The sequence below is a fragment of the Gossypium hirsutum genome, chromosome D11 (assembly GCF_007990345.1).
Source record: "Gossypium hirsutum isolate 1008001.06 chromosome D11, Gossypium_hirsutum_v2.1, whole genome shotgun sequence".
Taxonomy (NCBI): Eukaryota; Viridiplantae; Streptophyta; class Magnoliopsida; order Malvales; family Malvaceae; genus Gossypium; species Gossypium hirsutum.
In genome coordinates this window covers 71,004,924-71,066,056 of record NC_053447.1, presented here as the reverse complement: position 1 = coordinate 71,066,056, position 61,133 = coordinate 71,004,924, and the positions used below count along the sequence as shown (strand labels likewise).

Sequence of the window (61,133 nt, the reverse complement as noted above, 5' to 3'; positions counted from 1 at the left end):
TAAGAATCGGTCATATATTAGTCTAAGCAAAAAAGTTGAATTGGTTAAATCGTAAATCATTCTGAATTAGGATAAAAATTGGTTGAGCCAAACGGTTGAACATCAATTGCATTGTAAACGGATGGCTTGATTGATTTGACCACTAATTTAGTTTTAAAAACCATGACATTAATTTAGAGACTATTATTTTTATTTTGGGTTTCTGTGCAATGGCGAAATTAGAAAACTTTTTTAGAAAGCCGAAATTAAATTATAATTTTTACGATAGTAAAAATATAATTTTACTATTTTAATAATCTATATCTTTAAATGAAATTTTTATATTTTTAAGAGAGCCAATGTTGAATTTCATTTTAAGGGGCGGGGCCCCTACCAACCCTCTAATTTTGCCCCTATTTTAGTGGCGAATAATAGTGTTGTTGAAATCAAACTAGATTGGTCGGATTAAAGACCAATCGATATACCGGTTTGTAAAAAAATTTAATCGATTTTTAAGCAAACTGTTTGAAACTAATAAAATAAATTAAGACAAAAATCGATGATTGTAGCGATCTATCAATTTTTAATTTTTTTAATTTTTATTAAAATTTACATATTTAACTGTTTTTAAATACATATTTAAATTAAAACTTACTGGTTTGAACCGTTAAATCACCAATATTTATTTTTTAAACATGGGTGGATGGATTGTTGATAAGTGAATGTAAAAGGATAAATTGTTTTGAAATTATATAATTGATTTTTTACGTAAATTGCATTAATATATATTTTTAATTTTGTTCATTAAACTTTTAATTTTAGTATTTATTTAATGTTTAATTAAACATGAATAAATATATTAGCATTTGCTTTTATGGATCTAACTACCTTTAAAATTACATATTAATGCATTTTATTTTAGTGAATATATAAAATTGATACATTGTTGATATACATATAATATGTATAAAACATACATACTATATATAAACATTGCCATGCATGTCATCACTGAATGATGATCATCTTTAAAATTTTAATTCTATGTTTTAGAAATTAAGAAAAATAAATATTAAAGCACTAAAATTTTAAAGCCAAATAAAAGTTATATAAATATATATGTATATTTATGTAACAATGAGTTTTTTTTAAGTGTAACAGTAAGTTAAACTTATAAAATGTTGTATTTAATTATGTTAATTTTAATAACTAAAAGTATTATAGAGGTTTTTGTATAGACTTGTTCGTGGGTTAGGTTGCCCGTTCAGGTTCGAAGGCTCGTTCAAATTTTGAGAAGATTTGGACAAAAATATTAGGCTTGAAAAATGAGTAGAGCAACAAAAAAAGTATTATTTAAAATATGGGTTGGACTCGGGCTTGAATATTCAGGGCCCCCAAGTCTGACCCGCCCTATTTTTAAGTTTATAATACTTCATATTATGTTATTTAGAACACATTAAACAATAAATCTATACTAAATATGTAAAACTGATCTAATATAAACATTAAAATAATATTAAAATGACTATATAAAAATTTTTAAAAAGTAAAAAATGTATAAATTTATTAAATATTAAAATAATATAATATAAATATTTTAAAAAATTTAAAAAATAATATGGGCGGATCTAAAATGGGTTTGGATTAGTTTGTTGCAAAAATGAGCGATTTTGACAAAACTTTAGACCCATGTTTTGGGTGGGGCCGAGCTTGGACAAACGTAAAGTATATTAATATCATGCTTAGACCCGACCCGAACCCAACCCAACTCGGCCCATGAGCACCTCTACCATTGTATTAGGAGTTAAATTACATTTTATCTCTTTTTTTTAAAAGGCAAATTAGCCCCTGTATGTTAGATCGAAGAGCAAACTGATTAAAAATAGATAAAATTTTTAATAGAAAGGACCGATCTACTCTTTGGTCTAATATCCAATGACTAAATTACCCATTTAAGTAAAAAAAGAGAGGCAAAATGCAATCTAACCCCTAATTATGCTAAACGTATTATGCTACCATATTTGCACCCATACCTATTATGCTAAACGTACGAGTTCGAATTTCGCCATTACGCATCTGTGCAAACAATCTTGGCTCCTTTTGTTGCGATTCTTCGAAAAGATAAACGACTAGTCATGAAATTTGTTCTATTTTTATGAGTAAGGATTGAACTCCCGACTACATAGTTAAGAAATGCGGCGAGCAACCACCACATCACACATATGATTAATATGTATATATATTTTAGTATGTTATTATTTGAATAGTACGATTCAATGAGTCAAGCCTGATTCGAGCTTAAATTTATATAAATAAAATATTTTATATTTAAATAATTTTTGACGCATTAATAATTTACATATATAACGTTCAAAATACTAATATATATTTGTTGTTATTATTTCATATCATACCATAATTATTTATCATAAAATTAAGTCGAACCGTTCCTTATGTTATCATAAAATTAAATCGAACCGTACCCAATAAAACTTTCTTTCACTCTCAACGAACTGTACAGTTGGGGCAGTACAATTTTAACAATTTAGTTCGAGACTGAGAGTCCCACTTTCGTCTTTCTCTTTCAATCCTCTCTAAAATTAGAAATAAAAACAAATTTATTTATTTGAAAAAAAAATCCCTGTTTATTATTAAACCAGACAAACCCAGCTACGTTGCTTTCTTTCTACTTCAAATGGCTGTGAAATTAATATCTCTCAATAACAATTAACAAGTTTTCTATTAGCTTGAGCTGACCGCCATTGAAGAACTAAATCAAAGCTTGTAAAAAAAATATTTGAAGTTGTTAAGAGTTGAAATTGGGGTGAATTAAAGGTGTGGGTGTTTTTTATTTTAAAAGAATTGAATTGGGTTTTTTTCAGAATTTGGATTTTGGGTTTGTTCTTCGTTTTTCTGCTATGGAGTCAAACGCGGGGACATTGGAGACCAGATCTAATAAAACGGCGTTGGAAAGGGAGGAAGTAGCGGCACTTGAATCGCTACAATTTACAGACGAAATCCACTGTTTGATGTCGGCTCCGGCGACCGACAATGCCAGTTCCTTCACGGCTTTGCTTGAACTCCCTGCTCCCCAAGCTGTTCAGCTTATTCACTCTCCGGATTCGGCTAACCTCATTGCCGCTCCAGCTCCGAACGTTGAAGATTTCAAAGGCGGGTTTCATTTTCCTTCTAATGGTGGGCTAATTGAACGAGCAGCCAGGTTCTCCGTGTTCGCCGGCGAAGGTAATAACAAGAGCGACTCGCCTGAAGCGACGTCGAACATTTCAAGTGCAAATCTCCAGAAGGCAGTCAAGAGTGAACCGGCTGAGACCGACTCGTCTCAGCCGTTAATTTCCGATCCAACGGTGGAGAACCGGGGTATCAAGAGAAAAGACCGAGAAAAGGTGAAATTTTTTATATTGGGTTTCTGGGTGTTTCAATTTCGATCCAATTAGCTGATAAATTTGTTTTTTTTTCGAGCTTTTTAGGTGAAAGGGCAGACGAAGAAAAGCAAAACAACGGTGAAAGAGAGCTCCGACGACACCGAGAAGCTGCCTTACGTTCACGTTAGAGCTCGCCGGGGACAAGCAACGGATAGCCATAGCTTAGCTGAGAGAGTAATTTCCTAATTTTCCATAATGATTCCTTAATTAATCTGCTTATTTGTTTTAATTAAGCTAATATAATCTTTGTTTTTAGGCAAGGAGAGAGAAGATTAATGCACGTATGAAGCTCCTACAGGAGTTGGTACCAGGATGCAATAAGGTCAGTTCAATTTGGATTATTTAGTTCATTAATGATTAATGATTTGATTATGATTATGATTGTGTGATTAAATTAAGAATATTTGTCTAAATGGGTACCACAAAAAAGTAGGATTAGTGGATTACATCTTTTGATTATATTTCTTTAGTAACGGTTTTTGTACTTCGTCACCTTTTTGCACAGAAAAGAGAGTTACTTTTTGCTATGGGCACGGCTCTTTGATAATTTTAATGTTCTAGACCTTTCTTCCTTTGTTGGGTGAGTTTGTTAGGAGTCCCTTTTGAGGTTAACATCGTCTTTTTCATTTAGAAACCGAGATAGTAGTTGCTGTTTTAGTGAAGGTAGTAAATGAAAAGAAGCTAATCTAATCTTTTGAATTGATGTTTTGGATGTTGAATACATCGGTGGAAAGGATGTTTGTTGCTAAAATGACGATTCTAGCCTTCGACGATAAAGGGAGAGAATTTTTTTATTCATGTGGAATGCTAGCTGGACATTTATCATCAAGTGCCCCTATGGACTTTGTCTAGTGGCTTGTTACATTAAATGTCTTTTTGGGGTCCCCACTTTTCATTGATGTAGAATAGTTGCTAACTTCTCTTACAAGTTCGGCATCCATACTCTTATGGGATAGCAAGAAAAAGGATCACAAAAGAAAATGCCTTTTCTGTATGCCAAATGCTTGCCTAACTACATGGGGACATGATGTGATGGTGCATGAGAAATTAGTTTAATTGTTCAAAACATAATCTTCGTTTATGTTTTCTTAATTGTTCACAAGATGTTTTCAACAAATGGGTGTAAGTCATTTTCTTGAAGATGTGACCACAAATTCAGTGTAAATTAGATGACCTATAATTTGAATGGATTTGAGATGCCTAACTGTTGAAAATGAACGAATGGTTGATATTAATGAATTTTTATTCGTTGATACACTTAGTCTTCCATTGTGAGATTGGAAATCTTTTGCTTCTGGTTAGCTTTATGTTTTTGTTTCGTGGAAACAATCTGGAACTTATTTTATGATGATACTACTTATACGCAGCCAAGTTAAACTTATATCACCATCATGAAAGTTTTTAACTTTTCGAACAACCAGATTCTAGGTGGATGCCCTTATAGTGACATGTTACCAATATATTTTATAACTTACCACTATCAAGAGCTTTGGTAACTATGCTTTTGTGTTCAATTAGGCTCTAGAAGTTTACTGCTCTGGAAAGCCTCGTAGTTTTCTTTGTAGGATCATATGAATTCAATTATATTGAAGCCTTTTTATGATCTTAAAAAAATACCATGTGCTGCAGATTTCGGGCACAGCGTTAGTTTTGGATGAAATCATCAACCATGTGCAGTCCCTACAACGTCAAGTGGAGGTGAGGATTGTGCATCTTGAGCATCACTTTAGTTTTTCTCATGTACCGTTCGGTTTGAACTTGTTAAAAGAAATCATGAATTCTTGATATGTTCTGAAGCATTGCAAGTGGGCTAATAAGTGTAGTGAAAGCCACTTGATGCCCCCCTATTGCTACCCAAAATCTTTGGTAATTTTTTTATCATATAGTTTTTAAAATTTGTAGCGTCTATTTGTTCCAAAATCACTTTCAAATGACTATAGATGTGAATTTGGCCTGAGATTAATTGTCTTAAATATTTGCCAAGACAAATTTCTAGTCCACCTTGCTATGATTTGTCTTTGGTTCTTCTTATGAACTTCCTTTACTGGATAAGTGGAAGCATTTGCATGGCCTCTGAACCGTAACTGGAAAAATTTGCTAAATTAAGAAAAGATCACAGTAGATTGGCATGTTTCTTTTTATGTTTTATGCTGCAGTTTAGATGCATTTCCATCCCCTTGGTCTTATTCTGGTTTTCATGTTTCTTTGGTTGCAGTTCTTATCAATGAGACTCGCTGCAGTGAACCCAAGAGTTGATTTCAACTTTGATAGTGTATTCACGGCAGAAGTAAGTATAAGGCACCTTTTTTCGTATCTGTTGAGCCTATAGTTCAGAATTGAAAGCTCTTTTCGTGATTCTCCCAGTTCACACGACAAAAATAGCTCTGCAAAGCTATGTTGCTCTAGCTCTTCATTTTACATGAAATACCTGTGTCTGACACATTCGGGTATAAGTATAGAGATATAATCCTTCAAAGACCCTCCAAATACATGGAAAACCTTATCTGTGTCAGGCGCATAACTGAGTCCAACACTCACACTCGAGTCTAACTTAGCTGCAAAGCATTTAGCCTTTGCAAAAGCACTTATATGGTGGAAATTTCTTGTAAAATTCTCTTTCATTCTGGATTTCTTGTTTATGAACTTGGTATATAGATGGTTAAAGCCTAAACGGGTTTACACTTTAGTCCATGGCTTCTTCCAGGGGGTTCCTCCTCAGTATCTTAAAGAACTACTCATTAAACTGTATGATAAAAGGAAGTCTGTCAGTTGACTGTATAACAGGTTATGTTGTGTATAAGCATCTATAGGATGTCGTATTTTCGGGTTGTCTGTTGAGTTTCTCTTCTTAAAGGCACTAACATGTTTGATCATCTTTCGTTATGTGTAGAGTGGATTTTTTATGGACAGTAACTTTTCTGGCATGGTTATGCCTATGATGTGGCCCGAGATTCAACTTTCAGCAACCTGTTTGGGGGAGAGAAGAAGTCTGCAATAATTACTTAACTCCGGAGAACTTGCTTTTAAGCTATGATTCCTCTGCAAACTCAGGTAATTTTCTCGATACCCTTAATGAGTCAACCTGACTTGTTGATAAGTTTATTTTGGTAAAAGTAGTAAAGTACCATGGAAGCTTTTGTTCTAGGAGCCGAATTGCATTTTGCTCCCTCAACTCAAAAAATGGGCAGATTAGCCCTTGTATGTTAAATCAAAGTGCAAACTGGTCCTTCTGTCATCCATTTTTACAGTTAAAAATTGATTCCAGTACGTCAGAATGACTTACACGTGGCTTGTCATGTATCACTCACTGTCTAATTATTCCGTCAGTCATGTCAGGTTTTAACAATACAAATGGATGGAATTTTTAACAGAAATGACTTATATTCTTTTTGAACTAGCATACAATTACTAATTTGTCCATTCTTGAGGGGGCAAAATGCAATCTGACTCCTAATACAAGGGCTTCTATGATACTTTTACCGTTTATTTCATGCCATGTACACTGAAAACAATGCTAACTCTATATCCCAATTTTGTACAGTGTCGTTGCACTCAAATCAATTGAAAATGGAGCTATGAAGTCCGAAAGAAGCTCAAAATGGTTAGATTTATCCAAAAAAAAAAAAAGTTCTAATGATAGCTAGTATTGTATATATATTATATATATATCAGAAATTAGCAGGGAAGTAGAGGAGAGGCCTCACCATATATATATATCTTTTGGTTTCCATGTGTTCTATTTAGCCGACTTCAGATGGAAACCTTCGATTTCTAAGGACTGGAGACATGAAATCTCAGTATGCTGTTATTATATATATATGTTATATACTAACTCGGAGTCATTCAATCAAAATACTCGGTTTGAGGTTGATTGATTCATATTGTAAAATCATAGAACAAACTATGATGATTCAAACTATTATATGAAGTCTTGGCTTCTTTTGTTTCTATTATTTGTTGTCATCTTTAATTAGTCTCTTGTTTTCTTTTTATCCTTTGGATGTTGCTGTGTTTTTGCAATGTTGTGAACTGATTTTAATTTAGTGTCCATTTGAATCAGTTCGGGTTCGGATTAGTCGGATTATTTTCTTTAAGAGCCTTAAAAGAGTAACATTTCAAGATTCAGGGTTCGAGTTTTGGATATTGCATCTCTCCTAATTTGCAAGCATGCAATGGTACAAAAAAAAAACTCGAAGTTTTAAAATCATTTGTATTCCCACGTCATAAAGAATAGAGAATTTTCGTATTTAACTAGTCTGATTTAAACACGATTTTATTTGTACGAAGATAATTTAAACCCAATATACTTAAATTTTTTAAGTCTAATCACTTTAAGTTTGAAATATTTTAAGCATCAAAGTTGAATTTTTCAAATTCAAAACAATTTAAACTTAAAATGACCTGATTATGAGATAATCAAATTTAAAATTGACGTGAATTAAAATAACCCAAAAATTTAAAATCCGAATTAACAATTAAATCTAAACATAGTCATTTAGATATCCAAGTTTCAGCAACAATATCACAACTCCTCATCGTAATTTTGTCTAGAAGGTTTAAATAAAAATATTAAATCCTTTTGTTTTATGTTGCTAAGTTATTTTATCAACAAATCACACGAGGAAGAAAATTACAATGCCTATCTCTATTAACAATCAAAAAGAAAAATACTTTTTAGCGTATTTCAATCCACATTTTCTTGATTGTTGTAATGATAATGATATCTATTGAACTAAGGGTCCCTTTAGATGGCCATTTACCTCTAGTACGGTGCGTTTAGCTTTCTTTTTATCTCACGCAATAATATCTAATCTCACCGTTGCCATTATTTTTACACTAACTGCAAATAAACGTACTATCCATCCAAATTGGCCCTAAGACTTACTCAACAAACTTGAAAATTATAAAGAATAGAGAATTATATAATTTTGTTAGCATCTATAGTCCCAAATCTCTTGTACTGGTTTTGAGCTAATAAGGAAAAAAATCAAAACAAAAAGAAAATATAATAAGGTTAATATATTATATGATACTTGAGTTTAGTTTTAATGTTTAATTTGGTGTATGAGTTTAACTTCAATATTTAAATTGATACTTATTAATATTATACCCTTATTCCTAGAGAACAACCCCTCCGATACACTCCTCATCATGACATCATAAAGGTCCTACTTACCATTTTAAAACATCATTTTGGGAACACTTTGACTTAATAATTGTGTGAACTCTCATATCTAATTCCAACTATCATGTACTATTTGAAATGATTGAAAGTACGTCCAATTGCCACCCTACCTATGCCTATAGTGGCGGACCATTTGGCCATTTGCCTCTAACCCACTAATAAGAACTTGAGACTGCAGCTAAGGGTATAAAAGCCCACAGTTTTGGCAGAAAATGAGACGATTCTCTCTCCTTCCATTCTCTTCTACTCTCTCCTAAGACATCCCCTTTTTCAACCTTATCTCTCGATCTTAACTTCATTGCCTTTGCCCACCAACTTCGTTGGCTCTCATATTGCTTTGAGCGAGGTAAATCACCTGTCCTCACCTTCTCCCCCGCCCTGTTTGATCCCTACATCAACCGTATTTGAGTTTTTTTTTGTCACAATTAAGCACTTGAGTTTGGTTTCAATATTTAAATTGAAAATTGAGTTTTTTTTTGTCCCAATTAAGTACATATGCTTTTCATTAAAGAACATGTGTCAAATATTCATTAGCTCACATGATGTTGTTTGGTTTGGATACTAAATTGAATTTTAAAATCAAACTCAGGCATCGAATTGAGAAAAAAAACTCACGTACCAAATTGAATATTAAAGTCAAACTCAAGAGTCAAATGATGTATTAATCCAACATAATCCATTAAAAATTTATATAAAAAAATAATAGGGTGTTAAGAAATGTATATATACATATATATGTTTATTATAAATGAATGCTTATTAGAATAAGAATTTCAATCTACGATTTTGGAGTATCTTATTATTACAACTTTGCTGTGCATTAAAATTAGAATTATATATATAATTTTTCCTTCTTATTTTTATAAATATAAAATATAAAAAATATTTTTATCAAATCTAAAATTATTTCAAACTGTTCATCCTATTTTCAATAAAGAATACATATTTATTTTTTATCGCTAAATTATTTAAAAGTTTTTATTTAAGTTATTATACTGTTGAAATCTTTCTTATATGTCATTCTCTGTTCGCACTGCATGCACCAATCGAAAATTCTCATTCCTCTTTTCTTCTAAAATTCAGTTTTTTTTTCATGACATATATATTTGAACATCAGAATCCGCGAATCAAAATTTAAATAATTTTTTTCTCCAATTTCCGATACTAACTATCAAACAACTTGGATATAAAATATGTTTTTCTACTCATCGATGGGTACTGATGCATCATATCTATCGTAGAATCGTTGTTTGAAGCTCGCTAGTCTTACTTTAAAGAAAACTTAACAACCCATTAACTTAAATTAAAACTTTTGAATAGTTTAATAACTATTTTATAACTTTTTAAAATTAATTGATCAAAATGAAAACTTGCTAATAGTTTAGTGACTTCGAGTGTAGTTAACTCTTATTTATTTTGTTTAATCCCAGCTTTGAACGATGTCGTATTAAGTGATTTCTCACTATCAGGAATCTAATAACTAACCAAATAAAACCCCCCAAAGAATCCCCAAATTCACCCTTGATCTTTCAAGGCTAAGCCACCACCACCACTACCACGATGGCCTTGACCACCATGCTCCGCCGCCGACTCTTCTCCCGGGCTTTCTCCTCCCACGACGGTCCAAGCCGGTGGACGACGCCCGGTCACCAGGAACGACCCAATGGTTACCTCTTCAACAGGACCCCACCACCTCCAGGCCAATCCCGTAAATGGGAAGATTGGGAGTTGCCTTGCTACGTCACGAGCTTCCTCACCATCGTCATCCTCGGTGTTGGTCTCAACGCCAAGCCCGATCTCACTATCGAGACTTGGGCACATCAAAAAGCCCTTGAAAAACTCGCCGCCGAGTCGTCGTCATCTTCTTCTGACTGAGATGTTTTGAAGCAAATTTCGACCGGGATCTGGGGTACGGATCTCTGCGAACGCTTTTGATTTCAATGTGTAGTTCGAATAAAAAGACGGGTTCTTTTTTTTTTTTAACGCTTGTAGTTGTTGAAATTTTATGGGTTTTTAATTTTACGTTTTCGATGATGATGATGAAGTCGTTGGCTTATTTGGGATCGTTGTCTAATATTTACTTATCGAGTTTCAATGGATGTTCAAAAGATTTTGAAAATAAATTAGGTTTATTGATCCTGTATTGATATGCCATTGCCCTAAAATTATCCTTATAAATATGGAATTTCATAGAAAAATGGTACAGTAGTTAGTTTAGAGCTTAACTTTCTGGTCCTTTTGGATAGTTTCTAAGAAAATTTTAGTTCTTTGCTGTTTATAAAATGTGCTGTCTAAACAAAAATTGGGTTTTTTTTTTGTAACGGGTGAAGGATCTGTAGTTAAATTTTTGTGGCTTTTTTTTGTTGGATTTACGCATTCGATGATGAAGAAATCATTGGCTTGTTTCTGATCATAATCTAATGTTCAGAAGAATTTGAAAATAAGTTGGGTTTATTTGCAATGTATTGATATGCTAGTGCCTTAATGCTATCTTTACAAAAATGGAATATCTTAGAAGAATTGTCTGTAGTTAATTTAGTGTTTAACTTGCTGGTCCTTTCGGTAGGTTCTATTTTCTGTTGATAAATGTATTGTTCAAAGGGCTTGTAGTTGTTGAAATTTTATGTGTTTTTAATTGGATTTATGCTTTCAATGACGATAATGAATTCATTAGCTTGTTTCTGTTCATAATCTGATATTTACTTATCAAGTTTCGATGGATGTTCAGAAGAATTTGAAAATAAGTTGGGTTTATTTGCAATTCGTTGATATGCTAGTGCCCTAAAGCTATCCCTATAAATATGGAATATCTTAGAAGAATTGTGTTGTAGTTAGTTTTGTGCTTAACTTGCTGGTCCTTTTGGTAGGTTGTATTTTCTGTTGATAAATGTGTTGTTCAAAGGGTTTGTAGTTGTTGAAATTTTATGGGTTTTTTAATTGGATTTATGCTTTCGATGACGATGATGAAGTCATTAGCTTGTTTCTATTCATAACTTATCGAGTTTCAATGGCTGTTCAGAAGAATTTGGGAATAAATTGGGTTTATTGATATGCTTATGCCCTAATGCTATCATTACAGACATGGAATATCTTAAAAAAACTGTACTCTAGCTAGTTTACTCTTGTGCTTAACTTGTTGGTGCTTTCAATAGGTTTGAAGAAAATATCAGTTCTTTAGTAAATTAAGAACCCACATTTGACTAGAGGTAGTATCATGGAGTAAATGAATATGGCATATCCGTAAAGGTTCCGAATGTTAGAAGTTACGCAAGGATAGTATTAGGGAAAGACGGGTTATCAGTTGACCCCTTACGGCTGTTGGGATGGGATCTCTTTGTAGGTATTATTACTATTTAGTTTATTGAGGCAGTATGTAAGTTGTATTCTACTTGTTTTTTATCAATGAAAAGGAGGAGAAAAAAAGGAATGATTTATGTTATTGTTATATGTGAAGGGCCATACATTAGTGTTGAGCATTTAGTAGTTAGTATAATCAAGGATTATTGACCGATAGGATTGTGATAGCTTCGATTCTTCGGTTTTTTGAGTACTCGTATCCATCCTATATGTGGCATGGGAATAAGAATATGATCCTTTAAATAAATGGAAATCTCAGAATTTTGAACATACTTGTGTTTCACACGAATGGTACGGAGGAAAAGACTATTTTACTTGATAGAATTGTGATTGAGAATTTAGGAGTAGGGGAATATGTTACTGAGGATTTTCCATCCTCGTATTCTTGTTCAGATATAGGTTCAATCGATGAAATGAAAACGATCATCTCCTCATTCCGCACTACCACCTACTTTCTTCCTTGTTACCCCATCCCTTTGTTGGTTTGAGGATATCTATCGGACCAAACATGTTATTGGTTTTCAGTTTAAGTGATTCTATCGGTTAGGTTATGCTCTAACACCATGGTGCAAAGGCCGTGGTGTACTCCCTTGGCAGGTCCACTTAAATGATATTGTATATTAAAGCTTTCTTTGAACAGAAGGCTAACTATTTGAGTGCCACTTAAATGAGATTGATTCTTTAAACTTGATCTATATACTGTTTGAGTGCCAATCTGCACATGAAGTTTTGACAGTGTTTGCGATGCTTTCTTAAAGATTATGAATTTAAAGCAGAATAAATGATTTTGTTATGGAAGACAGAAAAAGAAGGTAAACCATGAAGTAAAGATATTGGAGCACAATATTTTCAAATATATAGTAAAGTAAAATTTCATAATGCGTGACATAGCTCCATTAGTTGCAGGAGAAATACGTTCCAAATTGGAGAGTAATAAGCGCTCAAATCGTACTCAACATCCTTCTTATATTGTCAAGAAGCATTTGATCATGTAAATTCTTTACATTTACATACTTTTTTACCTTCGAGTGGGTATACTATTTATTATTAAATGGATTAATTTCATCGATATTGAATATAGTTAATATTTATTATTTAAAAAATGACATAAAAATATTATTTATTTATAATTCAAAATATTTCAGGATAATAAATTTTTTAAAAAATATAGCTATGTAAATCTGTTGAATTTTGATTTTATCATATTTTGAATATTTCATATAATAAATAGACTAATTTGGTTTTTGGCTTAGGCCAAACTCTAAACGATGTCGTGTAGAGAGCATTTCTCACTGTCAGGAAGCTAAGTAAGTAACTAACCCAATAAAATCCCTAAAACGAGTCCCCCAAATTTATCCTTGATCTTTCAAGGCTAGGCCTCCACCACCGCCACGATGGCTTTGACCAACATGCTCCGCCGCCGACTTTTCTCCCGGTCCTTCTCCTCCCACGACGGTCCAAGCCGGTGGACGACGCCCGGTCACCAAGAACGGCCCAATGGTTACCTCTTCAATAGGACACCACCACCACCAGGTCAATCCCGTAAATGGGAAGATTGGGAGTTGCCTTGCTACGTCACGAGCTTCCTCACCATCGTTATCCTCGGTGTCGGTCTCAACGCCAAGCCCGATCTCACTATCGAGACTTGGGCACATCAAAAAGCCCTTGAAAAACTCGCCGCCGAGGAGTCGTCATCTTCTTCTGACTGAGATGTTGTGAAACAAACTTCAATCTGGATCTGTAGGGGGTACGGATCTTTGTGAACGCTTTTGGTTTTCTGTTGATAAAATGTGTAGTTCGAATAAAAAGATGGATTCCTTTTTTTTTTTTCAACAGTTGAAGGGCTTGTAGCTGTTGAAATTTTATGGGTTTTTTAAATTTGATTTACCTTTTCGATGATGATGATGATGATGATGAAGTCGTTTGGCTTATTTGGGATCGTAATCTAATATTTACTTATCAAGTTTCAATGGATTTTCAAAAGAATTTGAAAATAAATTAGGTTTATCGGCACTAAAGTTATCCTTATAAATATGGAATATCTTAGAAAAATTGTGTAGTAGCTAGTTTAGTGCTTAACTTTCTGGTCCTTTTGAGTAGGTTCTAAGAAAATTTCAGTTCTTTGCTGTCGACAAAATTTGCAATTTAAACAAAAATTGGGTTCTTTTTGGAACGGTTGAAGGGTTTGTTGTTGTTAAAATTTGATGGGTTTTTTTAGTTGGATTTACTTTCGATGATGATGAAGTCATTAGCTTGTTTCTGATCATAATCTAATGATCAGAGGAATTAGAAAATAAGTTGGGTTTATTTGCAATGTATTGATATGCCAGTGCCCTAATTCTATCTCTATAAATATGGAATATCTTAGAAGAATTGTGCTGTAGCTAGTTTAGTGGTTAACTTGCTGGTCCTTTCAGTAGGTTCTATTTTCTGTTGATAAATGTGTTGTTCAAAGGTTTTTTTAATTGAATTTACGCTTTCTGTGATGATGATGAAGTCATTGGCTTGTTTGGGATCACAATCTGATATTTACTTATCGAGTTTCAATGGATGTTCAGAAGAATTTGGGAATAAATTGGGTGTATTGACCCTGTATTGATATGCCAATGCCCTAATGCTATCCTTATAGAAATGGAATATCTTAGAAAAACTATGTTTTAGCTAGTTTTGTGCTTAACTTGATGGTCCTTTCAAATATGTTTGAAGAAAATATCAGTTCTTGAGGAGGTTCTTAGGAAATTAATAACCCACATTTGACTAGAGGTAGTAATAGGAGTAAATGAATATGGATAATCCATAAAGGTTCCGAATTGTAGATATTATAGAAGGATAGTATTAGGGAAAGACGGGTTATCAGTTTATTGAGGCAATTTGTAAGTTGTGTTCTCTATGGTTTTTATCAATGATGCTAAAAAAAAGGAATGATTTATGTAATTGTTACATGTGAAGGCCGTGCATTAGTATTGAGCATTTAATAGTCAGTATCAAGGTTGCAATTCAGGTGTTGGATGAAGAATTATTAATTGATAGTGTTGAAGGACTCTTTTGGGAGAAGTCTCCGAAGTGTCGTTTGATGGGCATCCGGTTGGCCCCTAACAATGGTTAGGTATTGTGCTCATGCGGGGGGTTTTGTCTTTCGCTTCTGCAGAGAGCTTCGAGCGGTTTATGAAGTGGGAGCATTTAACCAATCAAGGAAATGTGAGGATTTGCTTTTGTTGGGGTTTGAAGTCATACCTTATATAAGGTTATGGGTTCAAATCCCATCAAAAGTAAATCCTCACATGAAATGTGAGTTAGGTGCTCATTTTGTGAGCCCCTAGAGGTTCTCCACTGAGGGGGAGACAAAATCCCGACATGGGGATAATACCAGACCATTTTTGGGAACTAGCCAGTTGTTCAGCAGATGATCTTTTGAAAACGTCTCTTGAAGGAGTCTACCATCTCAACAGATGAGTTGTGATTAAGGCTTTAAGATCTTGGATGTTCTATTTAGCGTCGATTCTTTTTCTAAATACTTGTATCCGAACCATGTGTGGCGTGGGAATAAGAATATGATCATCTAAATAAATAGAAAATGTTAAACATACTTGTCTTGTCTTGTTCACCTAGTTTATTAATAAAAGGTATAGTCATTGTTTTTTCAATTTTTATTTCTATGTATTAAATAAATTGTTTAATCATAAAGTCCTAAGAGTAATATGATTAGATGTGTTTAAACGGATAACCGAATCGAATTAGTATTAATTGAATTAATTGGACTTTGTAATTCTTTAATTGAATCGAAATATTTTCAAAAAAAATTAACCAAACCGAAATATTTTGATTAATTCAGTCAATTAATTGAATTAACCAAAATTTATATGTTTTTATTTTTTATTAAAATAAGTATAAAACATATAAAAAATGATAATGTTCATTTGATTGAGTTAATCGAATTAAAACTACATATCATTTGTATTGTCAATTATTAAGTTCGTTTAATTCGATTAATTACCTAATTTTGAATCGAATTAATCGATAATTGAACTTTCAAAAATCATTAACCGACTTTCAACTGAATTAGATCGATTAATCGATTGATTAATCGAATTAAATTGGTTCGATCAATTAATTCAATTTTAACCGAAATTTGATCACCCTTAAATATGATTATTCTTAAATGTCTTTTATCACAAAACCATGTCAAACCACCACTTATTGGCTATTGCGACTTGGGTAATAGTGATGCATCACTAGATGTCACTCACAGTTTGTAGCATTAGAATTTTTTCAATGTTACTGTCAACGTTACAGGATCCTATAGAGTCAAACATTTTGATTGGGACGATCAGATTGTAATGGAAGTTAGGATTATATTTAAAATGTGACGAAAATTAAATTGATTATAGAAATGTTATAATAAATAATTTAATTTGACAATGTTAAAACAAAACATTATATAAGTACATGCTTGATGCACATGTCTATAGAAGACTCATTTAAACTAGTGTGAAGAGTGTGTTCCACACATTTTAATTTATGCATAATCGAATTTATTAAATATTGTATTCAATAAAAAAAATTCAGTTAAGGGGTTAAATTAAGATTTAAAATTATATTAATAACTCTGGAGATAATCAAGTTTAAAAAATGTATCTTAATTTTCCTTCAAGAGTTTTACGACAATTAGAACTTGTTTTTGAGAAACCTTAATTCTAGCTTTTGTTTTCACCACTCTTCAAATTGTTTCGTCTCTTGTGGATCCACTCAAAGCTTTTCATTTGGCTGTACTATCGGATGATGATTGTTTATCCATATTTACACCACATGCATTCAAAGTAAGAAATTTTGATGGACATCTCCAGTTTAAAGAAATCGGGGAGGAAACTGTTAGAAGGTGCAATGGCTTACCTTTGGCTGCAAAAGCCATTGGAAGCTTGCTACGCACAGTTAAATATCATGGAGAATGGGAAAGGATATATGAGAGTGAGATATGGAACTTACCAGAAGAGCAGTGTGGCATAATTCCAGCATTGCGATTAAGCTACCATCATCTTCCGTCATACTTGAAACGATGTTTTGCATATTGCTCCATACTTCCTAAAGATTATGAATTTGAGGAAGAAGAAATTATCTTGTTATGGAGAGCAGAAGGTCTCCTGCAACAAAAAGCTATGCCTCAAATTAAAGATCTCGGAAATCAATATTTTCAAGATCTAGTGTCCAGGTCATTTTTTCAGATATCCAGTAAAGATAAGTCCCGATTCGTAATGCATTACCTTATCAATGATTTAGCTCAACTAGTTGCACGACAAGTATGCTCAAATCGCATTCGGCATTCTTCTTATATTATCAGCATGTTTGACACAGTGAAGAAGTTTGAAGCATTTGATCAAGCAAATTCGTTACCTACTTTTCTACCCTTGTTTTTTACAAGTTATTATCTAGAGATCTATTTAACTAATGTTGTCTTGGTTGATTTGTTGCCAAGACTTTGCTACCTAAGGGTGCTCTCTTTGAGTGGATACAATATTGTTGAGTTGCCTGACGTTTTTGAAAATTTAAAGCATCTTCGTTACTTGAATTTTTCTTACTCCAAAATCTAATGTTTACCTGATTCTCTGTGCACACTTCATCATTTGGAAACTTTATCATTAAAACAGTGTTCCAAGCTTCAAAAGTTGCCCTCGAAGATGGAAAAGCTTGTTAGCTTGCAATATCTTGATATCAAAGGTGCAAACTTAATAGAAAGGATGCCTTTCGGAATTGGTAAGCTAACCAACCTTCAGAGGTTATCTGATTATGTTATAGGGGAAGGTGATGGACATCGTATTAAAGAATTGATATATTTGTCAAACCTCGGAGGTGATTTCCGTCTTTCTGGATTGGAGTATGTTAATGGTCAAGATGCAGGGGAAGCCAAGTTAAATGAGAAGAATGGGATTGATCGATCGGTATTGCATTGGAGTAAAAAGCTTGAGAAGGATTCAAAGGAATAAAGAAGATGAAGAATGGGTGTTGGGCTCTCTTTGTCCTCCAAAAAAGCTTGAGCAACTTGTCATTCAGAATTACGGTGGTTCAAAGTTCTCTACTGTTAGTACAAATTTCCGGTGAGGAAAATCTCGAACACACGAACGAAATTCGAACAGAAAAAGAAGAAATAGGACAAGGATTCAAGGTGTGGAAGTGTTCAGCTGATATGTCCTTCCCAGAAGAGGGTTTCCCTATGAATCTCACATCACTTGAAATCTCAAATGGACCCAAAATGTATACATCACTTGTTGCATGGGGATTAAATAGACTCACCTCTACTCAAGAGCTCAATATCGGCGGTGAGGGATGCTCACGTGTGGTGTCATTCCAGAAGAAGGGATAGGAAGAATGCTGCCTCCTTCTCTCACATCTATCTGCATTGAAAATTTTGAGAATTTGGAATTCATGTGCTCCAAGGGCTTTCAACACCTCACTTCGCTTCACGAATTGGAAATAAGTAATTTTCCAAAACTCACATCTCTTCCAGAAAAAGATATGCTTCTCTCACTTGAGCAGCTACATATTTTCAATTGCCCGTTGCTAGAAGAAGGGTGCAGTAGGGGTAAAGGTCGACAGTGGTCCAAGATTGCCCACATCCCTTATGTCCGTTTTCAGTATAAAACAGTCATCCCAAGGGAATTAGATTGAAAGTAAAGCAGCAAAACCTGGCACTGATTTCTCCACACTTAAACCACAGGTGTGAAACCATTTTAAACACATTTTTAGTTCCATATATGTGATTGTCCTCAGAATAACAAGATAATAGCAATCAGTCTTATATAATTTGTATTCAATTTTTCAGGCATTGAAAATTAAATTGGCAAAAATGGTTGATGAATTCAACTAGCCTTCCTTTAGCTTATTTGATTTGATGTTCAGCAAATTGAATGTTCAGTTTTCATCTGCATGTTCTGATTTCTAAGCTTCCTTGGTGTACATGTTTGCTTAGCTCTCAGAATACGGGTTGGCACAGACTAATTTTGGAATGGACTTGGCATATGCCGTATAGTCGATCCTTCTTTGAAGACAATGTGTTCAATTGCAATTGTTATAACCTTTGTACATGGGAATGGGATTTTAGTTGAAAATATTTGACATTCCATTGTAATATTGACCAATGGTATTTCAAAAGAATAAGTCTTTACTTGATAGTTTCACGATCTTTGTGGATAGATTCCTGTTATTGTGTAAGGATACGAGTCGTCGCCACTGTCTATTATTGATCCTGTCAGGATAAGGAGGGATGCACTACGCAGTACGGCATGTAGTTAAAGAGCTAGATTTAAGCATTAACACAAGAGAGTTCACTGACCTGCAATTTGGGGTTTTCTCACTTGTAAAACACTGATGACATTGAGATTATACTTCTTTTGAACTTGCAGCCTCAGTGTTCCCACAAACTATAGTCTGCTGATCTCAAAGTTGGCCATCCTAGTTCTTGGAAATTCTCAGATGATACATCCGTTTGAAAGCTACTTTCGAGCTGCATTAATTCACTTGATGAGGAATTGCTTTTTTGATCATGTGGATTGAACGACATTAATGAACTCAGTGTCTAAGTGACTGATTGAAAACTTCATTTAACCATTTTGGTTACTGCTTCATATCAATATAATCAAGTATTTTGCATTCAAAAGAAAGTATGTTGTTTTTCATTTTCTTACACAACTGCTGTGATCATGGATGGATGCATCATCAAAATTTCAGAGCATCCCTTATTTTGTCATGCTCAGACCACATGTATGAAACCCTTTAAAAGATAGACAAAGATGGTGGTTCACTGATATTTGGTTTTTGTAAGACAGATAATATTGTAAATGTGATATATTATTTGGTCATTTTGGTAAGACAGGGAATCTGAAGCTTGAAAGCTAAATGTGTCACAGTGGGCTTTCTATCACACTTTATATGGATTTCCCCTGCTTTGAAAGGCTTCAACAGTGATGTTATCAAATGTTTATGAGATGGAGAATATGTTCTTTGGTACTCCCTTCTTGTGTTGGACTATATTTTGATATTAATGGAAATAATTATCTTGATGCCATTGGCATGGAGCTCAACGTTCATTTACTTGGAAATCGGGACAATGGACAAAAGCTATGACAAAATTCAAAAACAAAGGTACCCGTTAGTAAAGATATAGATGTACTGGTCGGGTTTAAGTATGATATTAAACTATTTTATGTTTTTTAAAATTCGACTCAGCCCAAAATTTGGGCTTAAAATGTTGCTCAAACTTGTCTATATTTATAAAAGATTAATCCAAACCCATTTTAGCCTTATCTATAGTATTTTTAATTTCTTTTAAAAATATTTATATTATGTTATTTTAATATTTAATAATTTTATATATTTTTTATTTATTGAAATTTTTTATATAATACCATGTATGTAAGAGTATAATCAACGATTTGACAGCAAAAGTAATAAGAAATTCAATATAGAATATTATTTCTAGTGCAACAGGATATGATTGATTATCTAATATTTCAAAATTTAATATTGGTTCATTAGAACCGTATAAATTGAGATGCAAAACTCCTATTAGTAAAAAAACAGAACCCTCTGCAAAGTACAAAATAAATTTTGTAATTGAGTATAGACGTTTCTCCCCCCTCATGGATAGAAGTAGATAAATGAGAATTAATTCAAACTCCCACATGATAAAAAAAAGTAAAAGGTCTCAAGAATAAATGATCCTATTTGACCACTATACATTGTTAGCATCAAGAAACAAAATAATCATGAATCTCGAGTAATTGACTAAATCGCCAAAGTTGTTAAAGTGGTAATAAATCCTATCAGTTAAATGGGTCTATAGAAAGTTCAACTATTCCTGATCTTCAGTAAAAATAATAATGCATCCAATAGTAAATCCATTCATTTTAGAATTACAGACACTTTAACCCATTTTGGTCAAATAAAAGAAAGACATAATAATTTATTCGACTTTTTAACTTAAAAAAATCATTTTAATTCTCTATTTAGATTTTTATTTTTTAGCCCTTAAATTTGTAATTTTTTTAATTTTTTTCTAACTTTATTAACGTTACATATATGTGGATATTATATTATTACTTAATTAATTTTTTTAAATTTTTAAAAAATATTTTTAAAAATTAAAATTTATTGTTAAAAATATAAAAAAATAAAATTTTAAAATTAATTAGATGTTGGTGTGTTTTCTAAATGACAATTCACATATATGTCAAGTCTATTTTGAAATAATTTAATAAAAAATAAATTTAAGAGTTAAAATTATTTTTTTATGCAAATTAGGAAGGATCATTATGCCTAAAAGAAAAGCTATACATATAACTGCAGGGACAAAAAAAATGGGAGGGTGCAATAATTTCATGGACTGGTACCTCTTTAATTTCCAGTTTCATTGTCTTTTCCCATCAACAACCATTTGGGAGGGTGCAATAATTTCATGGACTGGGACCTCTTTAATTTCCACAACCACTTGGGAGGGTGCAATAATTTCATGGACTGGGACCTCTTTAATTTCCACTTTCATTGTCTTTTCCCAGCAATTGGGGTCCATCTTTATCATAATCCAATGCCTGCCAAGTGATAGTCTGAATTGTTGGATGCTTAAAAAATATTGTGCCAACTTCTTCAACTTTCACTAATTACACAGAATCCATCTTTCTTTCTATTTTGGTCCTTGGGTTTCCATTTTCGCTTTGTTCAGTTCTCTCTTCATCTTCTTTCTTATAATTCTGTTAGTTCAAATCTCCGGTGAGAAAAATATCAAACATACGAATGGAACTTGAACAAAAAAATAGAATAAAGTTCCAAGGCGTGTATCAAATCACTATCTTTAAGGTTATATTCGCCACCACCAATCTTCGGTGTGCAAATGAGTTCCAAGCAAATTAATCTCGAGGATACAATTAAGCCAATGACTATTTGCATTTTGTATTGCCGAAAATAGTTCACTACGCACTGAGCAATGTATAACAAAAACTCAATTTCTACAAAAAATTTCTGCAGTAATATTTTATAGAATAATCTAATAATATTAGAAAATGAAGTAAGGAAAGAAAGAATATTAGAATTTGTTGGTGTGTTTTCCAAAGAAAATCTTATTCTTATTTATAGAAATTTTCATGTCTCTTCGTAGAAATATCTTTCACCAATAGTTGTCTTTCTGAAAAATAATGCCTTTAAACTAAACACATAATTATTCATTTAATATTATAACTATTCAAATAATATTATTTGAATAGTTATAATTTTTTCAAAAAATCAAAAAATAAAATCTTTTAATTAATTATACCCGCTCATTTATAGTTATTGAAACATTATAAATATTTGAAAATGTTCCAACAAATTCCACCATGTCTGTCATTGGAAAGGCTGCTGTGTTTCTAGAGCTCTTGGAGGGCAAGTTGCTCGACTCTGCACTCAACTTTGTTGGTGATCATAAGCAACTCCGTCGGTAGCTCAAACAGTGGGAGTCCATATTGCCCGATATCCAAGCAGTTTTGGACGATGTAGAGGAGAAGCAGATCAAGAACAATGGAGTGAAAAAATGGTTGGAGGATCTCCAGGACTTGGCTTACGATATTGATGACATCTTGGACAAGTTTGCTTATGAAGAGTTACGTCTCAAGCATCGAAAGACTCAAGCGCAAGCTAGCACTAGCAAGGTACAGAAACTCATTCCTACCTGCTATATTGGTACTAGTTTCACTCTCACTTTTTTTCCGTTTAAGAATTTCATGATTCCCAAGGTCAAAGAGATCACTGCTAGACTGAATAATTTAACTACTCGAATGAGTAGTTTGGGGTTGAGTGAGATCTTATCTCAAGCTCCAACCTCCAAGGGAAAGCAACCCAAGCTGCAACCAACTTCTGTATTGGATGAAGTTATGGAGTATGTTGGTAGACACAAGGAGAAGACAGAAATGATTGCGTTGCTCAAAGGTGATAACTCCAATGGATTTTGGAAAAGAGGCAATTTTACAGTCCATCACTTCTGAGTCATGTGATTACATTAACTTGGATTTACTTCAAGTTAAGTTGAAGGAGAAATTGTTTGGGAAAAGATTTTTGCTTGTATTAGATAACATTTGGAACGAGAATTATTATGATTGGACCATCTTACTGTCTCCGTTTGGAGCAGGGACCAATATCATTGTAACCACTCATCTTCAAACTGTTTCATCTATTATGGATCCATTCAAAGCTCATTTGGATCAACTATTGAACAAAGATTGTTTATCTATATTTACACAACATGCATTAAAAGTAAGAAATTTCGATGGATATCTCCGGTTTAAAGAATTTGGAGAGAAAATTGTTAGAAGGTGCAAAGGCTTACCTTTGGCTGCAAAAGCCATTGGAAGCTTGCTACGTATTGTTAAATTGCATCAAGAATGGATAAACAATTGAAGATAAAATTGTTAGAAGGTGCAATGGCTTACATTTGGCTGCAAAAGCCATCAGAAGCTTACTACGTACGGCTAAAGATCATGGAGAATGGGAAAGAATATATGTGAGTGAGATATGAGACTTACCAGAAGAATTGTGTGGCATAATTCCAGCTTTGCGTTTAAGCTACCATCACATTCCTTCACATTTGAAATGATGCTTTGGATATCACTCCATACTTCCTAAAGGTTATGAATTTGAGGAAGAATAAATATCTTGTTATGGAGAGCAAGTTTCTTGCAACAAAAAGCTATGCCTCAAATTAAAAATCTTGGAAATCAATATTTTCAGGATTTAGTATTGAGGTCATTTTTTTTATATCTAGTAAAGATAAGTCCCGATTCGTAATGCATGACCTTGTTAATAATTTTGCTCAAGTAGTTGCAGGAGATACATGCTTCAAATTGGAAGGTGATGAGCAATAGAAGTTTGTTGAAAGCTGGACTGCAAAGCAACATGAAACCAACAGCATGGTTGGCCATCGAGCTCAGTAGCATTGCTTAGTGTGCAAGGATGAAATTGGACCGAATGAAGTAATCTGATTTAGTCATTTTGTTGTCATGTAATTTTGCTTAGTTCAGTTTTAACTAGCTTCCAAAGTCAGTAGGATTAAGTTTGTGATTGGATTTTGATGTAAAAGTTGGTATGTCAGCTTATCTTTGTATTTGACTTAAGCTTGTATTAGTTTAGTTTAAGTGGGAGCAGTTATATCATTAGGTAACTGTCAACTATGTTAAATTGTAACTCCAATATATATGTTTTTAAATTTTGAATAAACACAACAAGTTGTTCAGTTACAAATTTTGCTGTGCATTCAAGTTTCATTTGCTGTTTTGTTTTGCTATTCTTTTTGCTTCGATCTTCATCGTTCCTATTTTGGAAATTTGTTCTATGCTGCTGCCATTGTTCCAAAAAATGGTATCATGAGCCCGAATATTTGAGGGGCCTTTGCATTCTGTTGTGTTCAAACCAAAACCATAAGCAAAGCTTAAAATTAGGAAAGGTCGAAGCATTTAAACTCAGTCTAGCAAAATGAGTTCACTCCACCACCACCACCAGTGTTCACTGGAGAAAATTATCACATTTGGATAGTCAAAATGAAGACTTACCTCCAGGCACACGATCTCTAGAGTGTAATCGAGAATGATGCTGAACCACTTCTATTGGGAGCCAATCCCACCATTGCTCAAATGAGGCAGCATGCTGAGGAGCGAGCCAATAAGCATAAGGCTATGGCCTGTCTGCAAAATGGAGTGTCTAATGTGATATTCACTCACATTATGGCCTGTGATTCACCTAAGCAGGCATGGGAGAAGCTGAAGAAGGAGTTCATGTGGACTGACAAAACAAGGCAACAACAGGTGATCAACCTCAGGAGAGACTTTGAGAATTTGAGGATGAAGGAGTCTGTGACCATCAAGCAGTACCTAGACAGAATAATGGCCATTGTCAACAGCATAAGGCTCCTGGGAGTGGACTTCACAGAGAGTAGAGTTGTTGAAAAGGTCATCACAACTCTCCCTGAGAAATTTGAGTCAAAAATCTTTTCACTTGAGGACTCGAGGGACTTGTCAGCCATTTCATTGTCTGAGCTGATAAACTCCCTATATGCACTTGAGCAAAGGAGGGCAAATAGGCAGGAGGAGAATCCTGAAGCTGCTTTCCAGGCAAAGGCCAGTGAAGGCTCGAGTGTGGGTGCAAAAGGTAAAAGGCCTTGGCACAATAGGAGGTCCAAATCAGAAGGAGATGAAGCAAAAAGGGTGTTTCCACCATGTGCTTACTGCAAGAAGACAACACACTCAGAAAAATACTGTTGGTTTAGGCCAGACATCCAATGCAGAAAGTGCAAGCAGTTTGGCCATGTGGAGAAGGTGTGCAAGGGCAAACCAAAGGAGGCTACTCAGCAACAAGCTCGACCTATTGAGGATTTGCAAGCTCAAGAGGAGCATGTGTTTACAGCAACCTGTTTTGTTGGCACAACAAAGGCCAGCAGTGGTTGGCTACTAGACAGTGGCTGCTCACACCATATGGCAGTAGATGTGAAGCTGTTTAAGGGCCTGGACAGAAGCTTCCACTCAAAAATCAGAATTGGAGATGGTAAGCTGATTGAGGCTAAGGGCAAGGGCAATGTGCTGGTAAACACTGGTTCAGATAATAAGCTAATCACTTTTGTGCTTTTTGTGCCTGACTTAGACCAGAACTTGCTTAGTGTAGGCCAATTAGTTGAAAAGGGCTATATATTGGTCTTTAAAGATGGTTGCTGTATTGTTCAAGACATGCATGGTCAGGAGCTAGTTACAGTCTCTATGGTTGATAGGTGCTTCATGCTGGATGTTAGCCAAGTGGAAAGAAAGGCATACACCAGCCTTGCTGATAGCACTGACTTGTGGCATAGGAGATTAGGCATGCCAATTTTAGATCCCTTGATCTGTTATATAGATTAAAATTGGTTGATGACATTTCAAAAATTAAAGTTAATGAGACTGTTTGTGAGATTTGTCAGCTTGGTAAGCAGGCTAGATTGTCTTTTCCTGCTGATAGTGCTTGAAGAGCTTAAAATAAGCTCGAATTGGTGCACTCTGATGTTTGTAGCACTATGAGAACACCTTCAATCAGTGGCAACAGGTATTTTGTCCTATTTATAGATGATTTAACAAGGTTGTGTTGGGTCTACTTCTTGAAGTAGAAGTCAGAGGTATTTGAGGTCTTCTGTAAATTCAAGGCATATGCTGAAAATCAGTTAGGTTACAAATTTAGAGCTTTAAGGACTGATAATGGCCAAGAATATGTTAGTGACAAATTTCAAAAGCTTTGTAATAGTGCTAGGATTCATCATCAGCTTACAACAGTTTATACTCCTCAACAAAATAGAGTTTGTGAAAGGACAAACAGAACTGTGCTGAACATAGCCAGATGTCTGTTGTTTCAAAGCAAGCTTCCAGGTCAATTTTGGGCTGAGGCAGTCAACACCTCAGTATACCTGCTCAATAGGTTGCCAACTCGAGCAGTCAAGGATAAAACACCTTTTTGAGGCTTGGCATGGAGTCAAACCAGTGGTAACACACTTGAAAGTGTTTGGCTGTGTGTGTTATGCTCTTATTCCAGTGGAGAAGAGAACTAAGCTCGAGAGCAGGGCTACTCCAAGAATCTTTGTTGGCTATAGCAGCAATAAAAAGGATTATAAAGTGTATGATCTTACAGCAAAGAAGGTTCTAGTCAGCAGAGATGTGAAGTTTGATGAAGAAAAGGTGTGGAACTGGAATGGTGTTAGATCATGCATGTCTGAAATGGATCTGATGGACTTGGTTACTGAGCCTACAGAAGAAAGACAAAATGATGATACTATTGACGATACACCAGTGAGGGGCACCAGGATCTTAGCTGATGTCTATCAAAGGTGCAGTGTTGCTGTGATTGAGCCTTCAGATTTTAAGGAGGCTGTCAAAGATAGGAATTGGATGAAAGCTATGGAGGCTAAGTTGGAAATGATTGACAAGAATCAGACATGGGAATTAGTGAACAGACCAGAACACAAGAAGGTCATACGTGTTAAGTGGGTGTATAGAGCCAAGTACAATGCTGATGGCTCTCTGAACAAGCACAAGGCCAAGTTTGTGGTGAAGGGCTACAGTCAGTAATATGGTGTTGACTTCTTGGAGACATTTGCTCCAGTAGCAAGACTGGACACGATCAAGCTCCTGTTTGCCTTAGTTGTTCAAAAACATTGGAGGGTTCATCAATTAGATATGAAATCAGCATTTCTGAATAGCTTTCTCAAGGAGGATATTTTCATCGAGCAATCAGATGGTTTCAAAGTTGCTGGACATGAAGATAAGGTATACAGATTGAAAACTGCCCTTTATGGTCTGAAACAGGCTACAAGGGCCTAGTATGATAGAGTTGACACTTACCTGTCTAAACTTGGATTTGTGAAGAGTCCTAATGAACCAACCCTTTATGTTAAGAAGTCAGACCTGGAAACTTTGCTGATTGTCTCATTGTATGTGGATGATTTGTTAGTGACAGGGAGCAAAGTTGAGCTCATTGATAAGTTCAAGGTTCAAATACAGCAAGTGTTCGAGATGACTGATTTGGGGATCATGACATACTTCCTTGGCATGGAAGTTCATCAATTTGATCGAGGTATATTCATTATCCAACAAACATATGCCTTGAATATCCTTAGTAAATTTTGCATGTAAAACTGTAAAATAGTCAGCACACCAGTGGCTCAAGGTGAAAAATTGACTAGCAGTGGTGATCTAGAAAGGGTTGATGAGAGGCACTATCGAAGCCTAGTGGGTTGCTTGCTGTAATTAACTGCAATCAGACCAGACATAATGTTTATTGTCAGTTTGCTATCGAGGTTCATGCACTGCTATAATGAGGCTCATTTGAAGGATGCAAAGAGGGTCCTTAGATACATTAAAGGCACTGCCAACTTTGGTGTAATGTTTGAAAGTGGAAAAGAACTGAAATTAGAAGGATACTGAGACAGTGATTGGGCAGGATCCCTTGATGACATGAAGAGTACCTCTGGATACTTCTTCACATTTGGATCGGGTATGTTTTACTGGAGTTCAAAGAAGCAACAAACTATTGCTCAGTCAACAGCTAAAGCAGAGTATATTGCAGCTGCAGCAGCTGTTAATCAGGCAATTTGGCTCAGGAAATTACTTCAAGACCTTGATGAAACTCAAGCTAAAGCAACCGAAATTTGGGTGGACAATCAGTCAGCAGTTGCTATAGCTAATAACCCTGTGTTCCATGATAAAACTAAACATTTTAAAATTAAGTTGCATTTTGTTCGAGAGGCTGAACAAACAAAAGAAGTCAGCCTTGTTCATTGTAGTTCAGTGGCACAATTGGCTGACATGCTAACTAAGCCCTTAGGAGCTGTTCGATTTGAGGCATTGAGAAGTGGAATTGGTATGTGTTGCTTACATTCCAATGAGGAGTGTTGAAATCTGGACTACAAAGCAACATGAAACCAGCAGCATGGCTGGCCATCGAGTTCAGCAGCATTGTTTGGTGTGCAAGGATGAAATTGGACCAAATGCAGTAATCTGATTTGGTCATTTTGTTGTCATGTAATTTTGCTTAGTTCAGTTTTAACTAGTTTCCAAAGTCAGTAGGATTAAGTTTGTGATTGGATTTTGATGTAAAAGCTGGTATGCCAGCTTATCTTTGTATTTGACTTAAGCTTGTATTAGTTTAGTTTAAATGAGAGCAGTTATATCATTAGGTAACTGTCAACTATGTTAAATTGTAACTCCAATATATATGTTTTCAAATTTTGAATAAAAACAACAAGTTGTTCAGTTACAAATTTTGCTGTGCATTCAAGTTTCATTTGCTGTTTTATTTTGCTATTCTTTTTGCTTCGATCTTCATCGTTTCTGTTTTGAAAATTTGTTCAATGCTTCTGCCATTGTTCCAACAAAGTTCTCAAATCGCATTCGACATTCTTCTTATATTGTGCATACATATGAAACAATGAAGAAATTTGAAGCATTTTATCAAATAAACTATTTACGTACTTTTCTACCCTTAATGGTTTCTAGTAATTATTATCCGAGTCCTTCCTAAGTGCATAAACAACTTCATCTCTCTTCGAGAATTAAATGTGTCTTATTGTTTGGCTGACTCTTTTCCAGAAGAGGGTTTCCCTGCCAACCTCAACAGACTCACCTCTCTTCAGCAACTCAACATCAGTAGTGAAGGATGCTCCAATATGGTGTCGTTTTCAGAAGAAGGATAGGAATGACACTGCATATTTCTATCACATTTATTTCCATTAAAAATTTTGAGAATTTGGAATTCATGTTCTCCAAGGGCTTTGAATACCTGACCTCTCTTCAAGAATTGCAAATCTATGATTGTCCTAAGCTCATATCTATTCCAAAAAATGATATGCTTCTCTCGCTTGAGCGTCTATCTATTCAGTGTTGCCCGTTGCTAGAAGAAGGGTGCAGTAGGGGTAAAGGATGAGAGTGGTCCAAGATTGCCCACATACCTTATGTTCAAATTGATATGAAGTGGATGAAGTGATTACAAATGAAGGGGACTCTATTTATAGTTGAGCTCTTGAAATCGAACGATACAGATTGAGTTATATCGACGATCAAGATTAAAACCTATTTACAATTGAGAATTCTAATGGATTTAAACTCTATACAATATTATCTTTTTAGGATTTAACACTATTTAGCCCGGTAACTTTAGTTTTAGTGGTGTGTTTCACTGGGTTGCCTAGACTTCAAGTAGATTAGTTTTTTCATGGGTTCTACGAATCAAACCAGTTCATGTGGGTCAAATGTGCCCCATTTAATAAATTGACCTCTATAAATTATTTTGTACGCAATGATCACAAGCTTTGATCTACGACCCGTAACACTAGTAGGTCCATCTATTTTAGAGTTGCAAACACTTTAACCCACTTTGGTCCCATAAAAGAAAGACATAACGATTTATATGACCTTCCAATTTTACAAAAATAGTCATTTTAGTTTTTCATCTAAAATTATCTTTTTAGTCTTTAAACATGTATTTTTTTTGTCAAAACCCTCTAAAATGAATGGAAAAATTAATCGTTTTTAATTTTGTTAAAGTTGCACACACATAAATGAGATACCAATATTTAATTATCTTTTTTTAAATTTAAATGCTGACTAATCTTCTAGGTAACAATCTAAATATATGTCAAAAAAAAAAAGTTAACAAAAATTCATTCACCATTATGCCTAAAAAAACTATACAACTAATTGCAGGGAGATAAGAAATGAGAGGATACAATAATTTCATGGACTGAGACCTATTTAATTTCCACTTCCATTGTCCTTTTTCCCATCAACAACCACTTGGGGTCCTTCTTTATTACAATCCAATGCGTTCCAACTCATTATTGGATGCTTAAAATCAATGCCATCAGCCGGTCCATATCAACTCCTCCATATTTATTCAAGATTAATTTAAGTTTATTTTAGGTATGTTTATATTATTTTTTAAATTTTAAAAAATATATTTATATTACATTATTTTAATATTTATATTAAAGTATTATTATATATTTAATATAATTTTATTTTTTGATATGTTTTAAATTATAAAATATATAAATATAACATAATATAAAATATTATAAATTTAAAAACGGATCAGGTCAAACTTAAACCTTAACTCTTAATATCAACTTAATTAAAAGTTTAAAAATAATAGTATAAATGGTAAAATAGTAAGTGAACTAACAATACAACTACAATCTGTCTTGAATTTCAGTAGAGTTTTGATTCAGTGAATTAGACCAAGAATTTACAAATCTATATATGCTAAATACTGCAAATATTTGTGATTAAAAAATTTACAGTACTGGTGTTTGCTATATTTTGGGATAATGACCAGAAGCAAGAGAAAAGAAGAGCATCAAAATTCAAAACCAAAGGTCCCATCATTTCCATTTTTCCTTTCCCATTAAAACGCAAAGCAGCTTCTTTATCTGTACTCAACGACTTCCAACTCATTGCCAAATAGTCTGAATTCTTACATGCTTCAAGGATATTGTGCCAATTTCTTCAACTTTCTCTACTTTCGCAGATTCCATTTCCCTTTCTTTCTTTTTTGTTCCCTGACTTTCCATTTTGGCTTTGTTCATTTCTCTCTTCATCTTCTTTCTCATAATTCCACCATGTCTGTCATTGGAGAGGCTGCTCTTTCTGGGTTCCTGGACCTGTTGGTGGGCAAATCGCTCGACTCTGCGCTCAACTTTGTTGCTGATCATAAGCAACTCCACCAGCAGCTCAAGCAGTGGCAGTCCATATTGTCTGATATCCAAGCAGTGTTGGACGATGCAGAGGAGAAGCAGATCAAGAACATGGGTGTGAAGAAATGGTTGGAGGATCTCCAGGACTTGGCTTACGATGTGGATGACATCTTGGACGAGTTCGCTTATGAAGAGTTACGCCTCAATCTCCAAGACACTCAAGCTCAAGCCAGACCTAGTAAGGTCCGGAAATTCATTCCTGAAAGGATTATTCGTAGTATTTTCCCTCCCACTTCTTTTCAGTTTAATAATTCCATGATCACGAAGGTGAAAGACATCACTGATACACTGAATAGTTTGACTACACGAAGAAGTAGTTTGGGGTTGAGTGAGATTTTGTCTCAAGCTGCAACCTCCAAGGGAAAGCAACCTAGGCTGCAACCAACTTCCGTACTGGATGGAGTTGTGGAGTATGTTGGCAGACACAAGGAGGAGACAGAAATGATTGAGTTTCTCAAAGGTGATAACTCCAACGGAGTTTCAGTCCTTTCCATCGTCGGCATGGGAGGGATGGGTAAAACAACTCTTGCTCAGCTTGTTTACAATGATGCCACCATCAACCAGTCTTTTCACCACAAGGCCTGGGTATGCGTTTCTGATAATTTTGACGCAGTTAATATAACCAGGACAATTTTAAAATCCATCGATCCTGACTCTCGTGACGAGAATGACTTGAATTTACTTCAAGTTAAGTTGAAGGAGAAGTTGTCTGGGAAAAGATTCTTGCTTGTTTTAGATGACATTTGGAACGAGAATTATAATGATTGGACCATCTTACGGTCTCCGTTTGGAGCAGGGACCCATATCATTGTAACCACTCGTCTTCAAATGGTTTCATCTATTGTGGATCCGCTCAAAGCTTTTCATTTGGATAAACTATCGGATGATGATTGTTTATCCATATTTACACAGCATGCATTAAAAGCAAGAAATTTCGATGGACATCTCCAGTTTAAAGAAATTGGAGAGAAAATTGTTAGAAGGTGCAATGGCTTACCTTTGGCTGCAAAAGCCATTGGAAGCTTGCTTCGCACGGTTAAATATCATGGAAAATGGGAAAGAATATATGAGAGTGAGATATGGAACTTACCAGAAGAGCAGTGTGGCATAATTCCAGCTTTGCGGTTAAGCTACCATCATCTTCCGTCATACTTGAAACGGTGTTTTGCATATTGCTCCATACTTCCTAAAGATTATGAATTTGGGGAAGAAGAAATTATCTTGTTATGGAGAGCAGAAGGTCTCTTGCAACAAAAAGCTATGCCTCAAATTAAAGATCTCGGAAATCAATATTTTCAAGATCTAGTGTTGAGGTCATTTTTTCAGGCATCCAGTAAAGATAAGTCCCGATTCGTAATGCATGACCTTATCAATGATTTAGCTCAAGTAGTTGCAGGGGAAATATGCTCAAAATTAGAGGGTGATAAGAAATGGAAGTTCTCAAATCGCACTCGACATTCTTCTTATCTTGTCAGTGATTATGACACAGTGAAGACGTTTGAAGCATTTGATCAAGTGACTTCTTTACGTACTTTTCTACCCTTAAAGTTTTCTAGTGATTATCGGGTGCCTTTTTTAACTAATGTTGTTTTGGATGATTTGTTACCAAGACTTGGCTGCTTAAGGATGCTTTCTTTGAGTGGGTATCAAATCACCGAGTTGCCTGATGTTTTTGAAAATTTAAAACATCTTCGCTACTTAAATTTTTCTGACACCCATATCAAATGCTTACCTGATTCTTTGTGCACTCTTTACCATTTGGAAACTTTATTATTAAATTGCTGTTCCATGCTTCAAAGTTTACCTTCAAAGATGGAAAATCTTGTCAACTTGCATTATCTTGATATCAGAGGTGCGAAGTCAATAGAAAGGATTCCTTTTAGAATTGATAAGCTAACGAAACTTCAAAGGTTAACTGATTTTATAATAGGGGAAGGTGATGGTAGTTATATTAGAGGTTTGAGATATTTGTCAAACCTCAAAGGTGATTTCCGTCTTTCTGGGTTGGAGAATGTTAATGGTGAAGATGCAGGGGAAAGCAAGTTATATGAGAAGCAGGGGATTGATCGACTGGTATTGCATTGGAGGAAAAAGTTTGAAAATGCTTCAAGGAAAAAAGAAGTTGAAGAATGGGTGTTAGATTCTCTTCATCCTTCGAAAAAGCTTGAGCAACTCGTCATTGAGAATTATGGTGGTGCAAAATTCTCTACTTGGATTGCAGATCCTTCCTTCAAAAATATGTTGTCATTGGAGCTTCACGACTGTAAAAATTGCAAATCTCTACCATCGATTGGAAGGTTGTTGTTGTTAAAAGATCTTTCAATTAGTGGTTTGGATCAAGTACACAAGATTGGTGCTGAGATGTTTGGAGAAAATCAATCAAATACTTTTGCATCATTAGAGTCTCTGCATTTTAGCAATATGCTGAATTGGGAGGAGTGGGACCTATGTGAAGATGATGAGCAAGTATCGAAATTCCCCAGCCTTCGTTTTCTTTCAATCAGAAATTGTCCTCTATTGCTGGGAAGGTTGCCAACCATCCTTCAATCCTTGCAGACGCTTCAAATCTACAACTGTAAGAGACTGGTAGTTTCAATTTCTTGTTTTCCCTTGCTGCGTAAAATATGGGTTGAAGGGTGTGAAGAATTGGTGGATGAAGGTTCTTTGTCCGTACAGAAGGTTACCTCCTTTAAAAGTTTGTGTGTTTCAAATATTTCAAATTTTAACATTTCAGCAGAGAGGATAATGTTGAGGTTTGCAAACTCCGAAAGATTCAACGTCTCTGGTTGGAAGGAGTTGGGATCTTTATCGCAAATTGGGTTAAGATTAGTCGGGCATCGTTTTATTAGTATTGCGGATTGTCCCCAATTGGTCTCTTTGGAAACAGAGGAGGAGAGATTGCAACTTGACAAGATTCCAGGTGTTGAATCTCTGGCAATAGATAATTGTGGAAGGCTCAATAGACTACCAGAAGCCTTACATGCTTTCCCATTCATTACAAGAATAACACTTGCAGCGTGTCCCGGCTTGGTTTGTTTTGCAGAGAGTAACTTTCCTCCTGCATTAAAAGAGCTGAGGATTGGGAATTGCGTGAATTTGCAATATTTGGTTGATGAAAAAGAAAATAATAATAAGAGTATGAGTAGCAACACTTGTCTTCTTGAGCACTTAGTAATAAGAAGCTGTCCATCTCTAATATGGTTATTATCAAGGGGCGATATATGCAATCGACTTCAACATCTCGAAATTGAAAGTTGTTCAAAGCTAACTAGGTTATTTTTAAACGCCAAGTTACCCGTAATGCTTAAACAGCTATTTATTTGGGATTGTCCAGTGTTGGAATGCATAGCCCAAGACTTCTTTGAAACCATTGATCTCGAAAGCATTGGCATTCGTGGTGCTGAAAAAATTAAATCATTACCGCGGGGATTAGACAAGCTCAGCCATCTTCAGGAGATTAAATTATCTAGGTGTCCAAATCTGGTTTCATTTGAAGAAAGTGGGTTGCCCACCACAAATCTCAGAGTTTTCGCAATTGAGAATTGTGAAAATTTTGGAGTCCTTCCCAAGTGCATCAACAACTTCACCTCCCTTCGAGAATTGAAGGTGTCTTATTGTTCGGCTGACATATCCTTTCCAGAAGAGGGTTTCCCTGCCAACCTCACATCACTTGCAATCTCAAACGCACCCAAAATTTATACATCACTTGTTCAATGGGGATTTAACAGACTTACCTCTCTTCAGCGACTCAACATCAGCGGTGAAGGATGCTCAAATGTGGTGTCGTTTCCAGAAGAAGGGATAGGAATGACGCTGCCTCCTTCTCTCACATTTATTTCCATTGAAAATTTTGAGAATTTGGAATTCATGTGCTCCAAGGGCTTTCAATACCTGACCTCTCTTCAAAAATTGCGAATCTATCAATGTCCTAAGCTCACATCTCTTCCGGAAAAAGATATGCTTCTCTCGCTTGAGTATTTATGTATACAGCGTTGCCCGTTGGTACAAGAAGGGTGCAGTAGGGGTAAAGGACGAGAGTGGTTTAAGATTGCCCACATACCTTATGTTCGAATTGATATGCAAAGTCATCTCTCCGAGGGCATTAAATTTAATTGAAGTAGCAAAATCTGGCATCGATTTCTCCACACTCAAACCACAGGTGTGAAGCGCATTTTAAACATTTATCAATTTCATACCTTTTCTTTATATATATCTGATTGTCCTCATGACTTTATATATATCTGACTGTCCTCATGAACAACATGATAATAGAAATCAGTGTTATATATTTTGTATTTACTTTTTGCAGGCATTGAAGGCTAAACTGGCGAAAAATAGAGGAGACCTTCAACTGGTTTGCTTCAGCTTATTTGATTTAGTAAAGTCGGTTAGTCAATTCTCTGCAACATTTATTCAGCAAATTGAATGTTCTGTTTTCATCTGCATCTTCTAGTTTCTAAGCAGCTGCTATGAAACTGGTATATGGGAATGGGATTTTAGTTAAAAGTATTTGAGATTTCATTATACTATTAACCAATGGTGTTTCAGAAGAAAAAGTCTTTTACGTGATAGTTTGTTGATCTTTGTGGATAGATTTCTGTTATTGCATAAGGATATCAGTGCCAACAGATTTTGTCATCACTGAAGACATGATATTGATCCTTGCAGGATGAATGGAGGGATACAGTACACGTTACAACATGGCATTAGAGAGCTCAATTTAACACATGTAAGACAACAGAGTTCCCAAAATATTGTTCTGTCAAATCTCAAAGATGTCCTTAGTTTTCAGAATTTCTCAGACCATGAATCCATTCAAAGTTTGTAGATAGTTAGTGGCAAGGTATTTTATTTTTATGATGTAATTCCATTGTAATCTCCAATTTTTAGTAGTGAATTTCATTTTCAGTTCTGCCCGTGGATGTAGGGAATATTCCCTAACCACGTATATTATTGTGTTCACTTTCTCTACTTTTTTTTTTGTGTTTCGAATCCCTTTTTCTTTTTTTTCTCAATCCAAAATATAAATTTATTAATAAAACAACCACAATCAATGCATAGCAAATCATAAAAATTTAGATAGCCATATATATCCCAATGGTAACACTCAAAGATCAGCACAAATCAAAAGCATCAAAGCAAAATTTTCAAAGAAAACAAAGCATCAAACATTATAGCCACCCACATACTTGCTTTGAAGGTAGTCATTACCACATTGGTATAAGTACCACTTTTTTATGAGAACCGGTATGTATTGGTATTAGTCTATTTTATATATCAGTTTGAATTTATCGATATTTTTTAAAAATATTTAATATATTTATATAAATAAATATACAAATATCAAATAAATTATTATAAATGAATTTCTAATATAAAACTATTCATCAATTATATAAAATATTGATTAATAAACTCCACAAGTAAAAACTCATTATTCAATAAATTTAAAATTAAGTAGAAAAAAAGAAATCAAAGGATGAGGGGGTTTTTTCAATAAAAAAACTGAAGGGCGGGTGAAGATTTTTCTATGATAACGAGGTGAGTGGGTTTTTTTTATTATATTTTAATTTTTATATCTTAAATGAAAAAGTATGCTCCAAAAAAAATTTTAAATGTTAAACTTCACTTTCTAGTGTAATAATTTTTTATTGGTCAATTTCAATTAAATATTTAGTCTAATAGAAAATAGTTAAAAGTTTTATATCTTTTAACATTATTCAAGCAGAAGCAGGTGTACCATGTTCCGGCTAATGCGAACGGTACAAACCAAAATTTTCATTAGTATAGAAAAGGGTGTTGCTTGTTGCACTATAACAGTAGAACGGCGGCACCGGCCGGTACGACTAAAATCGTGGTTTTTATTATTATTTGAATACAATAAAATAAAGAAGTTTTTTTTATTATTTTAGCCATGAATTTAAAAAACATGTGTTATATGTCCTCGTGAAATACTTGTGTTCAACGTCTCAGGTGTGGCCTAAATTCGAATCGCTCTAGTCGTGTTGTTATTAGGGCTTTGCCCTCCTATTGTAATTCACAAAAAAAAAATCAATATTCACTAACAAAAATTTTAACAACTTTCTTCTTCGATCTACAACATTGACCATCTAATTAACTTGGACCTAAGGTGTATTATTGTACTTGTTGATGGGTATTTGTTGAATCGTTGCTTTGAGTTCACTGGCTTAATTTTTTTAGGAAAAAAACATAACAAAGTAGTGACTTAGATAAAAACTTTTAAATAGTTCAGTGACTTAAATAAAAATTTTTGAATAATTCAATAATTTTTTTATAACTTTTTAAAATTAAGTGACTAAAATATAAATTTATTAATAATTTAATAAACTTGGGTGTAGATTACTCCAAACAATTTAAGGGCCATATTTTTGGGAGTTAAAAAGTAAATTGACTATTATTATATTATAATTTTTAAAGAAGTTAAAAATTTTGATGGGACAAGGTACCCCACGCTAGATTTTCCTCATGCCTTTTGAGGGAGTTGAAAATGAAATAAGGATGTGACTGACATGAGGTCACTGCTTGCGCATTTTCTTACCTGGAGTTGAAGATTCAAATGTATATTTTGTTTTTATTTAAGCAAATTTCCACAACGATAATTCGTATTATTATTTTTTACGATAATTCGTATTTCCAACTCTTTTTTACTTTTTGAGTTTATTTTTACACCGAATTAGAAATCAAATAATAAATCTACAATTAATCACATCTCATTAAAGAATTTATCAAAATTAAGCCCAATAAAGATATCAATTAGGCCTATTATCAAACATACTTTTCTATAATATAACTAGTATAAACACACTTCTCCATAAAAAAAGGTTTTCTCATAATTAATTAATATAAAAGTGTTTCTCAAAAATGGAACATTAATCACTATAATTAAGGGTTCAATTTATGATCACATTGTATATTATAAAAACATGATGTAAAAAGATAATTATTTTGGAGGAATGATAGTATAAAATTGGGATACCATGAAATTTATATCTATTTTTAATAATTTAATGTCACATTAGCATTTTTATCCTAAATTTTAATATTTTTATTTGATCAAGTGACTTCTTTACGTACTTTTCTACCCTTAAAGTTTTCTAGTGATTATCGGGTGCCTTATTTAACTAATGTTGTTTTGGTTGATTTGTTACCAAGACTTGGCTACTTAAGGATGCTTTCTTTGAGTGGGTATGCCATCACTGAGTTGCCTGATGTTTTTGAAAATTTAAAACATCTTCGCTACTTAAAGTTTTCTTACACCCATATCAAATGCTTACCTGATTCTTTGTGCACTCTTTACCATTTGGAAACTTTATTATTAAATTGCTGTTTCATGCTTCAAAGTTTACCTTCAAAGATGGAAAATCTTGTCAACTTGCATTATCTTGATATCAGAGGTGCGGACGCAATAGAAAGGATTCCTTTTAGAATTGATAAGCTAACGAAACTTCAAAGGTTAACTGATTTTATAATAGGGGAAGGTGATGGTTGTTATATTAGAGGTTTGAAATATTTGTCAAACCTCAAAGGTGATTTCCGTCTTTCTGGGTTGGAGAATGTTAATGGTGAAGATGCAGGGGAAGCCAAGTTAAATGAGAAGCAGGGGATTCATCGATTGGTATTGCATTGGAGTGAAAAGTTTGAAAAGGCTTCAAGGAATAAAGAAGTTGAAGAATGGGTGTTGGACTCTCTTCGTCCTCCAAAAAAGCTTGAGCAACTCGTCATTCAGAATTATGGCGGTGCAAAATTCTCTACTTGGATTGCAGATCCTTCCTTCAAAAATATGTTGTCATTGGAGCTTCACGACTGTAAAAATTGCAAATCTCTACCATCGATTGGAAGGTTGTTGTTGTTAAAAGATCTTTCAATTAGTGGTTTGGATCAAGTACACAAGATTGGTGCTGAGTTGTTTGGAGAAAATCAATCAAATGCTTTTGCATCATTAGAGTCTCTGCGTTTTGACAATATGCTGAATTGGGAGGAGTGGGACCTATGTGAAGATGATGAGCAAGTATCGAAATTCCCCAGCCTTCGTTTTCTTTCAATCAGAAAATGTCCTCTATTGCAGGGAAGGTTGCCAACCATCCTTCAATCCTTGCAGACACTTGAAATCTATGAGTGTCAGAGACTGGTAGTTTCAATTTCAAGTTTGCCCTTGCTGTGTGAATTAAGGGTTCAAGGGTGTGAAGAATTGGTGGATGAAGGTTCTTTATCTGTACAGAAGGTTACCTCCTTGAAAGCTGTGTCTGTTTCAAATATTTCAAATTTCAACATTTCAGCAGAGAGGATAATGTTGAGATTTGCGAACTCCGAAACATTGGACATCTCTGGTTGTAAGGAGTTGGGTTCTTTATCGCAAATTGGGTTAAGATTAGTCGGGCATCGTTTTATTACGATTGCGGATTGTCCCCAATTGGTCTCTTTGGAAACAGAGGAGGAGAGATTGCAACTTGACAAGATTCCAGGTGTTGAATCTCTGAACATAAGGAATTGTGAAAGGCTTAATAGACTACCAGAAGCCTTACATGCTTTCCCATTGATTACAAGAATACAACTTGAAAGCTGTCCAGGCATGGTTTGTTTTGCAGAGAGTAACTTTCCTCCTGCTTTAAAAGAGCTGACGATTGGGAATTGCGTGAATTTGCAATATTTGGTTGATGAAAAAGAAAATAATAATAAGAGTGCGAATAGCAACACTTGTCTTCTTGAGCGCTTGGAAATAAGCTACTGTCCATCTCTAATATGGTTATCATCAAGGGGCGATATATGCAATCGGCTTCAACATCTCCAAATTATGGATTGTTCAAAGCTAAGTAGCTTATTTTTAAACGCCAAGTTACCCGTAATTCTTAAACAGCTATTTATTTGGGATTGTCCAGTGTTGGAATGCATAGCCCAAGACTTCCGTGAAACCATTGATCTCGAAAGCATTGGCATTCGTGGTGCTGAAAAAATTAAATCATTACTGCGGGGATTAGACAAGCTCAGCCATCTTCAGGAGATTTAATTATCTAGTTGTCCAAATCTGGTTTCATTTGAAGAAAGTGGGTTGCCCACGACAAATCTCAGAGTTCTCTCAATTGTGGATTGTGAAAATGTTAGATCCCTTCCCAAGTGCATCAACAACTTCACCTCCGTTCGAAAATTGTCGGTGTGGGAGTGTTCGGCTGACATATCCTTTCCAGAAGAGGGTTTCCCTACCAACCTCACATCACTTGAAATCTCAAACGCACCCAAAATTTATACATCACTTGTTGAATGGGGATTTAACAGACTCACATCTCTTCAAGAACTCAAAATCACCGGTGAAGGATGCTCACGTGTGGTGTCATTTCCAGAAGAAGCGATAGGAATGATGCTGCCTCCTTCTCTCACCGAAATCAGCATCCGTAGATTTGAAAATTTGGAATTCATGTGCTCCAAGGGCTTACAACACCTCACCTCTCTTCAAAAATTGGGCATCTATGATTGTCCTAAGCTCGCCTCTCTTCCAGAAAAAGTTATGCTTCTCTCGCTTGAGCGTCTATCTATTCAGCGTTGCCCGTTGCTAGAAGAAGGGTGCAATAGGGGTAAAGGACGAGAGTGGTCCAAGATTTCCCACATACCTTATGTTCTAATTGATATTAAAACAGTCGTCCCGAGGTATTGAAATTTAAGCAGCAAAATCTGGTATCGATTTCTCCACACTCAAAGCACAGGTGTGAAACGCATTTTAAACATTTATAAATTTCATAGCTTTATTTTTTATATATCTGATTGACCTCATGAACAACATGATAACAGAAACGAGTCTTATATATTTTGTATTCAATTTTTGCAGACACTAAATTGGCGAAAAATAGTGAACTTCAACTCATCTGCTTCAGCTTATTTGATTTAGTAAAGCGGTTAGTCAATTCTCTGCAACATTTATTCAGCAAATTGAATGTTCTGTTTTCATTTGCATCTTCTAATTTCTAAGCTATTTTGGTATATGAGAATGGGATTCTTTAGTTAAAAATATTTGACATTTCGTAGTACTATTAACCAATGGTTTTTCAGAAGAACAAGTCTTTTACGTGATAGTTTGATCCTTCCAGGATTAATGGAGGGATATAGTACACGTTACAACATGGCATTAGAGAGCTCAATTTGACACATGTAAGACGACAAAGTTCCCAAAATATTGTTCTATCCAATCTCAAAGATGTCCATCTTAGTTTTCCGAATTTCTCAGACCATGAATCCATTCAAAGTTTGTGGATAGTTATTGGCGAGGTAATTTATTTTATGATGTAATTCCATTGTAATCTCCAATTTTTAGTAGTGAATTTCATTTTTGGTTCTGCCCGTGGATGTAGGGAATATTCCCGAACCACGTATATCATTGTGTTCACTTTCTCTACTTTCTTTTTGTGTTTCGAATTTTTTTTCTCAATCCAAAACATAAATTTATTAATAAAACAACCACAATCAATGCATAGCAAATCATAAAAATTCATATAGCCATATATATCCCAATGGTTGCACTCAAAAGATCAGCACAGATCAAAAGCATCAAAGCAAAATATTCAAAGAAAACAAAGCATCAAACATTATAGCCACCCACATACTTGCTTTCAAAGGTAGCCATTAACACATTGGTGTAAGCACCACTTTTTTATGAGAATCGTTATGTATTGATACTAGTCTATTTTATGTGCCATTTTAAATTTATCGATATTTTTTAAAATATTTAATATATTTACATAAATAAATATACAAATATCAAATAAATTATTATAAATAATTTTTAATATAAAACTATTCATCAATTATATAAAATATTGATTAATAAACTCTACAAGTAAAAACTCATCATTCAATAAATTCAAAATTAAGAAGAAAAAATAAATCGAAGGATGAGGGGGTTTTTTCAATAAAAAAAAGCTGAAGGGCGAGTGAATATTTTTCTATGATAACGAGGTGAGTGGGTTTTTTTTTGTTATATTTTAATTTTTATATTTTAAATGAAAAAGTATGCTCCAAAAATAGTTTTAAATGTTAAACTTTACTTTATAGTATAATATTTTTTTATTGGTCAATACATTTCAATTAAATATTTAGTCTAATAGAAAATAGTTAATAGTTTTATATTTTTTAATATTATTCATGCAGTAGCAGGTGTATCATATTCTGGCCAATGCGAACGGTACAAACCAAAATTTTCATTAGTGTTGCTTGTTGCATTATAACAGTAAAACAATGGCACAGGCCGATACAACTAAAACCATGGTTTTTTTTATTATTTGAATACAATAAAATAAAGAGATTTTTATTATTATTTTAGCCATGAATTTAAAAAACATGTGTTATATGTCCTCGTAAAATACTTGTGTTCAATGTCTCAAGTGTGGCTAAATTCTAATCGCTCTAGTCGTGTTGTTATTAGGACTTTACTCTCCTATTGTAATTCAAAAAAAAAATCAATATTCACTAAAAAAAATTATTAAAGCACAATAATATATAAATAATTAAAACCCACTTTTTATATTTAAAAAAAGAAACCCAAAGCAAAAATCAAATCCATTTTGAGTTGAAATGCCAAAAACAGCAGATTAAAAAGGTAGAGAAATTAAGATAAATAGAAAGAAAAAAAAAACTAAAGCTATAATAAATAGAGTTTCCATAGTTGGATAATTGCTAGATATAGAATCAAATCTGTCACCTTTCAAGATTTCACCCTAATTTTGGTCACATATTTTCTTTTTCCATATCATTTTCCATTTCCATTTAAGAAAACAATTGTTATATATAAACATTACTTACTTATTTTCTTTTCTCTTAAAAAAAGAATCCTTTTACAATCCCCTAAATTTTTTGCCTTATTTTCTTTGATCTGTTTGTTGTTATAAAAACCTTTGGTTTTTTATTCAAAATTTAAGAAAAAAAAATCTGGGGTCTTTTAAAAATTTTCCGGGAAAAAGTAAAGGAAAGAAGAAAATTTTGAGATGGGTAGAGGGAAAATTGAAATAAAAAAGATTGAAAATTTGAATAGCAGGCAAGTAACGTTTTCAAAGAGGCGAAATGGGTTGTTGAAGAAAGCTAAAGAATTGTCCATTTTATGTGATGCAGAGGTTGGGGTTATTATTTTTTCAAGCACCGGCAAGGTCTATCAATGGTCCAGCACTAGGTACATAATATAGTATAATACTTATATATATATATATATATATATATATTGTAGATGATTTTTAATAATCGAAGCTTTTTCTTTTTTGTAAGCATGAAAGTAAGTTGACCTATAATTGGATTGATTTCCATTATTTTTCTTTTCTTAATAATTGGCTATAGTCTCAATATTGAATTAATATATTAAAATTTTATTGTGTTTTGATTTGTTTTAGTTAATATCGACTTATATGAGTGTATATTAGTTTGTAACGGTCTATACAACTTATATATATTTATTTTCTTGGATGATTATTTTTTAGAACAGTTTTTTTTCTAAGCATGAAAGTAAGTTGAGTTGTAATTTGATTGATTTCCATTATTTTTCTTTTTGCTTTGTGGTATGGTAGTCGGTAGTTTCGATACTAGTTGTATCAATCGTTATGAATCGCCTCGATATTGAACTAGAGTAAAATAGTTTAAGTTTCACTTCAATTAAAATTTCATTGAGTTTTGATTCATTTCAATTAATATATGCTTGTATCGGTGAGTATTAATTCCTATAAAGGAATTTTTAATATTTCCCTTTTCTTTCTTAACTACTTTTTTTATATAATTGCTTTAAAAAATAATATATAACCTTTCTTAATTAATAATTTTATATTTTATATTTACATATTATAATTAAGAAATATTTGCAAGTATATTATATATATAATATTTAAAAAAATGATAAATACGAAACTATATACTAAAACACAACAACACATACTCATATTAAAACAAAAATGATACATAAATAGTTATGATAAGCTAAGAATAACTTGTCATAAATTTGATCGGCTCAAGTCCAAACAATATAGGTTAAAAAAAATCCTAAACCCTAATAATGAGTTAGATTTTTATTTTTAATTTATTGTTTTTTTTTTAAACATGACATTTTATGAATGTAGCATGGAACACACTCTTTCAAGGTACAACAAAGGAATGGAAGAAGAGCATTCTCTAGAACACCCTTTTGATGAGCAACAAGCTGAGGTATATATATATATATTGATGTCAATGTCAATATCAGTTGAGTTAAGACTTGATCGAAATAATAATTACATTTCTAATATCGTGTGTGTGTTTTTTTTTGTTAAAAAAACAGAAGTTGCAAGGAATTGAGGTGAACACCATGAAACAGGAACATTTAAGGCTACACACAGCATACATGTATGCCAATTTCAATTCTATTGTTTGTTAATTATACTATATATAATTATCTAACTGAGTTGAAGCCACGAGTTTAACTAAAGATCAATTTAGTTGAAAAATAATTTTAAAAAGGGGTTTTTATTTAAAAGATAACAAATAATATTATGAGTTTGCTTTTTGTCTTTTCATTTATGTATTTATATAAAATCTATAAAAAAATAGTTTAAATTCAAAATAAATCATTAGGATACCCGTATCTTCAAAACCTTAATTTTGTCATTTCAACTAAGCGTTCACAATAAAAAAATAATGGTAAGGAAAATGAAAGAAATTGCAAATAATAACTAATGAGTTAGAAATAAATCTTCGAGTCTATGTTTTTTAGATTTGAATGTAAATGGTAAATAAAATGTGAAATTACATCTTCATACATATATCTGAATATGTATAAAATACGAGTGATAGGTATTAATACGTAAAAAATAAATAAATAAATAAGAATCGGAGCCACGTAGTTTGAAAATGGCATAAAATAAATAAGTATTTGATTAGGTAAAATTTGAGGTGTGATTTGCAGGAGGCTTAATGGAAAAGAACTAGATGATTTGAGTTTCAAAGAATTAAAACAGCTGGAGAATCAATTAAACGAAGGCATAGCATCAGTTAAGCGACAAAAGGTATTGGCATTAATATTACTACAAATTATATTTATATATATAATCTTCTCATATTATATAAATATATAATTTTAGTATATATATCTAGCATGTATATTAGAAATACAGAAAAGATTAATGGATATCCAGGACAAACATAATTTTAGTATATTTAGTAACTCTCCTACAAACACAAACTTAAAATAATTCCATTAGGAGCCTAATTGTGAGCTCTAGAAACTGAAGCTTTATTGTTGTAGGAGCAAATTCTAATGGAGCAGCTTAAAAGATCTCGATTACAGGTACATTTTACTTTTGAAATAATTGTAATTAACATTTAATGCTAATGATTTCTGGTTTAATATTTGTATATTTTCAGGAACAGAAGACTATAATGGAGAATGAAGATCTACGCAAACAGGTACGTAGGTCAAACGTATAATCAACTGCTACACACATGCACACATGTATTTACATATATATATATAAGAGTAAACTATTTGTCACCAACAGTTAAATCACTAACAGAAAGATAATTTAATGGCTTTTAAAATTAGTATAATAGCAATTTTAACTCTCAACATTTATACTGTGTCAATTTAGTCTTCATTCTAAAAAATTTAACTCTCAACATTTACACATTCTATAATTTAGTCTTTTTTGCAGTTTTGCTTTTTTTGTGACATTGAGTGTTAATTTAATATATTTTTGATAAAATTTAGCTGGATAAATTTATTTTTTAAGCTGTTAAAAGGTCACACAAAAAATTTTTGTAAAAAACACTAAATTACACTACATGTAAATGTTGAGAGATAAACTTTTTAGAGTCAAGACTAAATCGATACAATGTATAAATGTTGAGGGTTAAAATCGCTATAATGCCAATTTTAAAACCTGCCAGGTAATCTTTCCATTAGCCATTAGCCATTTAATAACGGATGACAAAAAGGACAAAATCATGACTATTTTGTAACTTTTTATAATTAGGTAATCAAAAAATAAACTTACCGATAATTGAGTGATTAGTAGTGTAGTTTAGCTTATATATAATATTAAGATTTTGGAGTGTATAATATTGTATTTTGTTGATTATTGAATGTGGTTTTAAGGTTGAGGAATTGAGACAAAAAAGGAGCTCGAATATACTAGAATTGAATCTATTGCTGGAAAGAAGACTTGAACATTCACCAAATAATTCAAAGGCTGATGATAATAATAGTGCATCAGATGATGACAACCATCTCCCAGACACTTCCTTGCACTTAGGGTACGTATGTATGCATGTTTCATTTCATGTTTTCTTTTGGTCAAATTTCACTATTAGTCCTTATATTACGCATAAGTTGTAAGTTTAGTTCATGTACTTTAATTTGGTCGTCAATTTGATCATTTTTAGTCTTTATGCTTTTCAAATTTGATATTTCAATATTGACTCAAACGATAGTAGTTAAATTCATTAACTAAAATAATGTGACCTTTTTATGAGTATTATATGAAAATAACAAGTTAATATGATAATATAATTTTTATATCATATTTTTTAAAATAGTATAGTTTAACTTAATAAATTTAATAGTTACTGTTTGATGAAGATTGAAATTTTAAATTTTGAAAAGTATAGTGACTAAAAATAACCAAATTAAAATACATAAACTAAATCCATGACTTATACATAGTGTAAGAATTAATAATAGAATTTGACCCTTTTTTTTCATTTTATTTGGCAAACGAATCTAATATAACGAACTTCAGTAAATTTTTATATCAAAATCGAGCTCTACATTATAAATCAAGGCCAACTGCCACCGTCACTTCCATCCACGTGCGTTGATCCCTGCAAACAAATCAAGGCAAGCGAGACAGGCATAGGCATAGACTAGGGATTTCATGTAAATCGGCTTTAAAAGCCGAAACTAAGAACATGTAAAAAGGGGGATTTTTATTTGATTCTTTTTTTTCCTTTTCGGCAAAAAAAACCGAGTTTGCTGTAAAAGAAGAAGAGTTTTCTCTTCTTTCGTTTTGCTACGAACGTTTGAAATTAAAAAAAAAACAAAAAAAGCAAGTTTAAAGGTTTTTTCTTCTTAGATTCGCATTTTTTTATCTCTTATTTTTTTCATTTATTTTAGATATCAATAATATAAAATAAAAGAGAGAAAAAGGAGAGAAAAATTTTACCTTTGAATTTTCCGGCCACCGTGTACGATGGCCGGCGCGACGCCGTCAATGGCGGAGGATCGCCGGAACCCTTGGCCTGACTTGGGGCCTGAGAGAGAGGGGAGAGAGCTCTCTCTCTGTTTTTTTTTAAATGATGAAACTGATTTGTTTTTGGGGTTTTTTTAATATTTATAGTAAACACAAAACGGCGCCGTTTTGACACGCCCTGACCCGCGCGTCGACCCGATCCGACCCAGGGGATCCGCGTGTTTTCGCCAAAGGGGCTATTTGCGCAATAGGCCCCTCCGCTTTTGTGCAGTAGCCGATCTGATCCTTTTTGGTTATTTGTTATTCAGCCTGTGAATTTAGTTTGTATTTCGATTTGGTCCTTAGACCATGCCCCCCCTCGGTCGAAACGCAGCGTTTCAGTGAAAGGGAATATTTCTCAACAGGTCCCTTGCGCTTTAAGCGTGTTTTATTTCGGTCCCTGGCCACTCCTTTCTTATTTTATTTGCGATTTTCCCCCCAGATTTCTGTTTTAAGTTCAAATTAGTCCTTTTTCGTTATTTTGGTTAGTTTATTTTTAAAATTGACAAATTTAATGATGTTGTTATTATTATTATCATTATTATAATTGCACATATATATATATATACACGTCTATATCCACCATACATTTTTATAAAGGATCCATACGCCTATAATTTATATTTATTTATTTACATACTTACATATTATTTATACTTTATATACACACACTTACACATTTTATATTTCATAATTTTAAATATATATACACATATTCTTCTTACTCTTTTTTATTTTTTTATGTATATACAAATTTACCTTTTTATTTCATAACTTACATACATATCTACACATTCACAAACATTTTAATTTTCATATATATACTTTATATCTTATTATATATATATATATATACGTTTTTACTTGCATGTATATTTTATGTCTTATTTTTTTTATATATATATCTTTAAATTCATATTTTTAATTTTCATATATATATATACATGCTTGCATATTCCTTATTATATATACTTTATATACATATACATGTATATCCACACTTACATAAAATTTTATATTTAATAATTTTAAAATACATATATATATATATATTTCATATTTCCATAATTTTATGCGTATACATACATATTTCCCTTATATGTACCTACCTTTTTTATATTTTATAATTTTCATATATTTTCCTTTATTTTTTCTTTCATTTATGTCCTTATTTATATGTCCATTTTTTATGTTTTAGTTTATTTATTTATTTATTTATTCGTTATGGTATATACATGATTGATTTGTTTTTTTTTATTATTCATTTTTGCTTATATTATTTTTGTTCACATTGTCATATTTATTATTCCATTATGTATATTAACACCATACTTCAAAAAAGGAAAATTTTTCTAAATAAGGCAATGTTTAGCTTTTGGAAATTCGAGAAAACGTGCCCTAATGTGCTGGGTTTTGATTTTTCTCGTTCAACCAAATAGCTAAATATCCTTTCAAAAATTTCAAAATAAGGCAATGTTTTGCCGTTTAGAAATTCGAGAAAACATGCCCTAAGGTGCTGGGTGTCGATTTTTCTCGTTCAACTAAATGGCTTAATATCCTTCTTAAAAATTTCAAAATAAGGCAATGTTTTGCGTTTGGAAATTCGAGGAACGTGCCCTAAGGTGCTGGGTTTCGATTTCTCGTTTAACCAAATTGCCAAATATCTTATTGAATTTAAATCCATGCCGTACGAGTTTTTTTTAAGGATCGTATTTTAAATTTCTTTAAAGTTTTCAATCTTCGACACTAAGACATTAAGTAATCATCTGGGTACCAATTTTGGGCGTATCGAGGGTGCTAATCCTTCCTCGTGCGTAACCGACTCCCGAACCTATTTTTCTGGATTTTGTAGACCAAACTTGTTGTTTTAATAAAATCAAACCTTTTATTAAAAACAACTACCCTTCGAGGTGACCCAATCACACCTCATCAAAAAGGATTGGTGGCGACTCCCGTTTTTGTTTTCATTTTCAAAACCCAAGTCGACCCCGTTTTCCATCCAAAAAATGGTGTCAACAGCTTGGCGACTCCACTGGGGACCCAAAATAAGAGAGTCAAGCCACGAGTTGATTATTTCTTGTCTTTTTGTCGAAAGTTGAAAATGTGATTTAAATATATGATCCACTCATTGCATTTCATTTGTTTTGAGTTATAGTTTTCATCTTATTTTGTATTTTAAATTTTTTTTATGCCTTTCTGCATTGCATTGCATGACCGTTGGTCACACCTTCTTAAGTGGGAGTGAGAAGCTAGTCCTTCGTGAGGTTTTCACCTCCGTGCAGGATAGTGGATCACTTCCGGGATACATCCGTACCTATGTCTTCGTGAGATTTTCATCTCCGTGCAGCCATAGGGAAATGTATTCCCCTGAACCGAACTCGGTCTGTATGAGCTTATAATGGGTGAAGATCGAGGAATTTGCTGGTTCGGGTACCTTATCTTTAGAACCAACCCTCATATAGTGGACTTAGGAATTTAACCTAGGTAGAGCCACTCCAAATCCCTAGTATTTACCTGATTAGGTTTTTTTTTCCCATGCTTGCTTATGTTTTGTTCTAACCCTTCTTGTTGTGTTTTGATTATGATTGCATTACATTGCATTTGCATCTTAAGAAAGAGATATTGATTCAAGTTCGATTACTAAATTAGAAAGCTTGTCATGGAATACGAATTCCTTGATAAAGTGGAAAACAATACGACTTCCCGAATATATTCTGAGAAACACAAGAATGGAGATGGAAGAGTTCGTGATCCTGCTTCGTGGCCTTAGGATTCAAGGCAATTGTCTAAGAGCCTTCAACGTTCCACTCCCTTAAAGAAGCTGACGAGCCTTATGAAGATGGGCAGATGATGGATCGCGACCAAGATCAAGAGAATGAGCTAGCAATGGCATCTATTGGCGAGATTACCTCAAACATGCGGATGAAAAAAAAGACTGATGTTGTTTCTTGGAATATGAGGGTGAGGCCGTACATGTATCCGTTTTATGTAAAGGAATTTGCTTTCTAGAAAAGTTTCCTAAATGTAGTTGAATCAGAATCAATGTCTCTTTAGGCATTCATTTTATGCATTTGCATTACATTGCATTACATGCATTAAAATCCATTGAAAGAGTCTAAACGAGTAAATTTATTTCGGCTAAACTGGAAAGCCAACCGACCAAACATCCTTACGATATCCAAGCAAAGGCAAGAGAAATGGAACGAAGGTTGGAAAAATTAGAGCGAATACAGATCCAGATGCATGAGCAATTGACTGAATTTCAACAGGAGATGAGAGATCAGATGCTAGAATTACGGAGAACTGTGATAAACCAGTTCAACCGATTGCTAGCTGGAAAGTCAAAAGAAGTGAAAGACCCGGTGGTTTACTTTGGGGTTGATAATGAGGATCTTGTCTATTCCATATATTGTACTCCAACAAGTGTCTAGGTCTAACCAGATGGGCGTTCACAAGGAGCACTTTTTACTATCGGATCCCAATATTATCAGACTGGTACATCGACACCAGTGAATTGTCTGACAGGCTTAGAATCCAATTTGAGGAATGATTTAGCTAATCCTATTGCTAATCTAGCCGAAATAAAGAAGATGAGGATAGAGTACCCAAATACTATAAAGGCCCCAAGGAAGAAGGGGAATAAAAGGGATAATATAGGCGGATATAACAAGGGCCACTCAAAACCAATCACTGTGGGCATGCCAAAGACGGAGACCACCAGCCATCAGAGCTTTTTAAAGCAAAAATCTGGAGTGAAACCAGGTACTGAGAAGCTCCAGGTCACACCAATTTCGATGTCATATAAGGAGCTGTATCAAAGCTTGTTCGATGCGCATGTTGGTGCTCCTCGTTACTTGACCCCTTTATAGCCTCCTTATCCCAAATGGTATGATATGAACATGCAATGTGATTATCATTCGAGAATTTTAGGGTACTCAGTAGAGAATTGCATTGCCTTTTAACAAACTGATTGAAAGGCTTATCAGTATGGGCGTTGTTAAATTTGATGATTCCTCTAGTGCAGAAAATACACTGCCCAATCATATTAATGACGAGGCGAATGAGGTGTACGAAGAAGTGTTAGGAAATGTTCACATCAACGACGTGTCTGAAGACACAATTGGGAAGGGACCTTGTTAGATGTCAGCCCTTATGAATTCTGGAGTGTTCTAAACAATTAGACTGAAGAAATTCCTGTAGCTATCAGGGCTTATTTAGAGTAATGTTCAGAACATTTCTGTTGTTTTTAGCCTAAAGCGATAGAAATTCCTTTGTGAAATAGGCTAATGTCTGAACGTTATTATTCTAATAAAATACATCTTTGCATTCCTTTTTGAGCCAATATTCTTTCATTCTTTTTGAATAATTATTTCTGATTATTTCATTCTTTTAGATTTGCTTTCACATCATTCACTCATAATCATATAGTATAAATAATTATTCATAAATTTATTATACTTTCTTTTGTATATTCTTTGGTACTTATTATGAGTCCCCGGATATCAATTACGTGAATGACTCTGCTACAGACCCAGATTTTCCTTTTGAGCGAGGCATGTGTTCAGAGGGATCTCAAGGCTTTGAAAATGACAAAGATTGTAATTTATCTCCTGACTTGTTAAGGATGGTTGAACAAGAGGATAGATAGATCCTACCTCACAAGGAATCATCAGAAATCGTGAGCTTGGCAAAGATTAGAATTGACCAAACAACAAAAATGAAGTGAGACCTCATCAAGTTACCTCTAGAGTTCGATGATATCTTTGTATAATCATACCAGGATATGCCCGGGTTAAATGTCGATAATGAAATCTACACAACAGCACGATGTCAGAAATTTGCAGTATGAACGATGTAATTCTTTGCCGGGGCAATGCCTTTCTCGTGAAGTCAGCATAGTTTTGCCCATTTGAAGTCGAATTTTCATCTCTTCAAGTTATTGTTGGGTCCATCCTGATTAAAAAGGAAGATCCAAAGTTTTTTGTCGAAGTTGTGCCCCAAAAGGCTCAGATAAAAAAAAAAGGGAAGAAAAAAATCAATATCAAGATCAAAATGAAAATGAGAAAAAGAAAGAAGAATAAAAAAGAGAAATCTAGATGAGAAAATCAGAATGAAAAAGAAAAGAAAAAGAAAAGAAGAGGCCAAAGCGAAAGCCCGCAAAGGGCGCTTTGTGACCAAACGAGGCTTTGAGTTGAAAACCCGAAAAGGGTGACTCAAATTTTGAGCACAATGGGGCATGGACATCACCATTATCGAAGACTTCTAATGGGCATTGCTTCATTTTGAGAGGCTACTTCATGAGCCAAACAATAGCACGATAGCCGAGGTCTCAAATTAACTCAGAAGTGGACACCACGATTCGTCACTGAAGTGCCTAGAGTTGAACATCAAAAATTGAAGGAAAATGACTGAGACTTACAAGGATTGGCATGAGAAATTACTATTTGCCTTCATTGCTTGTCGAACATCTGTACCGGGGCAATAGCTTTCTCTTTGGTTTGCGGGGTTTAGGTAGTTTCACATATTGAAATCCTTTCTCTCCGAGTATTAGTTGAGCTAGAATTGGATGAAGCAGAATGGATTCAATCGCAATGCGATCAGTTGAACCTAGGAAAAATGTTAAAAGTTATTCTTCAAGGTCGGATGTACCGAAAACAAATGATACGAGCCCATAATGAACAGTGTCATCTCAGAGAATTCCACGAGAGGGTTGGATGTCGAAAAAGATCATTCCTCTCCAAAAGGATTCTAGAGGGAAATGAATGCCAAACTGAGAATGTCCCTACGTTGTAAAGAAGACATTTTTCAGAAGAGCACTGATCTTGAGTGAGATTGCTAGTCCTATAAACTCGGATCCAATCAAGAAATACTTCGTTTAAAGAAGGAGAAATGACCAAGGTGAAAACCCGCAAAGGGCACTTTGAGTCAAAAAAAAAGAGAGGCAAATGACAATGAAAAATGAAAAAATGAAAAATGGAGAGGCTAAGGGGAAAACCCGCAAAGGGCGCCTTAGGCCAAAGGGGATTTGAGTTGAAAACCCGAAAAGGGCGGATCAAATATTTGCTCAGAATAGGGCATGAGGCAACCAGAGCGATTCGACTTTTGATCATATTGCGGCATGTGGTGATCTTGCTATACCTGAATCAACAAGAAAGGATAGGCGACACCTTGGGGCATCAACAGAGCACTGTAGATCTCCTAAACGCATGTCCAGCTCAAAATGGTCTTCAGAAAGCTTGTACAGAGAAGTTCAAGCTACGATATCTGGGGCACCCAATTCTCATATTATTTGTTGTTCTTGGAATACTCTTTTCTTTTCCAAGATATACATTCCCAATTAATTTCTTTGTCATCCTTCTTTACTATTTTGATAATTTGTTCTTTCGAGCTATGCTCAGAACCAACTTTATTCTTATCCATTGTTATGACCCTTTTCTGCAAACATGTTGCATTGGAATAATGGTTAATGGACTAATAAAACTTTCACAAAGGAAGTTTTGTATATTACTCGGAAAAGTTTCTAAATAATATAGGAACCTGAAACAGGACTATCGTTTAAAGCACACCAAATTTAAAGGTTGGAGATTTGAGAAGGAATAGTATAAATTTGGACTTTCTCTTTGGATTTCATTGTCAAATGCATTGATTGAACAAAATGATAAGATGACGGGTTAATGACAAAGCTTAAATGAACAAGCAAGCAATGATCATCAGGCAATAGTCAGAGCTTACCTCGGAGAAGAGATCATTTATTTGCACATGAGTATGACACCTTGGGAATGGTGTGAGAAACTAGAATGATTTGCGTCCTGTTTCCTTGAATTGTGATAGGAGAAGATTGAGGAAAAGCCACATATTTCTACTATTGGGTTGCAGTGGGAGAATGATGGTACAAATTTTGTGTCCTAGTGGATTTCACAGTGGGGGCAATCTGACTGAAGTGATGCTTTGGAGAAGTCGGTCAAGTGAGAAGACGTTGTAGCACGTCAGTCACAAAGCCTTAATAAACTTCGAGTAATGACAACCTCGGCGGGATCATTCTCGGAAAAATAAAATTTTGCATTCATGCAAACACCGTTCACACATGTCTAGTTAGGAGCATTTGATTCATTTTGATCATTCCATCCTAATCTTTAGGCATAATTAGGTTCATTATACAGGTCATGTTTCCCAGAGAACAGATCAGTGAAGATCGAAAATAAAGCCTTGCCTTCATTAGTTGCAGTGGAGCTGGTTAAAGATAGCAGATCTTGCCTTCCTGCGTTAACAGCGAAGCAGATCGAAAACAAAGCCTTGCCTTCATTGGTTGCAGTGGAGCTGGTTAAAGAAGCAGATCTTGCCTTCCTGCGTTAACAGCGAAGCAGATCGAAAACAAAGCCTTGCCTTCATTGGTTGCAGTGGAGCTGGTTAAAGAAGCAGATCTTGCCTTCCTGCGTTAACAGCGAAGCAGATCGAAAACAAAGCCTTGCCTTCATTGGTTGCAGTGGAGCTGGTTAAAGAAGCAGATCTTGCCTTCCTGCGTTAACAGCAAAGCAGATCGAAAACAAAGCCTTGCCTTCATTGGTTGCAGTGGAGCTGGTTAAAGACAAAAGATCTTGCCTTCCTGCATTGACGGCGAAGCAGGTCAAAGACACAAACCTTGCCTCTCTCGGTTGTGATGGAGCTGGTTGAAGACAAAAGATCTTGCCTTCCTGCATTGACGGTGAAATAGGTCAAAGACACAAACCTTGCCTCTCTCGGTTGTGATGGAGCTGGTTGAAGACAAAAGATCTTGCCTTCCTGCATTGACAGCGAAGCAGGTCGAAGACGAACCTTACCTCTCTCGGTTGTAGTGGAGCTGGCTGAAGAATTTCAGATCTTATCTCTCTGAGATTACAGCGGAGCAGATTGAAGTTAGTAATCCTATCTCCCTGAGATTACAGTGGAGTGGATTAAAATGAAGGATCTTATCTCTCTAAAGTTACAGCAGAGTAGATCGCGTCAGGTCTTATCTCCCTGAGGTTACAGTGGAGTAGACCGAAGACTTTCAGATCTTATCTCCCTGAGGTTACAGCGGAGCAGATCGAAGACAGGATCTTATCTCTCTGAAGTTACAGTAGAGTAGATCACATCAGGTCTTATCTCCCTGAGGTTACAGTAGAGTAGACCGAAGAATTTCAGATCTTATCCCCCTGAGGTTACAGCGGAGCAGATCGAAGACATAATCCTATCTACCTGAAGTTACAGTGGAGCGGATTAAAATAAAGGATCTTATCTCTCTGAAGTTACAGTAGAGCAGATCACACCAGGTCTTATCTCCCTGAGGTTACAGTAGAGTAGACCGAAGAATTTCAGATCTTATCTCCCTGAGGTTACAGCGGAGCAAATCGAAGACATAATCCTATCTCCCTGAAGTTACAGTGGAGCGGATTAAAATAAAGGATCTTATCTCTCTGAAGTTACAGTAGAGCAGATCACACCAGGTCTTATCTCCCTGAGGTTACAGTAGAGTAGACCGAAGAATTTCAGATCTTATCCCCCTGAGGTTACAGCGGAGCAGATCGAAGACACTATCCTATCTCCCTGAAGTTACAGCGGAGCGGATTAAAACCACAGATCTTATCTCCCTGAAGTTGCAGTGGAGTAAATTAAAACCATAAACTTTGTCCCCCTAAAGTTGCTGTGAAGAAGATTGAGGCTACAAGTCAGAGGTTTCAGAAGTGCAGTTGAGTAGAGCGAAGCAACAAGCCACAGTGGACTGAAATAAAGCTACTTGAAGAGAAGCACTAGAGCGAGTCCAAAACAAGCGAGACCGGGCAAAGTTGGCCTTTCTTGGTCTTTGCTCTTTTCTCGTTACACGACAACGAGCAAAGAGGGACAGCTGTTGTAGGCCATTTTGCCCGGGCCCAGTAATAAACCCCAAGCCCAAAGCCCATCAAAACTAATACAAACCCAAAACAAATTAAACCCAAACTTTCAATACCCAACTAACTTAAACAGCCCAAATGGCCCAACCAAAAAAAGGAAACAGAAAACCCTAGCAGAAAACAGAAGAACCCTAGGCACCGCTCCTAGGGTCTTCTGACTTTTGGTCTTCTGCCCACCTGCTCTGCCAGCAACCACCGCCAACTGCCACCGTCACTTCCATCCACGTGCGTTGATCCCTGCAAACAAATCAAGGCAAGCGAGACAGGCATAGGCATAGACTAGGGATTTCATGTAAATCGGCTTTAAAAGCCGAAACTAAGAACATGTAAAAAGGGGGATTTTTATTTGATTCTTTTTTTTCCTTTTCGGCAAAAAAACCGAGTTTGCTGTAAAAGAAGAAGAGTTTTCTCTTCTTTCGTTTTGCTACGAACGTTTGAAATAAAAAAAAAACAAAAAAAGCAAGTTTAAAGGTTTTTTCTTCTTAGATTCGCATTTTTTTATCTCTTATTTTTTTCATTTATTTTAGATATCAATAATATAAAATAAAAGAGAGAAAAAGGAGAGAAAAATTTTACCTTTGAATTTTCCGGCCACCGTGTACGATGGCCGGCGTGACGCCGTCAATGGCGGAGGATCGCCAGAACCCTTGGCCTAACTTGGGGCCTGAGAGAGAGGGGAGAGAGCTCTCTCTCTGTTTTTTTTAAATGATGAAACTGATTTGTTTTTGGGGTTTTTTTAATATTTATAGTAAACACAAAACGGCGCCGTTTTGACACTCCTTGACCCGCGCGTCGACCCGATCCGACCCAGGGGATCCGCGTGTTTTCGCCAAAGGGGCTATTTGCGCAATAGGCCCCTCCGCTTTTGTGCAGTAGCCGATCTGATCCTTTTTGGTTATTTGTTATTCGGCCTGTGAATTTAGTTTGTATTTCGATTTGGTCCTTAGACCATGCCCCCCCTCGGTCGAAACGCAGCGTTTCAGTGAAAGGGAATATTTCTCAACAGGTCCCTTGCGCTTTAAGCATGTTTTATTTCGGTCCCTGGCCACTCCTTTCTTATTTTATTTGCGATTTTCCCCCCAGATTTTTGTTTTAAGTTCAAATTAGTCCTTTTTCGTTATTTTGGTTAGTTTATTTTTAAAATTGACAAATTTAATGATGTTGTTATTATTATTATCATTATTATAATTGCATATATATATATATACACGTCTATATCCACCATACATTTTTATAAAGGATCCATACGCCTATAATTTATATTTATTTATTTACATACTTACATATTATTTATACTTTATATACACACACTTACACATTTTATATTTCATAATTTTAAATATATATACACATATTCTTCTTACTCCTTTTTATTTTTTTTATGTATATACAAATTTACCTTTTTATTTCATAACTTACATACATATCTACACATTCACAAACATTTTAATTTTCATATATATACTTTATATCTTATTATATATATATATACGTTTTTACTTGCATGTATATTTTATGTCTTATTTTTTTATATATATATCTTTAAATTCATATTTTTAATTTTCATATATATATATACATGCTTGCATATTCCTTATTATATATACTTTATATACATATACATGTATATCCACACTTACATAAAATTTTATATTTAATAATTTTAAAATACATATATATATATATTTCATATTTCCATAATTTTATGCGTATACATACATATTTCCCTTATATGTACCTACCTTTTTATATTTTATAATTTTCATATATTTTCCTTTATTTTTTCTTTCATTTATGTCCTTATTTATATGTCCATTTTTTATGTTTTAGTTTGTTTATTTATTTATTTATTCGTTATGGTATATACATGATTGATTTGTTTTTTTTTTATTATTCATTTTTGCTTATATTATTTTTGTTCACATTGTCATATTTATTATTCCATTATGTATATTAACACCATACTTCAAAAAAGGAAAATTTTTCTAAATAAGGCAATGTTTAGCTTTTGGAAATTCGAGAAAACGTGCCCTAATGTGCTGGGTTTCGATTTTTCTCGTTCAACCAAATAGCTAAATATCCTTTCAAAAATTTCAAAATAAGGCAATGTTTTGCCATTTAGAAATTCGAGAAAACATGCCCTAAGGTGCTGGGTGTCGATTTTTCTCGTTCAACTAAATGGCTTAATATCCTTCTTAAAAATTTCAAAATAAGGCAATGTTTTGCGTTTGGAAATTCGAGGAACGTGCCCTAAGGTGCTGGGTTTCGATTTCTCGTTTAACCAAATTGCCAAATATCTTATTGAATTTAAATCCATGCCGTACGAGTTTTTTTTAAGGATCGTATTTTAAATTTCTTTAAAGTTTTCAATCTTCGACACTAAGACATTAAGTAATCATCTGGGGTACCAATTTTGGGCGTATCGAGGGTGCTAATCCTTCCTCGTGCGTAACCGACTCCCGAACCTGTTTTTTCTGGATTTTGTAGACCAAACTTGTTTTAATAAAATCAAACCTTTTATTAAAAACAACTACCCTTCGAGGTGACCCAATCACACCTCATCAAAAAGGATTGGTGGCGACTCCCGTTTTTGTTTTCATTTTCAAAACCCAAGTCGACCCCGTTTTCCATCCAAAAAATGGTGTCAACAGAATTAAGACTCGATTGAAAATAATAATTATATTTCTAATATTGTGTGTGCATTTTTTTTTGTTAAAAAAACAGAAGTTGCAAGGAATTGAAGTGAACACCATGAAACAGGAGTATTTAAGGCTACACACAGCATACATGTATGTGAATTTCAATTTTATTGTTTGTTAATTATACTATATATATAGTTATCTAACTAAGTTGAAGCCACAAGTTTAACTAAAGATCAATTTAGTTGAAAAATAACTTTAAAAAAGGGTTTTTATTTAAAAGATGACAAATAATATTATGAGTTTGCTTTTTTATTTTTCATTTATGTATTTATATAAAATCTATAAAAAAATAGTTTAAATTCAAAATAAATCATTAGGATACCCGTAGCTTCAAAACCTTAATTTTGTCATTTCAACTAAGCGTTCACAATAATTTATATTATTAAAGTTGCTATGCTTCATCATTTAAAATAAATTAATATTTTCGTCCATAATTTATCTCTAATTTTAATCAATATTAACTCCAAACAAACATAATTTTAGTATATTTAGTAACTCTCCTACAAACACAAACTTAAAATAATTTCATTAGGAGCCTAATTGTGAGCTCTAGAAACTGAAGTTTTATTGTTGTAGGAGCAAATTCTAATGGAGCAGCTTAAAAGATCTCGATTACAGGTACATTTTATATCCCCATATTAATCCAATTTTTTCTAAAGTAATTATGTTTTATATACGTGTTTGACACAAATTTGAATATTTATATAAGAGGAATGTTTCTCGATTTTAAAAAATTCATCACATCTATATTAACATATATCGATATTTGACACTTATTCTTAGTTCAAGTCCAGATTTGAACATTTGACATAAAAGGTTATCGTATGTCAATCCAATGCTTAATTACCCACTATATACATCTGAATATCTAAAAACCTCGACTTAAAAGACAAAATTATAGATACACATTAGAGTATAAATATTTACTTTTGAAAGAGAATAAGGAATCATATATGTTTAGCAATCAAATAATTGTAATTAACATTTAATACTAATGATTTCTGGTTTAATATTTGTATATTTTCAGGAACAGAAGACCGTAATGGAGAATGAAGATCTACGCAAACAGGTACGTAGGTCATACGTATAATCAACTGCTACACACATACACACATGTATTTACATATATATATATATAAGAGTAAACTATATTGTTAATCATCCAACTATTCAATCTTTTTTGTCACCAATAGTTAAATCACTAACAGAATGGTAATTTGATGGTTTTTAAAATTAGTATAATAGCAATTTTAACTCTCGATATTTATACTGTGTCAATTTATTCTTCATTCTAAAAAAATTAACCCTCAACATTTACACATTCTATAATTTAGTCTCTTTTTTTTTTGCAGTACTTTTGCTTTTCTTTGTGACATTATGTGTTAATTTAATATATTTTCGATAAAATTTAGCTGGATAATTTTATTTTTTTAGCTTTTTAAGTTGTTAAAAGGTCACACACACACAAAAAAAGTAAAATTGTAAAAAAGACTAAATTACACTACATGTAAATGTTGAAAGATGAACTTTTTAGAGTCAAGACTAAATTGACACAATGTATAAATGTTGAGGGTTAAAATCGCTATAATGCCAATTTTAAAACCTGCCACGTAATCTTTCCATTAACCATTTAATAACGGATGACAAAAAGGACAAAATCATGACAATTTTGTTACTTTTTATAATTGCGTAATCAAAAAATAAACTTACCGATAATTGAGTGATTAACAGTGTAGTTTAGCTTATATATGATATTAAGATTTTGGAGTTTGTAATATTGCATTTTGTTGATTATTGAATGTGGTTTTAAGGTTGAGGAATTGAGACAAAAAAGGAGCTCGAATATACTAGAATTGAATCCATTGCTGGAAAGAAGACTTGATCATTCACCAAATAATTCAAAGGCTGATGATAATAATAGTGCATCAGATGATGACAACCATCTCTCAGACACTTCCTTGCACTTAGGGTATGTATGTATGCATGTTTCATTTCATGTTTTCTTTTGTTCAAATTTCACTATTAGTCCTTATATTGCTCATAAGTT

General features: G+C 33.8%; 8 protein-coding genes and 1 long non-coding RNA gene across 10 annotated transcripts; all 9 read left to right on the top strand.

The window, feature by feature from the left end:
- Positions 1-2,474: 2,474 nt before the first annotated feature.
- On the top strand, positions 2,475-7,372 carry LOC107925930 (transcription factor bHLH48). Its single transcript, XM_016856687.2, is given in 8 exon segments — positions 2,475-3,383; positions 3,468-3,596; positions 3,679-3,744; positions 5,052-5,120; positions 5,638-5,709; positions 6,313-6,377; positions 6,379-6,473; positions 6,964-7,372. Coding segments are annotated over 8 exon segments (1,020 nt in total). The 5' UTR covers positions 2,475-2,897; the 3' UTR covers positions 7,002-7,372.
- Positions 7,373-10,109: 2,737 nt separating this feature from the next.
- On the top strand, positions 10,110-10,482 carry LOC107925960 (uncharacterized). Its single transcript, XM_016856731.2, has one exon. The coding sequence runs from the start codon at positions 10,168-10,170 to the stop codon at positions 10,480-10,482; it is 315 nt and encodes a 104-aa protein (XP_016712220.1). The 5' UTR covers positions 10,110-10,167.
- Positions 10,483-13,216: 2,734 nt separating this feature from the next.
- LOC107925961 (uncharacterized) lies at positions 13,217-13,863 on the top strand. The gene has a single exon (XM_016856732.2). It carries the CDS (start codon positions 13,359-13,361, stop codon positions 13,671-13,673), a length of 315 nt encoding a protein of 104 aa, XP_016712221.1. The 5' UTR covers positions 13,217-13,358; the 3' UTR covers positions 13,674-13,863.
- A 1,199-nt stretch (positions 13,864-15,062) lies between these two features.
- LOC107925820 (putative disease resistance protein RGA3) lies at positions 15,063-17,326 on the top strand. Its single transcript, XM_041104476.1, has 3 exons — positions 15,063-15,252; positions 16,663-17,170; positions 17,314-17,326. Exons 1-3 carry the CDS (start codon positions 15,063-15,065, stop codon positions 17,324-17,326), a joined length of 711 nt encoding a protein of 236 aa, XP_040960410.1.
- Positions 17,327-17,502: 176 nt separating this feature from the next.
- On the top strand, positions 17,503-18,819 carry LOC121223532 (uncharacterized). Its single transcript, XR_005920845.1, has 2 exons — positions 17,503-18,673; positions 18,779-18,819. It is a non-coding gene; the product is annotated as an uncharacterized lncRNA (long non-coding RNA).
- A 3,503-nt stretch (positions 18,820-22,322) lies between these two features.
- On the top strand, positions 22,323-23,379 carry LOC107925818 (putative disease resistance RPP13-like protein 1). Its single transcript, XM_016856538.1, has 3 exons — positions 22,323-22,419; positions 22,468-22,941; positions 23,111-23,379. The coding sequence occupies exons 1-3, from the start codon at positions 22,323-22,325 to the stop codon at positions 23,377-23,379; spliced, it is 840 nt and encodes a 279-aa protein (XP_016712027.1).
- A 7,275-nt stretch (positions 23,380-30,654) lies between these two features.
- On the top strand, positions 30,655-36,185 carry LOC107925892 (putative disease resistance RPP13-like protein 1). Its single transcript, XM_016856628.2, has 3 exons — positions 30,655-35,396; positions 35,547-35,624; positions 35,906-36,185. The coding sequence occupies exon 1, from the start codon at positions 30,962-30,964 to the stop codon at positions 35,351-35,353; it is 4,392 nt and encodes a 1,463-aa protein (XP_016712117.2). The 5' UTR covers positions 30,655-30,961; the 3' UTR covers positions 35,354-35,396; positions 35,547-35,624; positions 35,906-36,185.
- Positions 36,186-38,460: 2,275 nt separating this feature from the next.
- LOC107925890 (putative disease resistance RPP13-like protein 1) lies at positions 38,461-41,630 on the top strand. Its single transcript, XM_016856627.2, has 3 exons — positions 38,461-40,953; positions 41,076-41,142; positions 41,335-41,630. Exon 1 carries the CDS (start codon positions 38,589-38,591, stop codon positions 40,260-40,262), a length of 1,674 nt encoding a protein of 557 aa, XP_016712116.2. The 5' UTR covers positions 38,461-38,588; the 3' UTR covers positions 40,263-40,953; positions 41,076-41,142; positions 41,335-41,630.
- A 1,544-nt stretch (positions 41,631-43,174) lies between these two features.
- Positions 43,175-47,308, top strand: LOC107925816 (agamous-like MADS-box protein AGL18). Of its 2 annotated transcripts, XM_041105171.1 has the most exons (8): positions 43,175-43,406; positions 44,338-44,422; positions 44,535-44,599; positions 45,159-45,258; positions 45,498-45,539; positions 45,617-45,658; positions 46,347-46,504; positions 46,990-47,308. In XM_041105171.1, exons 1-8 carry the CDS (start codon positions 43,225-43,227, stop codon positions 47,066-47,068), a joined length of 753 nt encoding a protein of 250 aa, XP_040961105.1. In that variant the 5' UTR covers positions 43,175-43,224; the 3' UTR covers positions 47,069-47,308. The 2 variants fall into 2 exon arrangements, with proteins under 2 accessions (XP_040961105.1, XP_040961104.1); XM_041105170.1 differs by lacking the exon at positions 46,990-47,308 and having other exon boundaries at positions 46,347-46,682.
- Positions 47,309-61,133: the final 13,825 nt, after the last annotated feature.

What these genes read in the sequence shown, in the direction of transcription:
- LOC107925892 (XM_016856628.2), top strand. Translation starts at nt 30,962, where the DNA reads ATGCTTCAAGGATATTGTGCCAATTTCTTCAACTTTCTCTACTTTCGC.
- LOC107925820 (XM_041104476.1), top strand. Translation starts at nt 15,063, where the DNA reads ATGGTTAGGTATTGTGCTCATGCGGGGGGTTTTGTCTTTCGCTTCTGC. An exon ending in AGTAAATCCTCACATGAAAT is followed by an intron (nt 15,253 to 16,662) that starts GTGAGTTAGGTG and finishes CCTTAATTCTAG; the next exon opens with CTTTTGTTTTCACCACTCTT.
- LOC107925890 (XM_016856627.2), top strand. Translation starts at nt 38,589, where the DNA reads ATGCTTCAAAGTTTACCTTCAAAGATGGAAAATCTTGTCAACTTGCAT.
- LOC107925961 (XM_016856732.2), top strand. Translation starts at nt 13,359, where the DNA reads ATGGCTTTGACCAACATGCTCCGCCGCCGACTTTTCTCCCGGTCCTTC.
- LOC107925816 (XM_041105170.1), top strand. Translation starts at nt 43,225, where the DNA reads ATGGGTAGAGGGAAAATTGAAATAAAAAAGATTGAAAATTTGAATAGC. An exon ending in TATCAATGGTCCAGCACTAG is followed by an intron (nt 43,407 to 44,337) that starts GTACATAATATA and finishes TTATGAATGTAG; the next exon opens with CATGGAACACACTCTTTCAA. An exon ending in ATGAAGATCTACGCAAACAG is followed by an intron (nt 45,659 to 46,346) that starts GTACGTAGGTCA and finishes TGTGGTTTTAAG; the next exon opens with GTTGAGGAATTGAGACAAAA.
- LOC107925960 (XM_016856731.2), top strand. Translation starts at nt 10,168, where the DNA reads ATGGCCTTGACCACCATGCTCCGCCGCCGACTCTTCTCCCGGGCTTTC.
- LOC107925818 (XM_016856538.1), top strand. Translation starts at nt 22,323, where the DNA reads ATGTCTGTCATTGGAAAGGCTGCTGTGTTTCTAGAGCTCTTGGAGGGC. An exon ending in TGGTGATCATAAGCAACTCC is followed by an intron (nt 22,420 to 22,467) that starts GTCGGTAGCTCA and finishes ATATCCAAGCAG; the next exon opens with TTTTGGACGATGTAGAGGAG. An exon ending in CAATGGATTTTGGAAAAGAG is followed by an intron (nt 22,942 to 23,110) that starts GCAATTTTACAG and finishes CGTTTGGAGCAG; the next exon opens with GGACCAATATCATTGTAACC.